This window comes from Cloeon dipterum, chromosome 1 (assembly GCF_949628265.1).
Source record: "Cloeon dipterum chromosome 1, ieCloDipt1.1, whole genome shotgun sequence".
NCBI lineage: Eukaryota > Metazoa > Arthropoda > Insecta > Ephemeroptera > Baetidae > Cloeon > Cloeon dipterum.
The window spans coordinates 12124358-12196446 of record NC_088786.1 but is presented as its reverse complement, the minus strand read 5'-3'; the positions used below and the strand labels follow the sequence as shown (position 1 = coordinate 12196446).

Sequence of the window (72089 nt, the reverse complement as noted above, 5' to 3'; positions counted from 1 at the left end):
GTCCTCTTCACTTTTTCTTTTCTTTTGATTCACAAACGAATGCACGACGGTGCGGCACGCCGACGATTTAGTACACGTTTTATTTTTCGAACCCAACACACTTACCTGCGCGCATAAAAATGCAAAAATCGAGAGCGCCGGTATGCAAATCAAGCGGCAGGAAGAAGTCGATTTCGGCGGCGCTCTTGTGAGAAGAGGTTTTTCGCTTCGGAGGAAGGTCGCCGCTGCTTTAAATTTATATAAATTTCGGCTGTGATATCTTCATTAAAGTTTTTAATGCGGCCTCGGCGATGGAGATGTATAAAAAACAGCCGCCGCTGCCGATAGAGGTGCTGCGCGGAGATGAGAGAGTCACAAATTTTTATGGTGACGACTCCCAAGTATGAGAGAAGAGCCGCACGCTCGCACTAACGCCAGTCTGGATAAGTTTCTCGCGCGTCCACCGCTGCTCTCTTGCGTTAAGGCGACTTTTAATGCCTTTGTTTGGACATTCGTTTGTCATAAAAGCGGCATTCCGACCCACAACACTTTCTGTCCGTCCCGTGCGCCTCAATCGGCCACTTTTCTACCTTTCTCGGCAATAAAATATGTCCGCATTGGGAAATAAAAATAAATTTCCCAAACAAATCTGGATACCCACACCGGTTTCTAGGAAATCGAATAAAACCTTAAGGGTTCGCTTATCAAAATTAACAATTGATGTTCTTTCGTAAGCACAGGGCAGAGAAAAGTGTTCAAGGGTATATTGATTGTTTTTAATCTATTAATTCATCCACTAACTAAGAATATGGGTCATCTTTTTTCCACACGAAAAGAAACCTTGAGAGAAATATTGCTACATGAATATTTTGAACCGCTGGCAGCAAGTGCACATAAAGCGTCAAACCGTTGGGCTATAGTGTTTTTCGTAAGTCACCTTTACGTGTTGAAAAATTAAAAGTTGCGGCTTTTTCAGGCGCCATTAAGGAAAAAGGCTTTAATTTCTTGTGTTCATAGCTGCATGTTTGTACAGAACAAGCAACTTTAATTATTACGAACGGCGCGCGCATTTTCCAGTAATTTGCCGCGCGTTTTCTCGTTTGCGGGTCCGCTCTCATTATGTATATAATGCTCTTTTCGGCAGCACGCAATGCTGCGCTAAATTGCTGTTGTGACCTCAACTCGGTTCTTGAGAGGGCGGCGGCGATCAGCGCCGAATTATACTTTTGCGTTGACGTTGGCCATTTCTTAATGAATGACTTCATTTTTGTGGCTATTTTTTGTCCAAACGTGTGTTGGCGATTTGAGCCGCTTGAACAATCAAAACGGAATCAAGGTGTATGATGGAATTCTGCGGTCGTGAGCCCAAGTTCTAATTTTCCAAAGCTTTGAACTCATGGTGCACAGCATTTCCACAAACTGCTATCAGAAACTGGCTTGCTGTCACTGCATGATTTTGCTGAAAAAATATACATATTTACGTAGTTTTCCCGAACGCGTCGATCACCTTGACAGCAAGCGAAGTTGTTTTCAATATTTTCGGCCAGTGTGAAATATGAATCTGCTTGCGAGCGTGTGTTCAATATTAATAATATTCTTTCTCTAAGAGAATAAATGATGGATGGCCTGGCACTTCCATGCAAATGTGATTATAATACATGAGGATGTGCGCGCGGCGGCCCTATAGGAGAAAAAAGGCAACACCACTTTGCTGCTTAACGAGAGGGATAAGGAAAGAAAAAAGCAAAACCATGTGTGCGATTTAAATGAAATAAAGATTTACGATGTGTGCGGTCCGCGGGCGAAAATTGATTGCACGCGCGTTTGCTCTCATTAGGCGCGAATTTCCGAGGGTGTGTTTGTTTCGTTAATAGAAGTAGCGAGCATAAAATTGCGTCAACTTCATTAAGGCAAGCGTGTTCTTTAAATTAAAATTAATGCTGCAGCCCGCCCTCTTCTGCGAATCGTACACCACAGCGATAAAAAAACGAGCAATGACCGAATGACGCGCAATTTACAGCTCGGTTGATGAAAAAATAATGCCACCGCGCTCCACTCGTCGCCTGCGACAAAACGAGAAACAGGCCTCAGCGCTAATGTGATAATGAAGCATGTTTTTGGTTCTTCTCAAATAACAACCCTCATTGCTCTAGTCATGTAATAATTTAACATCGTCTTAACTTTCTAAATTTGAGCCAAGCCATACAACTTATACTTTATTGCAGTCATTGTGCTGTAAATTCAATATAATTAAAGGATCGAAATGGAATGGAACAACCAATGTATTAGTAAACACAGCATACAAATTTTTTTGCATGTGGGAAAATGATGTCACACGGTTTTGCACTTTACAGCTTGATTTAGCTCCGCAGACCTCAAATGCTGTACTTTACCTTGAAAAGAAAATTCACAGCACAATACATATTAGGCTGCAGCAAATTCTAAATCAAATTTGTAGAGCTATTAGTTTTTATAGTAGCCTTAAAAACTCATTGAAAAGTGCGATTATTATCACCATTTGAACCAATTATTTAATTAATTGTTCCAATGATTCAACAATTAAAATTTTTAATACAAAATCTTAAAAATTTTGGACTTTAGTGGGTAGTTCACATTGATGACGTCACGATGTTTTGGCTGTTTTCCTCCGCAGCATTATTTTTACGCGCTATGTATTTTTAAAACTATTATATGTTATATTCTTTAAGATTTTTTACTTAAAAAACTTCTTAGTTCTTATTCTTATCCACACTTATTTTGATACCTGCCAATGTCTCATTTCTAGCGATATATTTGAAAATTTTGTTTAAATTTAAAAGATTTTGAGGGCCATTTAAAGGATACACATTTGTTACATATTTGGTATACGTATGAATATTATAAAAAGTAGGAAAATTACACGTTAAGCAACTGTATAGAGATCGGATTTCCTCGTGACACAAATTGCGGCTAGTTATGTTTTTCAGCAGAGCATTATTGGAATCTGCATGAGTGGAGTCTAACTATGCAGACCGCAAGAACAAAGTATATATATATGATGCTGCTGGATCGACGGTGAATACATTATGCACGCTTGGCTAAACATGTCATTCGAGTAGGCCTCCACGCAGTTTTGCTTTTAGTTTGCGCGCGAATGAGCTGATGGAGCGAGAAAATTAAAAAAGAGCGATTCGCAGAGCTGTTTTGTCGGTCTTTTCTCTCAGTCAAAGGGGTTTTGCGGAGGTCGCGCTGCCGCCGAGATTGGATTTGTTATCAATATTCATCTGAGACCAAATGAAGCGTGCGCGTGCAAATTAGACGAACAAATAATGCCTTCTGACAATTGCAGGCCTCGCAAAGCATGGACTTTTTGCCTTGCGCGCTTTTTGAAGTTCGCCGCCGCCTCGAGTCTCGTGCGTATTTACTTTTCTGAATCTCATCTCCGTCGCGGCACAAGGAGAAGGCGACAAAATGTGCTTTGGATTTTTCTAATTCCTCTGTTAACAAACGGGATCTCCTTCAAGTGTAATAAATTTTATGTATATTAGCATTGTTGAGAACCTTAAGGAACTCGAGTGCTGGCTACTGCAAACAACAACTGGAAAGAGACGCAATAAACAGTTGAATTCCCAGCTCACACAGATTCGAAATTAACAAATTAGATCGTCACGGGGAGTCCAAATAGTGTGAGAATAACAAACCATGCAAATATTAATGCAACTTTTTATTGCTCTATTTTCGAACGGCAAGCAATAAAACAGCACAGTGGGCGTCAAAATTAAGTCGCGTGCAATTTCTGTATTAATAGCGTGGCAATAAAAACATGATTTATGCATTCGTCGCGTTGCAAAAATCACCATACACAAACATAAATTTGCACACGTATACTTCGATGCATATATTTATTTGCAAACAAAATGATTATATTAATTCAGCGAGCCGGCTGACCGAACCGACGGGTACATAGCACGTTTGCAAACAATTCAAATAGACGCAGTAGACTGGAAAATTCTGTGGGAATTTTTACAATGCCTGCGATCATGATTTCATACGAGCGGCGGTGGAACACAGCATGGAAACAATTGCCCGGTCGCGGAATGTGAGAGTGATACAGCACAGGGATTGTTTCGCAGCCATTATTCCAATATGTGTGATTATATATTATTTGCGGAGCATAATTCGTCGAAATTTAATCCGGCGGCTCCTGCTCGGCGCACACACGTCGCTGCCGAGCGCAATTTTGATTAAATTTATTGCCAATGAATAATAAAACAGCGCTCCTTATCTTTTAATTTATCTACTGCTGCGAAAAGTGATTTACAAATAAATCGTCTCGCTCGCTCTCTGCTGGTGGATATATAATTTTATCGCCGGTCGACAGCTGCGCATAAGTTTCCGACGCGATTGGATAAGATGTCATATTCCAGCGTTTTCAATCATTAGATATCATAAAACAAAAATATCTTTCGAAACTCATTTGCATACAATAATGGCAAAGAAGGGAGACGTGACGTCACCGAGTGTTGGAGCGTCGCTGCAGGTCCCGTAATTTCATTCATCTCGCTCTCATCTCGTTTTTCAATTGAGTTTTATATGGCTCTTTATGTGTGTACATAATGCAGCCCTTTTACGAGGAAGGCAACAAAAGAAGCTGTTTATATATTTTTGTTGGAAGCCGCGCGTTCGCAATAAAGTCGCTGAATGAGAAGACGAGGTCACCGCCGTCATTATTATTTGCTGGCCTGCAAAATTAAATTGCATGCAATTAGCCAACAAGGAAAATGAAGAGCCAGAGAGACCAGCATGTCCGGTGTGTTTTGTATTCCATCATGTGAAAATACAAAAGAGCAAATTCTTTTGAACTCTCAGCAAATGAGAGTGGAAAAATACAAAGTTTTCAGTACAAAAGCAAAGCTGGAGTTGTAATTAGAGCGTGATGAAAGCAAACGCTTTGTTTCGCACATCATCAAACGTGTTCATCTATAGCTCTTCAACTTTTTGTCAGATTTATTAATATAGCCTTTGTAGTCCCTTAAAAAACTTCAGAAAAGGTTTTTCCTTTCGCCTCTTTACTTAACTGTGAGCTTTCGATTGGGCTTTTAAAATTACAGGGTTTAAGTATATACGCTGAGAAATAGGTTATTTTACATTTCAACAAAAATCTAGATATACGTATAGTCACTATTTAAAGTTTTAGCAAACAAGCAATTTGTCAGTACATTTTGTGATTGTTAGACAGAAACTAGAACACACCTTGCGCACTTTTGTTTGTCTTCATTATTGGTCAAATCATTGATTGTTTGTTAAAAATGAAAAGGATAAAAATCATCAAAGGAAAGTCCAACAATCGAGATAAAAGTTGTCGCATCTTACTTTGCCAACCTTAGCAGTGATGGCGTCACAATATCTTGGGATACGCTTTCTTTGTCCACTGCTTGTTCGCTCAAACGCATAGAGGCCAACTCCAGTAAGCTCTTTATAATTTAGATTTTTTTGCAGAGCAAATAGAAATATTATATTTTATTTTCCCCTTCTCTACAATATCCCTGATTTTGCTGACTAAAGAAATATGCAGTAGTGCAATTTTGTTTTTTTATACCACGTATAGTCAATGCAGTAGGTCTCATTATGCCTCACAAAAGGACAAAACGCACTTATAATGGACGGAACATAATAAAAGTGCCGAGTGATGTTGATGATGATGATGACTGCATTGTGTAAAGAGTGTACGGTATTCCTGAAATCTGCACATGACCTCTGAAATCATCATCGGCCGTCTCAAAAGTCAATAAAAAATTAAGATATGCTTAAAATTCAATTTCCGCGAAGTCCTTTCCGCTTACTTGGCTCCCTTTGTTGTCCCAGTTCCAGGGAATATCTCTTGGCATGTACCCTTACCGTCATTTTAAGTCATCACTTCAGCTGAAGCATTTTTTGATGTTTAATTTTCCCGTTAGTCCCTATGCCCCAGGATACGTGCCTCTGCGTGGTGCTCAGACGCACATTTATTATATTAGTGTACAACATTTTTTTAAAGATTCCTGGAAACACTTTTGTTATCATTTTCTTACGTTCCAGAATTGGGGGACCGACTTTTATTTGCGGTTTCCCATTACTTCGTCGGCGCACTATTTTTTTTTATACATTCGATTCAGCGCTTTTTGTAGGAACGAAGCCGCACGAGTGCTGTTTATTTACCCTCAGCACCAACGTGAGGCGGCGCGGGCAAAGGCAAACTTTTTCCTAATGTGCATTCGCAGCTTGCGAGCAGAGTGCACACACGCGTCATGATTCAAGTCGCCGCTCGCCTTCTGTTCCCCTCCCACAGGATCACGATATCAAAAATGAGCAGGTTTTATTGCTCTCGCCAACGAAGAAAATAAATATTGGACTTAATTTGGTGGGTAATTACACGTGTGCTGCTGCGGTCTCGCCGAGAAACCAACAACATCTGCCCTACCTGCGGCAGCGAATTTCTGGAAGAGTCGCCTCAAAGCAGCAGCACCGTTCGCTTAATTGAACTTTAATTTGTCGCTTCCAGACGCCATTGGAGTACTTATCGTGCATGCTGCCGCGGGCAAATTGTTTTTTTACATTGACGCAACTCTATAAAATAAATGCTTTCACAGCAAACTCCAGTTTGACAACTCATTTACTGCTTTATACTGATTTTGCATTCCAGATTTTTAAAGTGTGTATATATTTTTATTTGGAATCTCAATATTAAATATACATGAATATTTCATAATATGTATATCTTCTATTGCTTTCCGTTACTTACGGAAAAAGAGCCTTGTATTATTTGTTCCTTGTGTATATAAAATATAATTTATTCTTGTTTTAATGAATTATCTGCCAGGTATTTAAATTAATCTGATAAATGGATTTAAATTGTGAAATTAAAAAATATTAAAACAATACTCAATTTTATAAAAAGCAGTTTTATTGCTTTAATTTTTTTAGTTCAATGTCTAACGTTCAAAAGTGAGTTTTTGTTTTAATACAAATATCTGTTTATTCTTCCTCCCCAAAATATATAATAATATCTCATTCATATAATTTTAGAATTTTTTAAATTTAATAGTGTATAATTATAATATAAATAATAAGTCTTAGTTTTGGCTTGCAGCTATTAAAATAACATTTTTAGGACAGTCATATACGTACTTTCGGTTCCCATCTAAAACAGTTTTAAAATTCAAATAGTGTTACTCATCGTTCCGGCTTCGCATTTTGCGTAGTTAATCTGGTTTAGCATTTAAATCCTTGCAATTTACAATGAAACGAAATGGCTTGTATGTGCAGCTGATCAGTCGAAGGCGTGTGAATCCAAACATCATGTTCGAAGTGATTTTCCGATGTTAATGAAAGACCCAGCGGTGAGCACCATTCAGAATACAGAGAAGAGCGATGCAAACATTGGCGTGTTGGATATTGCACCGCGCGCGCGGGTGAGTGAATGAGTAGAGTAAATACATATATATATATACGTGTATATTGATTGGAAGAGTGTGTCTCTGGTTGTCGTTGCTACGGATGAACGCGACGTGTAATCTCTTTCGGGCTGGGCGCGAATAATTGGTCGCCGCGTCCGACACAAAAAGCAACATCATTGTTTCGCCCGTCCGCAGCACTCGACTGGCATGGCACCTGCCGCTGCTGTTGCCGCTGCAATCTCTCAAGTGTGCATAATGAAGAATAACAATCGACGCCCGGCCCGTTCAATATTTTCTTTTGGGAGAGTTGCTTGCTGACTGACGCCGTGAAGAGAGAGATGGAAAAGAATTCTCGGCAAAAAGCGGAGAGTGAACGCCTTCGAAAATATTTCCACTCGCGTAAGAAATTAACACACAAAGGAGGAGCGCATGCCAACGCTTACGATAATTGCTCGGCGCTTTTCATAGAAATCCGAGGGCGGCTAAAGTCAACATGTCGTTGGCGGTTTTCGAATTTCACGCTTGACTGTCGTCGATTTGCGATGGGAACAGGGTTGGGCACCGGCGAAAATTATGGGGTGTTAAATGAGAGATGTAATTTTCTTTCCTCTCGCCTTTTTAAGCAAATTTCCAAAGCACGCATTCATTCTCGCTGAAAAATGAGTGCCCGTTGAAATTTTAATATGAGATAATTTCGTGAAAACTAGAAAAAGCAACATTCCACGATATTCTCCAGACGACCCCAGTAGCATCCCACCTGCATGGCGACAAGAGGGGTGGTATATTGTTGGATAGCTTGACTTGCATTGACATTGTGTGATAAAACCACTGCTCAGTATTTCTACATCATCAATCAATTGAAAAAATGTTTACTCTGCTAGAGATACTTTGACCGGAAAACGCTCAATTTGGAAATGCTTCAGCATGCTTCATTCTTTTGTAGACGTACTCTTGTCGGTCTGTGCCCCTCTTTGCAGTGCAAAAGGTCCCAAGGTACCAAAAAAGAATTCAACCATACTTCATACCCTGAATAGAAATGATTAGGAAACATATTATCGCTATGGAAGTGGCAGTTTTTATTTCCTGTTACCTCCGACAAAGGGTTGAAGTTTAATTATTGAATTGATTCCTAAGCGATTTTTTCAACACTTAAATTTGGGTTTCAATGAGAGAAGTTACGGCTATATATCGCTTCTGCCACAGCGATATGTTGATTTAGTTATAGATTGAACTAACAAATATTTGAAATTGTGGACTTTGTGTTATTTACATTCATCATGGATCATAGAATGACCTAACACTAACACACATTTTTTCCTTTCTGTGGGATTTATTTATCCATATAATGGAATCCTAATATTGTTTTCAGTAATCAAAATAATAAAAAACACACGCAATAACAATATACAGGAATAAGTATAGGCAACCTTGAACTCCAAGAAAAAAATCCCTTTCAATTTTTCAGCTGAAGTGTCTTTTTATACAAGGTTTACAGGCTCTGGATCGACTCTAAAGGGAAGCCTGTGATGCATCAAAATTCACATCACTCTGCGAGCAGTTCTTGTGGTGAAAGATTATCGTGTGTTGGTATGCTGAATAGTGATTTCTTTGTTTTGCGCGTCAATTAAGTTTCTGCTTTTAGCATGCCTAATTACTTTGAGGAATTAAAATCGAAGCAGAGTACCGTTTTTATTTTTATTTCCTCAGCCTTATATAGCTAACATCATTTTAAAAATACCGCAAATTCAGTTTTGAATTTTGGGCCATCAATCTTCCTGTAAAGCGCCTCAAAATTAACATAAATCACAAATCTTACCCTAGCATGAATACAAGTAGTGTTCCGATCTGCAGGTGCGGCCAGTATTAATTTCATGATGTTTCGGTTCCGCTTGATAATTGCATGCACACACAATGTGTACGTGAGATTGAGTGGATGCGATCGCTTAGGCTCGGTGGATTTACATTTCGGCGGGCTGCTGGCTGGTTTCGCCTGCGACACGAGAAAGCGGTAGGGCTCAGGTTGCGACGGGTTTTAAGAACACGGAGTAACCGCGGCCGCCACCGCACATGCACCGCCTGCTGCTCCTGCGATACAACCATGCTATACACACACGCTCGGGCCGCAATCGTTCAAAACGCTTTTCCCACGAGCTGAGCCGCAGGAAAGCGGATTAGCTTACACCGCACGCCGAAAAAGTGTTCTCGCGTACAGTGCGGGTGTTACCGCACCGAAGAGCGAAAATCACTGCTTTGACTCTCTAGATGTTTGCACAGAAATCGCTTCATTGCCCTCGCACTGGCTATTTTGAATGCGGATTATTGGTTATGATGCAGCTTGGTCGGGGCTGATAGGATTCGCTCGTTGGTCGAAATCCCTCTTGAGCTGAAGGGGTTACATTTATAGAGTTACAATTATTGTTACAATTTAGTTACATTAAATTTATTTAATCTTTTATTAAACATTGTAAATAACACATTTGGTTGAAGTAACTGTGCAAAAATTTACAGTAAAATTTTTAAAAACGTTAAATGAAAAATAATTTTTTATTGCTATTTTTATTAATTATTTTGATATTAAAATGAAAATGATATATTTGCTGATTTAAAATTTTATATTATACTGGTGACAATATTAAAGATTGAGCGAGTTACTCTCAATTGGAGTATTCATTTCCAAATGTATTATAGAAAACCACAGCTCAGGTGTACTCCTATTTACTTAAAATTAATCAACGTTATATTTAAAAGTGTTTATTATGCACTTCGTCTTCTTTGACCAGGAAGCAGCTATAGTCACGTTTGAAATGCTCACAGCTCTCTAGCATGCGGTATTATTTTAATTTGTTTTATTTTTGTGAAGTCTAGTATTACTCTTGTCTATCTGTGCCCTTCTTCGCAGTGCAGTAGGCGCATGATACCGGGAAAGATTTCCACCACACCTAACCCGGATAATAAATATGAGGAAACATAATATGATGTTTAAAAATTAATTTTGGGCCTTCTATGTCTGGCAGTAGATTGAACGGCCAAAATTTAATGGCCTTGGCCTTTGACCTATGACCTTGATCCTACATGCTGATTTACTTCCCACTTAATTTGCTTTTATATGGCGTTGAGTTTGTTCCTTCTGCACTTCTGGTGGCCGAGATATCGAATATGAAGCAAACGGTATTTTTTAATAACTCTAATCTTTGTTCCCCTGTAAGTTAGGCAATCTTTGGACTTCGGAAAAATTAAATACTTTTGATTGATCACCTTCCTGTTCCTTGAGGCAATCAACAAAAAATGCCAAATTTTATTCAAATCCAACTTTTTGTCACCTTGAAATTGCTTTTCTTGGATTGCAATAAAATTGTTGCATCGAAATCTTTAATAAATCTAGTGGAACAGTTATGATTTAAATAATTGTCACCTCCATTATGAGAAAAAACGATAAAACTGCATCTGGCCATTCCAACCGTCTGTTTCATACTTCCAAAAACATTTTCTCCGCTGTCACCTGTCGTTTTAATAGAGTGGGCTTTCAAAAATAATCCGACTCTAATTCAATGTCATAATGATATCACTGATTTGCTAAAAGTAGACACAATAAAGCCCCGGGCGCGGAATCGAGCGTGCAGGTGCAAGATTTAAGATGTAATGAGGAGGTCGGTGGTGGATGGCCTCTGCTCGTTTAGAACTCAATAAAAGGCAGACAAGGCGTTTTAATATTAATTGCGCTCGTCCGCCCCTCTGCGTCGATACATTCATTAATGGAAACGTACAACGCACGGGTCTCTGCTGGGCGTGTTGTTCGCACCACCGCTGCATTTTACATATTTTACCAGGCGCCGTGTTACATTTTCTGCTGTTGTTTGGTAATACGCGCCACTCTCTCCAACCCCCCGCAGTCCCCACGCAGTGCGAATTCGCACCCCTTGGCGCAGATCGTAAAGTGTGATACACCGGTGTATCGATCAGCTGCTGCTCCCTTTTTAGTGCACATTTTGACCTTTCAACGGCCGGTGCATATGCTGTTCTCCGTATTCTCACTTTCCACGAGATGCAGGCGTGTGCACGCGAATGCGGTACTTTATACATATAACACGTACACTTTTTACACACGGACCACCGGCGCTGGAAGTTGACAAATAACCGCTGGGCCGCGTGTTAGCACTTCGTAAAACGCGTTTAATCGCGCGCGCAATTACAAACCCGAGACACATATCACACACACACACACATCACGGGGCTGACAGAATGCAGAATGCGAGTGAATTCATGCACGTGGAGGATAGCACAGGTCCGACAGAGCAATTAGCCTCTGCTCTGCGCCGCTTCCAACCGTCAGCCACGCACCTTTTTCCTAAAAAAAGGTTGCATGTTTGCTTTTAGGAAATTCACGGCAGTAATCCAGTTGTGCTTTTGAAATTCAAATCTCGATCTGTAGATATTGTAGCAACAGTTTCAAAAACATGGAACAATTTACTTGACTGACAGTAAAAGAAGAAAATGATTTGAGAACATTTCATTTTTTAAATCGTTGTCTCTTCTCAGGATGAGCATAAAGCGAGTAACTCTCACGTCATTGAATAATGCATTATCAAGTGAAACGAAATATTCGACAGGAGCTTGCTAAACATTTTGTCAAAAGGCAACATTCTCATGCAGCAAACAATGTGGTAAGACTGCTTGTGCTTTTTGGTAATTCCTATCCCTTTCTTATTTTTCAGCTCCAATGAATATCAACCAAAATTTCTTCTTGCTTCATCCGATACCGAAAGCGTTCCACATGTAGGGTATCTTTAAAAAATATGGCAAACAAAGCGTTCTTAAAAGTAAATTTAATTTTAATATGATTTTAATTTCATTGGTATCTCTATCACAACTGTGGATTTAAAGCCGGTAGCTGTAAAAGCTATATTTTATTTGCACAGATATGTCCAATTCTCAAAATGGAGTATTTTTCCATTGTAAAATCAAAGCAGGAAAACACGTTTATATGCGCGAGTTGGATTGTTTTTTAAAGAGCATATTCCAAGTGGATTGCAATTTTTGTTTTTGAAGAAACAACAAGTAAATCAAAATTTTTCGTCTCTATATATGGAGTTTGCATATTTACCAAGAAATTTTATATTTGTGCTATTAAATCGATAGAAACTCGATTAGAAGCATAAATGCGGTCAAATATCCAATTAAATATAATAATGTTGTTTACTTTTTCCTTAGATTGAAATCTTTTCCGTCAAGCAGTTCATTAATTAATATATCTCGAATTTATGCGCGCAATATAAACAGAGTGGACCAAGGGATTTCCCTTTTTTTCCTCAAAGCAACGTGTTGCTGTTCCTTTGTGTGTTTACAGAAAATTTCCCAGAACTTCATAGTGCATGTATGAACCCTTTTTTCAGCGTGACTTCTATGCTGTGTGTGTTTCACCTCGTTTGTGCCACCAGTAGGAGAAAAGTGGCGGTTGTCGTTGCTGTGCTGCATTAAAATATATATCTCTGCGCGTGCACCCTGGCATTAAATTGCCGCCGCCTTTTATCAGCCGCCTGTACTTTGTATTATGATTTAAGTCGTATAGCTGCTGCAAAGCGGGCGAAATATCATTACCCGAAAAAGAAAAAGGGCCTTGTTTGAAATGAAGGAAGGGGTGAATTCTCGTTTCGTATGAAAGTAAAATGAGGAATGAAAGTAAAACTCCGCCTACATTTTGTTTCAACACCGGTGCTTTTCCTGTTGTAAATAATCTGAAATATTTGAATTTGAAAAACCTTTAGCGTTTATATGGGTAGATTTCGTGGATTTACTAAATAAAACGAAATACATCCAATCCACGGGATGGTAGCTCAATATGAAATTCGCAATTCAACATTGGCATAAATTTACCCGCTCATGACAGTTTTGACACGCGCGCAGCCCCAAGCGCGGGGATCATCGGGCGCGCGTGCAACCTCATCAATTCACTGCATTATGAAAGCACACCCGCACTGACGCGCGATGGAAATTGCGTAATCAGCACGAGTGGGAATATTAAGCAAAACGAAAAACTATTTTTGCAGCTCGTTGGCGGTTCGTTAGCTTGTGTGTCGGTTCCATTTGCAGCGCGGGGTGGTCCATTAATAAAATTGCGTTGCCTATTCATCGTGAATTCCGATTCTCTCTCGCTCTCTGTGTACGGGTCGGCGCACCATTCAAAACGCAGAAAGAACTAACGCTGTTGAGCCTCAATTTGACGGCAAAACAAACGCAAATGGCTCAAACGAACTTTGCCCATATTGCCTCTAATTCTCGCATATTCATTCAGCGCGCTTGTTTGCTCTTGTGTTTATGCCCTTACTGTGTGCACACACGTTTCTGTCTAGTTGAAAAGGAAAAATGATGAATATACATAAGCTCTCGGCGGCAGATAGTAAATTACACACGTTGAGCTGCCTGTGATGGAACTATTAAAAATGAATGCACAAGTGCATCCTCTCGCCTCTGCAAACACCCCTTTCTGTCGTGTTTGTTTGTATTAGTAAATATACAAAAGAGGCAGTGCGAAAGATAATTTTACTCGCGTGCTTTTAATTACTGTCTTGCTCAGCAAGGAATATTGATAACGAATCGGAATCGTTATAGTAGAAGAACAACAATTACTAAATCTATATACAAATACCATTTACATCACAATTTTTGGTTATTCCTGATAAGTGATAAAACAATTTATTATTATAATTTTATTTGAAACAAAGAGCCTGAGAAAAGAAATTAGGTTATTTGTCGGGTGATTATTGTTTGTTATTTTCATTTTAATGTCCATAAATTAATTGTTCAAATATTTTTGTGGAATTTTTTAGTTAATATTTCTTATGCCTCTCTTCTGTGAGGTTAAATAAATAAATTATGGGTAGCAAAGTTAAAAAATTGAGAAGAAAATATATGAACAAAAATAAGAGGGCTCGTTCTTGATATTTCAGAGGAAATTTTGTTTCACTGCCCTGTTTGCTGATGTTTATTATTTCGCCAGTGCTGCATGGCGTGGAACTCTTTTTATGCAGATTGTATGCGCTCCGCGGCCCACGTGATTAAAGTGTATTATGGAAAGCAACGAATTTAGAATTCCGCAGCTAACAAACACAAAAGCTGATGCTTTGTGTGAATATTAAAGCGTGTTTGCACAATATCTATTATAATGCGCAGTCATTTTCATCAACGTGCTGGCATTCAAACTCACCAGATTTCTCCCGCACTTTAGCCCAAATCCACCCCTTTATTCCACGATGTAAATTTTTCCGCGCTCAACAATCGTTTCAATTCATTTTTCCCTTCACACTCAAACTGATTTCCCACCGAACGAAAAGCTCACGTGCATTTTCATTTGAGGCCGGGTGAAATTAACTTTTGTGTACACAGCTTTTCGTGTCGCCTCGTTTTTATCGACTAGGACGGCAATCGGCGCGCTTGGAGCAGAGGCAAAAACGCGAGAGCACCCAAATAAACACCAAAGCCGCAGCACAGCAATCTCTGCCTCCGCTTTTCTTATGCTGTGTCTGCGCTGCACAACCCTTTCGCTCGCTTGGGTGCATCCCAATTTTCCGAATAATTGCTGGGTAATTGCCTGTTGGCGCTACTCGTGCGGTTTAGACACTGACTCTTGGTTTTTGCTAATCAAAGCTCTCTGCTGATGACAAAAAGCGAAATGAGCTATTGATCGAGTCAGTTTTTCCCGACGTATACCAGAGGAATGAACGTTTGTGGGAAATCGAATAGTAAATATCCGCAAATGATGAAAGGTTTAAATTGGTTTTCCTTTTTATTTTAAAGCGCGAGGAAATTGTGGAGTAGATTAGATTGGTTTTATATCTTTTTTATTGTAGTAGGCGTTGCATAGAATTTAAAACTCACTTTAGAGTTGAATTTTAATATCAGCAAACATAAAAAATAAAAACACGGCACATTGCCATTAAAATCCTGTTGATTGGGCAGGAAAAGCATAACGGATTTTTTTCATCTGATTATTTCGAGTCGAAATTTCGAAGTTTCAATTTTGGTATGTGATTTGTTTATCGGAAGAAGCTTTGTCGTAGGTGAGGTCAAGTTGTGTAATTATTATTTGGTTTCACAAGATTTCATCACTGTTTTGTTTTTGGTTTTATTCTGCCTTTTCTACATCCATATGTTATGCAACAAATAGAAAATCTTCACATATTAACCAATTGTTTGGGTAATCTGTTTGGTGTTCCTCTGTTGGCATTGCATAGAAAGTCTTCGTCCATATTTTTCGTGTTATCTCCACGCAAGCAGAAGCCGCTAGAGCTCTGCAATTTATGTTAACCAGCCGTTAATTATTTAGCCATGCACCAGCACTTTTTCATATAGCGCGCGGAGAAATACCATCGGTGCTGGCCGCTGAAAACTAGCAATTTATGCACGCTGGAAATGAGCCGTGCGCGCATAAATAGGTGCACACATGCTAAATAAAGCGGCGAACAATAAACGGGTAGCGCGCGCCGCGCCGGCAATAATTCAATTTCCTGCTGGTGCAAAACAAAGTCGAAGAAAGAGTTTGTCATGAGCTACGGGGATAGCAGCAGTAATAATCCGCGAGAACGAGAGAAGAATAAAATTTATAGAAAGCGTGTGTGTGCCCGTGTCCGCATGGCGGCGCAGAGCGGACGCGTAATAAAATTTTCCAGCACCAGTAAATTTCCGAGGCAGCCAAATGTCGACTCACGCAACCCCGCAAGCAAACAACTCCGTGCACAACTGCCGCGCGCGCGTGTGTTCAGGTTCGGGTCTCTGCGCTGCTCTGTGTGTCACCGACGCACCAAGGGAAGCGTAAAAATCGGTTTGACTTAAAAAGCAAACGCGATCGTCCCGCTGATAACCAGCAGGCAAATATAATCAACCTCACTCGCACGGAAAGCGACTTAGAATTAATTCGTGGAGCATTCGACGAAGGCTACAGCGCAGCTTTTTGTCCTTTGTGGCACCACTCATTGTCACTTTTTGCCGCACGAAACGTGGCCAACAGATGGGAGAGTGGATTAATGAATTTTGTACAACTGTTTTCAATTCAATTTAGCTTTATTGCGTAAATTTCATTGCTTGTTTAATTCCACAAAAACTATAAAAAACATTTTTTTTCATCATAAATTTCATCAAAGGTGATATTGAAAGTAAATTTAATGCTTTGCTACTAATTAGCTTTCAATGTATTATTGTATATGTTAGAGCGAACAAGCCACTAGAATTACGCCCCCTTAAAGCCACTCGTTGGGTTAGCATTTCAACTTGATTTGTGAGAGATGATATATGAAGAAATCATTATTTGAGGTTGGAATAATATTTGAAACAGGCCTTATCTGTTTGCGTTTAATGCTTAAACCAGTATTAATTTTATTTTGAAAAATTTTGTGGCAGAAAATACCTACACTTGCAAAAAGGACTTAATCAAACTGCATACCCGGTTTGGGATTTATATCAACGGTTTGTTCCGCGCATCTGATTTACATTTAGAAACGAAATGAGCAAAATGTTGTGATTACTTTTTTGCTCTTTTTGAACTAGAACCATTCACAAGGTTTGCAACTCCTTAAATTTAATGTTAAATGGCAAGAAAATCGCTAAAAGAAGATAGGTAAAAACTCTAAATAGGCATCAAAATGGTCTAATCTTATTTGTTATTTTGTTGTGCAAAAAAAATGTCTAAAATATCCACCCCTATTTATGTACGTTTGATGCGAAATGTTAAAAACCTCTCTCTCGCTCTGCCTTTGTTGTGTGTAACTTACGAATTTCCAAATTTCGAACAATTACATTCTGCGAATATTTGCCAAAAGGGGAGAAACGAACGCAGCGTGTACACTAATGAATAAAAGCGCTTTATACCCGGCTCCCCTGCTCCATGAAAAGTTTACAAACAAATTTTCAGCACGAGAGTGAGTGAGAGTGTGTGCGTACAGCGGCACTAACGGTGCAAAAAGCAGCGTGCATAAATTAATTTGAATAACTCTAGCGAAAACTCATTGAATTAAAAGCAAAAAAGTTGACCACAAGATGGTTGGCTTTGTTTCTGCCTGCGTGAATTTGTGATTAATGACTCCCTGAAGAATTAAAGGGTTTCTGCGTCGAGCCGGCGAAACACACACGCGCGCATATATAATAATGAATTCGGCCGCCCGACGACCACCAACCCGAGCACTTACCCAGTCAGTCATAGGCAAAGGCGGCGCAGGGGGCGCCCCACACACACACCGCACGACAGGGCTTGTTTCACAATTTTTTCCTTGCGTCGCTCGACGCAAGAAAAAGTGGTGGAAAAGCGTGAATTTGAATGGATCACGCGAGGCGAAACGGGATCTGCCGGGGTCACGGGACGCGCGAGCGGGCGGGCTGGCTGGCTCACCCCTTCACCCCCTGCTCGCTGGCATTCGCGATACGAATCCACGGCAAAAAGCGACCGTTTCACGGCTTTGATTTATGGCCGCGGAGCCAGCGAAAGCGAGTCGGTAAATATTGAAATAATAACGACAGATAAGGAAATTAACTGATTGAGAGGGAACACAGTTTTCACATTAGTGCGACCGAGTGTTTATTGCAGCCATTTATATAAAGCGTGTACACATACAAAAAAGAAAACAAAGCTGTGCGAACGACCTAAAAAGATGCAATTTCGCGATTATTCGAATGCACGGAAACCTTCACGGTGCCACACAAAACTAATTCTCGCCGGAGTTAGTGTGTCGAAATGCTAAACGCACACGTGTTTCTATTTGTATATTAAGAGAGACTAAAACGTGATACGCACCTTTCGTTACGGTTAATCTATTGTGAAGTAGGTGACAAATACTGGGGCGTGTCCGACTTTATAATTGATTTTGATTTACCACAACGCATAGTGGGCTTTTTTAATTTTATTTTGTTCACTGCTGTGCGTTGCATGAACATGCATATGTGTAGTAACTCATTTTAACTCGATTTAGCTTTTAATCAAATAATGCGTTTGTGACACAATCGCGATGAAAAGCAATTTCCCTAAACGCTTTACGGCCATAGTGGTGTGCCGCACACATATTCGTCGATCAGAAACTGTTTCGTCGCGGCATTTGTTTATTCCCACACGAGAGGAGATCAGCATGTGAAAACAACATCCCGGTCCGCGCGCTTGTCTTTCCTCTTGTTTCGATATGCTGATGAAGTCATTGACTCGCGCTCTGGCCGGCTAAAGGGAATACAAAATGCGGTTCGATTTTCGATTGACAGCGCCGGCCTCGTCCTGTTGCAGAAAGATTTCCACCGACGATACTCACCTTATACGCGCATTCGTTTCCCAGGTCGACTGATTGGCCGTGTGTGCTGTGCGCGCCGCCGGCTGATTAGCATCGTCCGTCGCTCGCAATCGCGCCGAATTGACACATATATGCGCATATGTACACACTCCATCTGCAGCAGCATGCGTGTGTTGTTTCGGACGCAATCAGCGCTGCGAAACAGAGGACCACAACAACAACTGCTCTACAGGAACCGTATTTTATTATATTCGTATTCATGGCCTTTGTTTTCAGCCGCCTCCGCATGTGCTCAACCTTTGCGTGCTGTCGTCTGATTGACTCCTATTGTTTCCATTCACGTGATGTCCATGTAGCCAGTGTAGAGTCAACTTCTAAACTAGCAGTAAAATATTACTTTATAAAAGAATCCGTTATTTAAAAAAATTTAAACGCGCGTATTTCTCTACTCAAAACACTGATAATTTCAATGTCTCGTTTAAAATAATTTTTGCAAATAAAAAGGCAAAATAAATCACAAATATTTAACGAGTTGAATAATTTTAATTTATAGGACCTACAAATTATAGCATAAATCATATTTGAGTCTATGTTAATTACAATGGCTTTTTTGCAAAAATCTCTTTATTTTTGCATGATTGAGAATAAAATTGAAATCAAGTATAACTTGATATTTCTCTTTGTTTTCTTGTTTTATCTATCTTTCTCATCTTTCTTTAAAATGTTCTCACTTTCATTTCTACTCTCCCGACTAGGAGACATCAGGTAAAACTCTCTTCATTGGCTCATATATTTTCATTTGAACTATTCTTATACTTTCCTGAGATCCATAGGGAAAAATTGTTTATCTAAAAAGTAATTTTCTTATTATCTAAGCTGGTTGAGTATGATATATTTGAGCAAATTCCAAGAAACTTGTCCTGATCTTTATTAAGGAATGCACTGGACTTTAAAATGTTACGACTTCCTTGTTCGGTTTGACCGTCACCGCAGGTGTTAAATAAATCTTGATGAGGCGTGTGATCGACGCTGCACACATCAACCCCTAAACGGACCGCCGAGTCAGCATAGTAAGAGTGAACCACCCACCCGAGGGGGCGCCCATTTAGGGCAGAGGCCATTATTACGTCTATCAGGACGTGCAGGTGAGCAGCGTCACATTGAGTTGGGAGGTCGGGCATTGTTGTCGCTGTTGATGCTGCAATGTGTCCCCTTAAACGATCGCTGACTGTTTGTGGGGTCCAGCGTGTGGCCCTTTCCGCTGCCGCTGCCGTTGCCGCGGACAAAATTTATTGAGCGCGCAATGTCAAAGCAAGCAAACCACTCGCATTGTCCGCTGCAGAGAGACCACCAAAACTTTCACATGACTTCACTGCTGGCCTGCACATGCACGCAGCAGATGAACAAGATTATATTCTTGTAAATTTTCCTGCCAGCCTTCAAAAGAGCAGCTAAATCGCGTATACCGCCAACCTCGTTATTTTTGCCGCTGCTCATGAGAATTCTTTTGTCCTGCGATGATGCATCGTAAGTCAAATATTTACCCGGCATGCACCTTTGTGTTAGCGAGCTCCCTGGTGTTATGGAACCGGCGAAAATTCCTGCTGAGAGCCGGAAAACTAGTCGTAATCGCCCCGCCAGGATGACTATGTCTCAAGCAATTGGTTATTGAAAGGCATTGTTGTGTGGAAACATTTTACTACGGTGAGCGCTAAGGCGGCGCATCAAACGAACTAATAGTTATGTTCACAGAGGATTTAACCTAAAGAGAGAAAAACAGATGTTAAGTTGACGCAATAGGTACGTTGAACCTGGGAAATCCATCAGGTCGTCTGCTCGTTTTGGTTTATTTTTGAAAATAATTAGTTATGTCAAAATCATCTCTTTTTTTCTGTGCTCAGAAATTAGTGCAATCGGATAATTTTAACGACTGTTAGTTCCTCTGCAACTAATCCTGAGGCATGAATTTTGCTTTGAAGGTAAATGCACTGCTGTTTCTGACCCGAGGCATCCAGGGCCAAAACAGCTGATGTGGTATGATGAACGTTTTAATTTCAAACTTCCCTAATTGCCACCCATCGTGGTTTATTTTCTCCAAAAATTGCTATCTAAAATTAAAAAATAATTAAATTGAGAATATTTGAAGATGATGCTGAATCTGCGAACTTACCGAAGCAGCAAAATTAGCGATAACGGAACCTTGTTCCGCGCAGAACAGACATTTCTTAACTTTTCATTTCAAAATACATGATGACGATGATTTCTTAATGTAGTTTTAAGTATAAATCATAGTCGCATTCTAAAAATATTGTTAGGCAATAATTATTGAATCATCTAAGTTTGTTAACAAACTAAAAGTCACTTAAATATGATAAAAGGTAATCTCTTTGTGCTTGTTTTCAAAATAATGTATATTTGCAAAACTTTCAATTTCAACACTTTCATTTTAGGGACTTCAATTAATAACAAGATAAAAATCAGTTTTATGGAAAGGTTTTGATGAAGATGTGTGTCTCTAGACCAGGAAAAGCAATATGTGATAAGACAGTGTGATATCTCGCTTTGTTGTCGCAACACATGACAATCATGTAGCATTATTTGTTATGGGTGTATTGGTGTACTTAGTGACTGATCCTTCTCTGGTGGCGATGTCGCTGTGAGACAAGTACAACCTTAAAGTGGCAGCTATTGCAAAACAAATTCATCCTTGCTGGTTACGCTGCAACACTCTCAATTAGGAATTTTTCAGTCCTATGCTCTATATCTCAATTTTATTCATTGCTTTAATTCTATCGCCTTTTTTGGCGCACCGCAATCTAATTCTAATGATTATTAGTTCATTTTCAGGAGTTAATCGAATCGGCGGTTGGAATTTACGACCGCGCCACGCAGCTTTATAGTGTCTGATTTGTTTACACCCACGGCGGCCCTTGAATGAATTATAATAATAAAAGCGAGATATCTTTCTCCGCGGCTCGTTCTCATTTTTAATTGCCACCTGCAAAGAAAGCGATAAATAATTATAACACGCCAGGCCTCAAATTTATTAGGCGAATTTTAATTTTAACAACATTTCCGATAATCACACCGAACGAACTCGTGCGTGCTCCAGAGTAAAGTGTAATTTATTGTTATTAATATTCACTCGCACAGCTTATGCGAATAAAAAAGGCGGAATAAATGCGCGTCGCGGGTGCCCGCCTGTGTGGGTATGAATTTTAATTTCTCTGAAATAAACACCGTGTTCGTCGTATTGTCGTCATAAAAAAAGGGAGGCAACTCTCGCCAATTAAAAACTGAATAATGCGTCCTTCTGCAGTTGTAAATAAATTTGTCAGTTGGAAGTGTGCTTTTTAATAAAAATCAACGGTGCGGGCGAACACCTTTTAGCCAGGGAAAATAGTTATGTTATAGACACACGCGTGATGAGTTTCTTAATTTCTACCATTTCTTTTTATTTAACTGCTGGCTTTACGACCAACATAATTAAGAGCTCGTTTGAAACGAGTGTCGTTAGATTCTGGCTGCATCTAAGCACTCTAGTTCCTCAATGAAATATCTTGATTAATAAAAATTCCAAGGATTTGTCGAAAACTTAATTTATGGAAATGGTTTAATTTACGTTAACTTCTCTGTCTATTTTTTCAAATGCTGTGGATTTATATAATATTTTGCTTTTGGGAAAAACATTTTGTACATATATACAAAGGGTTGATGTTCAAATACAAGTTTGTTCCTAATTATAGCATACTTGATTTAGTACAAATGAAGAACACAAGAACACAAATTTATTTAACCCAAAAGCCTTGGATTAGAAATCAAATCAGCCATTTAGTGTCCTTTCTTTAACAAGTAGCGTCTGCTGCGAAGGTTAGTTAATAAATCTCAACAGGTACATAGTGGTTCCAAAGTATTGTTGCTCGATAAATAATGAAAAAAGATCAGTCAGCCAGGCGGAATGGGCCGAGAGGCATACACATAAGCGGCTTCTTGCAGATTAAAAATGAATAAAATCCGTTTGGGGTGGTCCGAGCAGCGAGCGAGTGTGTGTCTCGTTGTCTCCTTATTCACGTTGGAGCAAAAGGAGAATCAAAAAGAATGTCTCTGGCGCGTTATTGATGACGGTGGTTGCAGCTTTTCTTGCGGGGAAGCTGCCAGGCGAGTGGTTCTTGCTCTCGGTGCCATGCAAGGGACGCGATAGCATCGCTCAGCAGGCGGTAGCCGAGAGCAGGCCCTCGGTCGGTCGGTCCGTGGACCTTGCCTCGCCGCGCCTCGACGGCCCCCAGTGATAATTGCCAGAGATATCCACCTAGACGATGATGTACACTCGCCTGCTCCTCTCAACCGGACCCCGATCGACACAGCCGATACATTTCGGCCCTACACCGGGCACCGCCCCCCGAACCTCGCTGCCTTAATGACTGGCACATTAGCCTGGCAAAAAGAAAGCAAAGGTGTTAGTGGCTCGCCGGCTGCCGCCAGACTTGATTGGAAATTTCTCGGTGCAAGGTGCGAACGATTCGATTTCGCGCCGACCCGGCAGCTGCCAGCACCTTTTTCTCTCTTTCGGCTTGACCAACTGTCAAAAAGATAAAAGACAAACAACATGCAGTTAGTATTCGTCTTCATATTAATTTTTGACATTTATTCTTGCGCAAAAATGAATAAAGAAAAATTATGCTGAGGGTTCATGAATCGTGAAGTTTCGTTGTTGCAGAGATCATATACAAATCGATAAAAAAAAATGTGTCACTGATTTATGATATCGTCAATTTTTAAAACTCTTGAGAACCTGTTGAAATTATTACATTGGTATATAAGAAACGAGTTTACGTCATAGTCAATGAAATCTAACAGTATCTCTCGCGCGAGACTGGAGAGAAATTTCCCTAACTGAATGATACTTCTTGCGGTTCTCTTATCCTAATTAAATTGGCCGATGGGTCATTTTTTCATTTAATATGCACATTATTTCTGCTCATTTGAATTTTTGCGTCTGCAGAGTGCTGCTTGCCTTATTAAGAGGTTTAACAACAAATTAAGGCTGAGCTGCCTGTGGTGTTTTCGGCACTAAAATGCGGGCATCCACTGGTCTTTTTTCAGCCTTTGCTCTCTTTCGGCCGTGGCGCAGGAGATAACAAGACGCATTAATGTTATAAGGAGAGCGGCAATAAAAAGTAAATATTTATGTGACACGTTAATGCCAATCTCGTTTTTATGCAAATTGAGTTGGCTATCTTATTACTCTATTCATTTCAAGCAACGACTGGTGTACGTATTCGGCGTTTCAAAACGTATACAGATTGACAAAAATCAGCAAGTAATTACATGGAAGCTGAAACAGCGAATGGACTCATTCCTCATCCTTGAACGAGCACGGCGGTGAACCTTTGAAGTTGATTTAGGGACTAATAGCGTTCTACGATTTTTTGACAGCACCCAAGATTATCAACAACAATGAAATTCTCACGCACGCATCAGCAACGACGGCATTTTGGTTTCTGTGAAATCATTTTTTAATCGCCCAATCACAATTTGCACCCGGCCGGTGATGAAACTGTCTTCGGGCAATTTAGCTTTGCAAATTTCAGAATTTGCATCGCTATCAAGACGGTGAAGCGTCGGGAACGGCGGGAGAAGGAGATGCTCCTTCTCGATCGTCGGTTTCACCGCTTGTCTCATTCTCATCTCGAGCCGGGCCGCTTGAAATTTATATATTTATTTAACAAGTTTGGCCTTGGAATTCTAATATATTTGCTCAGCAAATTTTATCTCACACCTCCCTCTTCAGCGTTTCTTGCGCGCGGCTGGTGCTGAATCTATAATTTGCTCCCTGATCTGCCATTACGACGCATACATTAGAATTCGGAATGTCCTCGTCGTTGGCAACTAATTTGTAAGGCAAGCGGGAGGCCGGTTGGGAACAAACGACGCGTGTGTGCCAAAGCACCTCGCTGTCTCGTCTCTCACGACGAGCTGCTGCATCCACTTCTGTGCCGTGCCAACAAACACGAAATCAAAATTGCAAACACAAGCTGCTGCTTCCAATCAGATAAGAACTTATCTTTTTTCAACGATTATTTGAAATGAATGAATTTTTGTTATCGTCCAATTGGCGCGATAAGGGTTTATCTAAAAGAAATTTCAATGTTGAAAATATTCAGAGTAAAAAAATAAAATAATATAATCTGACTGTAACTAGTTTTAATCCGTTTAAACAGCTTAAGCCAGTAAAACTAAATTGTAAACATATAAATTGCTTCAAATTTGACACAATCGTGTGATTAAAGAGACCTCCTCAAGTGTATGGTGTATGGTTTTATGTGTTATGCGGTATAATTATTTAACACTGTAAAATTAGAAACTATAATGTCATTACATTTGTTACGGTTTTGGAAATGACGTGTACCCATGGAACAAGATCGAGTGCTGGATTGTCAATAAAGGCGGACCATAAATTCCTCGTTACTTCGCCCAAGTGTTGAGAGTGTATTCGGGAAGGTCTGAGAGCAGGGGTGTCGCCCCATGGAGGCAATAAAAGTGATCAGGGGCCGATGATGGATGGATAGGTTTCCATTTACACTCGCTAGAAATTATCTACAAAGGATGCAGGTGATGTTTTGATTATACCCGTTGTCAAGGAAAAGGTTGCAGCGGGTTCGAGGGGACAAGGGGGTGTCGATCCTCGATCCACCACCCTTGTGTGTTCAGCCCAGAGGCTCTGCTTTTTGTCGAGGAAAAGACCTTCCTTTGTGGAACATCGCTTTTTTATCTTGAACAGTATTTCCTTCTCTCCAATGTTACAAAATAAAAATTACATGTAGCACTCAAACAGAGGTATTTCCTCGTGCATATTTGTAAACAATCAACAGTAATAGTAAACAGTTTTAGACCAGCCCGTTGGCTCGCATTGTTAAGGCACTCTCAGGAGTGTCAAAGCAATGGGAGGTATTTGAGCAGTTTGGAGATCTAATACTGGCTACCCAATGTCAGAGATGGCAAAAAGTGGTTAGTTTAGTGACTCAACGAAATGCTCAAATTGCTCAACGGGCTGGGATGCGCACAGGCGCCGACTCGCTACTTGCTGGTTTGCACCTTTCCAGCATGCGTGATTTGGCTTCACGGGACGAATGTCTGGCGTTTCAAACAGTCCTCGGTGCGGAGGCGAGTGGCCCTTCAGTGGGCTGGGTCCCTGTGCGGCCTGGTGCGCCCATGTTATCCGTTCGCGGTGCTATTGAGACCCGGGTCAGCATTCGTGATAGTGCAGTGCGCGCCCTTCCCGGTCCGAGAAGACAGGGATAAAAAGAGCAAAAACAATTGCTGTTGAATTGGAAAATGAAATAAGAGAGTGATTTCGAGTGAATCAAATTGATTTTTGTTTGAATTTCCTCAGCAGTAGTAATATATTTGTCATCTTGAAATCTGATATTGTTTTGCACACGTTTATTTGCGACCAAGCTCAAATTTGATCAGAAGATTAATTATTTTGTCACCTATTATAACGTAGTATAAAGAGTGCAAAAAGTTTTTAAAGAAAAAACGACAGATGTGACTGGTCATGAGCACAGCGACGCGTATAATTCTGCTCATCTGCTTCTCTCTTTGGCTGCTGTCGCGCGGTCGGCGTTGAGAGCTGTTTTAATGCTCTCGCAAATTATCACGCGCGCCGGATTAATGGGCGGCGGTTCTTTTATTTTCAAAGGTACACTGTGCCGTGCGGTGATAAAATATACATAATGCCGCGCGACTGTCGAGCAGAATTATTTGATAGCAAAACGCACTTTTTCCTCGCTCAAACGCATAGAGGCTGCTGCTGAAATGAGTAAGAGAGAGGAAGGTATAGCATAATAATCTCCGATGTCCTTTTGTGCTGAGCACATTTACAGAAATGGAATTGCGCAGTACTCTTCTTTGTAAGGAATATTTATATGGTGTAATTCTCTCCATGAGGAAACCTTATAGAAGAGGATTTTTACATAATTATTCATTTCAATTGCGATTCTAATAATTTTTTCTAAAAATGATGCTGAGGGAACATTACCTCTCTGAGAATTGCAAAAGAATTTTGATTGAATAATATCAAATTTATGTATTTAAAAAAATTTGATTATAAAAAGTACAAGATACGAAAACATGAAGTGAACTGTCGGCAAGCAGCAGAAGTTTAATATGCATTTTAATTGACTAGACAAGGCTTTTTTGTTGCAATCTCTTGGCTATAAAAGTCTTAGAAATCGAGAATAAATAGGTATATATCTGAAATTAAATTCCGTAGCTATCCAAAGTCCTTGAAATTCATAATCAGAGCACATGAAAATATGCTAATACCGTTCCTACTACTTATCGCACAACAACCTTTATAAATTAGGATAGAACGAGACCAATATACCTATAACAAAGGAAAATAGTTTACTCGTCTATGTTCACTAAACAGCCAATTTTCTCTACAGAGCAACTCGCAGACGAATTTTTTTATTCAAATATAAATCATCTTGCAAAATATTATGCTGTCTAAGATTAAGCCAAAGTTATTTATTTCCATTCTCTATTTCCTCATTCAATTGTGCAAGTTCCACAAAATTTTAGAAGTGAAACAGGCTTCTGGAGAGCTGGCGTAATAAATAAAACTACATTAACTCGGATTCTCATTTGTTAGCCTCGAAATCATAATTCATATAAGCCTGACTGTTGGCTGCGTGTTATTCGGGTTGTGCACTGCGTCTCTTCTGCTCTCGTCATTCCAAAGCCACTTAGCAACTAGATGCTGAAAAGGACCACCACCGCAGCTGCTGGCGAGAATTCTCTGTTTTCTGTTGCTCATGGTTCCTGACTTCTGGGTGCGTGTGTTTGTCATCGGAAAATAAGCCAGCTCACTGTGCCGGCCGCTCTGGCGCGCACATATGAATGGAGAGCATAGAAACGCGCTGTAGTTTTACCGCATAATGATATTCTGGGGCCGCGAGAACTTTAAACCCGCTGGCCAACGGTCGGACGAAAACACAGCAGTAATAAGTGTCAGAGCAGTCTATAAATCCAGCCAGACTTTGAGACGCGCGGCTTGCGTTATTACAAAACTTTGAGCCCAAGTTGGCCCCGTTTTTCATTTGAATAATAATTCTCGCGCGCGCACCGTGTCAGCCGCGCATATTTCATCGCAGTACATAATAAGACGCCACCTTAAGCAGAATTCCACGCGCGCGGCGCTAAATTTATACACCCCGAGTGAGTGGGGCGGGTTGTCTGCCATCCGCCCGCCCGCCCGCCTGCCCAGCCTTCAAGGTGTCTCTGGCCGGGGATAAATTGCAGTGCAAGAGACACGGTTTCACTACCAACTTTGTGCACGTGCACATAGTTCGGTATTCAGCTCGCAATTTGACAACAAAACAGCTCTCAGCGCTTGCCTGGGTATTAACGTCGACGCCGCTCAGCTGACAAAGTGCCTCCGCGGGACAACTCTCGGAGCACCGCCACCTGAATATCCACTTCACGCCGCCGCCGTCGCCGTCTGCACGTTCTAGGAATTTAATTCTGTTTGATTTCTCCCAATGCGGGAAACAATGAACAAGTAGTAGTGCTGCAATGCAAATAAATATTCAATCCAACGCGAGGAATTTATTTCTAAACACACTGCACCTCTGGGACGGCTGTAGGAAGAGAGGAAAAAATTAGCAATTCTATACAGGCTATAAATTTAATCCTCAGTGCAACAATTTAAATTTGCATTTGTCAGGAGAGTAGCCTGCAGTTTAAAAGAGAGAGCTCTGGAGATACAACGTCAGCGTAGAAGTTTACATACCTATATACGGCTCTCTTTGAACTGTTTAAACACTTCCAGAAAAAAATACAGAAATATTATTCATTTATTCAATTTAAAATAATTCATGTTTTGACTAACTTAAAAAAGTATTAAAAATGCCAGAGTTCGTGTATAGAGTAGCATGACTACAACATACAAATACACATATATAATCGTTATAAAAATTAATCAAAATTTATCTTTAAAATAAAACACCTCAAGTGATAAAAAAGTTGTGAACCATAAAATGTTGTTAATGAACAGAGACTAATCTGTACGCATCTGATTTAATTTTCCGATTTTTGAAATTATAAAGAGTGTCGTGAAAATTATAATCGATAATCAATTTTACAACATAAATGAGAATTTCTAATTTGACTTTGGGGCGTAGATTAGTTTTTATCGTAGATCTAGCTTTTAACTGATGCATTCCAAAAGTCACCCTTAAATTTGAGACTTTTACGGGAACAAATCTAAATTAGAGCTGCCTTGTGTAGCTGAGAAGAACCAGCCGATATTTCGGAATTGTTTGGAATTGGCAAGTCTCGAAATAAAATTGTTTTACAAAAATATTCTCTCAATTTTATTTATTTCAAATTTTTAATTGATTCAGCTCACTCAACTTTTATCAGTCTCAATATTTGTTCAAGTTTATATCTGATACGAAAAAAGTTTCTGTGAATTGAATCTATGGATCTTAATCGTGCTTAAATTTCCAAGTAACGTTTAATAACTGCTTCACTGGAAAAGTTAACGCAAACCTGTTGATACCATTAAATTTTTCTTTCTCTCTTGATTTACGCACAGCTTAATAAATTGGATAATGTGCTCTATATTTTTAACCCGAGAGGGAAAAGAAGTAAATATATTTTATACAGCTCGCAGCTGGAGATTACCTCATCAAACTCAAATTGGTTTATTTGAAGAGAGAAGAAAAGTCGTCAAAAGTAAAAGGCAAACAAATCGGGGCGGCGGCCCGCCTTGGTTGGAGAAGTGGCTGGGATTATTACCTCCGTCGATATCACTCCAGACGCGGGATTTGATTGCGCTGAATCCTCATATATTATATAGAATCAGTGTAAGCCGCCGAGAGAGGAAGATGATGCTGCCGGCAGAGACCGAGATGAAGCCACAAAAATGCTGCTAGCGAGTGAACGAACGAACGAACGAGGGGAGGAAAGTTGAAGTCGGGTTCGTCCTGCCGCCGGCATTCGAAACGCGGCTCAGTCGGGCTAATTGCGAGTAGCGGGGCGAAATTTCACAAAGAGTGTTTGCTTTCCTGTGAATTACGGCTGCTAATCAAGAATCTCTCGGTGCCGAGAGAGTGGATTAAAATCTCCTGCGAAAGATGATCTCACAAGAAATTCTGTAGACAAACACGGCTTTCCCAGGAAATTTCGAATTAGGAGTGAGCAAAAATGCGCCGTCAGCTTTTTTGCCACGGCTTAAACTTTTGCAAACTAAATTGAATTTCCTAATGAATTCGTAATTATGACGACTTCGTGGAACTTTAAAAGGAGCGAGAAGCCTCTTGAATTTTCCTTGATAAAAATAAAAAAAAATGCCGAGTTTTGATTGGCAATTAATTTATATTTTTATAAACTCATAGGTATGTAAATTAACGAGACTTCAGAAAGCTTGTTAACTTGAACACCTCTTTAGCAAAACAATTAGGCAGGTGATGGAGGAGGGCAATCATGCATTGAGCTGTAAAAAGCGCTAGTTATCGTGCGAGGAAGAGTTGTATCAGAAACTGTTGTGTTGTTGATGTCGCGGCCGGAAGTAAAGGCAGGCGAGCGTATCCAGCAGCAGCCAACAGACGGTGGGGTTAGAAAAATTGCCGGCCGTAATTAATATTGACAGGAGCCGGCGGACAACGTTTATTTTGTTGTCCCCTTTTTTAATTTAGCTTTGTTGTGCCAGCGATCGAGGTGAAAGAGAAGGCAGCGGGGGCAGACTGGATGAAATTACATACGCGCACTTTTATTTATTTGCTTCTTACAATAATGGACTATTGTTTTGGTGCTCGCGCGTAAATCAAGATGAATGCACCGAGAATCACCATAAATTACGAGCGGAATAATGCTGCCTGAATTTCTTTCTCCTCCAAAAAAGCTAATCATGATATCACACGATCTTAAACGTATGTAAATGATAACTGCGTCTGCGGTTCAAATCTCATTTCCGCTCCGTGTCATTCGCGTGGTAAACGCTTTCAATTATTATATGTGTTTGGAAAGTGGGATTTGTGTTGGAGAACGCCAGGATGTCCTCTCTGATACATTATTAATGGCCACGCCTGCTTACGAATTCTTATCAGCCAAATTGCGTCCTCTCGTTGCTGTATAGTTGCTACATAATTCAAAAATTTAATTGTATAGAATTTGTCTGGCAACGAGAATTGGTCTTAGATTGAAGGGCATTGCAAGCACAAGAAAGGAAATTCGCACGGGTTTTTGATCATTTATAAAATTTTATTTACACAAAATTTACAAACGAATGCGATCAAAATTAATGAAGTTTGGAATTAAACGCGGGCTCTTATTTTGGCCCAACATTTTAAGCTGTTCATTTTTTTCGTATTTACAAAGTTTTGTGTCATCTTGTTTACAAACAATAATACCATTGTATTTTTGAAGGATAAAGCACCTTTTTCGAAATTACATTCAACGAACTTTCGCATTTTCTTTCTCACATATCGTTCACTCATCGTTCCTTATAATTTTTGCGTTTATACACAAGTACAAGGCAGTTATTCTATATCATTTCGCTCGCGACGAGAATCGTTCGTTTTTCGATCGTTAATTACTTTGCTTCTTTTTTCAGCGTACATTATTAATTATTCTCACATGTCATCGAATACAAAAATTCTCCATTTTATCATCAAAATCACATTGACTAGTTTGAAAAAGCTAATTTATAAGCAAATTAAGACTCGTCTTCTCTCGGTCTGCTTCACCAATCACGCGCGTGTTTAAGTTCTTTTTGTCTTTTACACAGATGTAGTTGAACCTCGTCTATCTCGCGTTTCAAATACATATGAGTAGCAATAATAGTTTATTTAACAATTACGCATGTCTGCTTGTCCTATCGTGTCCAAAATTTAACCTTACTTCGTAGGAAGACTCCAGATTCTCTCGTTAAGTGTGAATTATCCTTTTTTTTTTACAAACATTCGATTAAAAATCAACAGGACAAAAATACTGCATTGTGCAAAAAGGATGAAATACTGTACTTTTTATCACGCAGAGAAAAAATGCAAAAACTTTTCCAACGGGTTTGCGGGAATGTGTGTTTATTTGATTTCCGAGACAAAACTGTTTTTCTGCAGCACGGCAAAGTGCGTGCGCAACTCCGTAATAAAACGATCAAAAAGCAAAATTATCAGTCTTGTATGATCATTGAAAGGAGGAGGAAAGTAAAAGAAGCAAAATTCTTCTTTCGCTGCTGCTGCTGACAAGTTCTCTTTCGATTCCGACGCCCGTCATTTCAGTCCGAGAAGGCGGCGACGTGGGTTGAATCCTGAAACAGAAATTAATACGTGCCATTAATACCAGTGCACAGGACGCGATATTTTTATCCTTTTCCCAAATACAAAAAATAGCCGTAATTATATATACACACACGGTGCGACGCCATGATGAATTATTCGCGACCATGTGGAATTATTCGCCGCCAGAGTGACAGATATAATTACCCCCGCCCCTAGTTTTCGGCTGACAAAAAAGCCGGTGCAAGGTCGACTTCCGTTTTTCGAAAAAATGTAAATCAGCACTTGAGTGGCAGTGGCTTTTATGCCGGCTGTCAAAATATCTGCTTAATCAAAAGGCAGGCTGATTTACAATATGAAGCGCGAGGAGGAGAGTAATGACACACGCGGCGAGAAAATGTGAACACTCATTCCAATTAATGAGCCTCTCTCGCATCTCTCCACTTTGATGCAGCAACGGCCTCAAGCTGCGGCCATTTCTTTATTTCGTGGCTGCTTTTCAGACGTAAAACAGCAATTCCGTCAACTTTTCAAAGATTTCAACCGGGTCTCTTCACATTTTAATTCTGAGGAGAGAACGATGAATGCGAAATCACGGCTGAAGGAGAATGCGGCGTGAATGCGATTACTCATTTTACACGCGCATTTATATTTTCATTCACAGCTCTATCCAACTCATCGGCAGTCGATTCAAACGAAGAGAAGAATTCGCATGACGCCCACCGCGCGCGCAGAGAATTGATTGGCGAGCAATATGCATGCAAATTTCACACGCGGCCGTTAGCTTTTTCTCTGTGCCGCTCGATTCTCGAGATCGGAATAATCAGTGGGCCGGCAAAGTGGTTGCTTATTAGCATGTGGCGAAAAACGGGATTCAAAAGCAGATCAATGCACTTTTGGTGCACGTCTAATAGACTCGAGGCGGAGAGTCGGTTGCAATACTTGAACAAAAAATAAAACACTTCCCAGCCAGTTTAATTAGCGCTCCTTGGCGAGCGGCGAGGGCTCTAATTTGGGCCAATAAATCAGAGTTAGCCGCACATATAAAGCAACCAACTCTCGCGGGTTATCATCCGTGGCGGAGATGGAGTTGATTGCAAAACTTTTGCTGCGTGGAATTTTTCGTGATTAATGCGAGCAAAGGGTATTCGAGATTCGCCTACTTCAATTCGCCAGGGTGTGTGTGTGCATTATGCACAATTATACCGAGGAGCGGATAATTAGAGAAACACGCGGCGCAGAGCACAACAAGAAGTTTGTAGCAAGTTGTGGCCGGCAGCATCACTCCTTGTGCTTGCGTGTAATTAGAGTGTCAAGACTGCGCACCGACCAACATCAAAACGTAATCCTTCATTAAGCATTCCCTCTATGCGCCAAGCACCACACTTTCCCACCCTTTGATTACTCTCACCAACTAGAGCTCAAGAAAGAAGATGCGAAAAATCAAGGTATTATAGAAATTAACAAATTTAATTAAAACGTTTATTGCATATAAAATTTAAATCCAATTTGAACAAAATGCAAGAGCTTTGCTTAAAGCTAACTAATCAACAGTTCTGGAGGCGAAAAATTATTTTCAATTATTCATGCGCGCGCGCCTGAGCGCGGTGATGGCAAGAATAATTTTTTGCAAGGTTAACTTTTTAACCTCGGCAGTCATAATCCATCACTCGGCTGTGCGAACGAAGGCAGAAATCGCCTCTGCTGCGAGCGAGCGCCTGTTGTGTACGTATAGGTATGGTTGGCGTCAATCAGCCAAATGAATTTGAGCAGGCAGCTCTCGTCTTCGCCGCTATTGACGCTCGTTCGCCACTCTGACACGCATTGTTTTTGCGCCTGCCGTGATTAATTGTGCATCCTGCTCGCGAGCTACGTGTCACACAAATTTGAGCAGACAGGTCTTAATTATGCAACCCTTTCGCTTAATACACCATACGCATAAATTTACACAGCTCCTCCCTGTGGTAACATTAATTGGACAAATAATTATATTTTAATGGCTAAACAAACAAGGAAAATTATTCACTGTTTTTGTTCATTTTCCTGGTTTCACGATACAATTTTTCGTTTGGAAAATCGAGTTTAAATGACGAAAATTGCCGTAAATGATTTTTTTGATTGATTATTCATTTGAAAATACCAGAAGGCTATAGTTAAGGAAATGAGAACTTAATCACAACGAGGATGAAGTTGTTTTATGTTTTAACAAGGAACTGACTGTGTGCATACACATCTTATCTAATTCCATTTCTTTCCAGGACTAGAAATTTTTCTCGGGAAAGTTCAGTAGTCCAGAAATTCAGAAACAGGCCGAAACATTTGTTACACCAAAATCATAAGGCCATAGTAAGAATGCTTGACCTCTGCAGCCGAAAAATGTTTGGACCCAATTTTCACAAGGCTGAGAAAAATAACAATTTTTCAGTTACAAGCATAATATTCAATTTTCGGTCTTGTACACGATTTTTTCGACTTCCGCTTCAGGTGTACAAAATTTGTCGGTCTTGTGAAAATTCACACTATCGGCCTTCTGATCGCGATCCATTTTTCAAATGATTGGGACGTTTTTGGATTAATTTTTAATAAATAGGTCGTCATGAGGATAAGTTTAAGCTAAGTTATGTAGAAAAAATAAAAGTAAAACATTGCGTCACTTTATGTTATTTTTGTTAAAAGAAAAAATGTTTTAGCCCTAGCACAGGTACTTTGCAATCAAAATTTCAACAGGGGCGACAGAAGGAGCAATAACTTAGGCTGAAGCCACACAGCGCGTTTGAAACCTCCCCGCGCGGAAAGCAGTTTTCAGCCAACATTCATCATGTCGCAGAATTTCGTTCGCAAATCTTCGCAAACAAGTTTCGAGATCCGCTTAATTCTCTGGCTGTTGCCCGTTCTCTCGCACACAAAGCCCGTTTCCGCGGCCCGGTTGGTCCAACAAACACGCGCGCGTGTTATATAGCAACCGTATACAGCGGGCGAAATCGTCTCTAAATAACGATTCGCCCCCGCAGCAGCATCAGCAGCGGCTCTGTCATGGAGGCCGGCCAATTTCGCAGATAAATCACAAGTCGCTGCTTTTGCGCCCGACGATAATTTTTTCCCGATGGATGCTCGCCAGAGCAGTGAAATAAATTTCCCCGCTGTATGGTACCTGAATGCTGACCAGCCGGCGGAAAAATTCGACGCTTTCCCCCAAATGTGCGGAGAGTTGGCACTCATCGAAATGTGCGCGGCCAACGACTTTTGATAACAAATTCATATTGGTCACGGTTTGATTATTAAAATTTTTTAAACGCTTCAGCCTGGTTTGCATATCAAATCCACGTCGGGAACTTAAGTGAGAAATGAATGGACCCGCTTGCCAAATATGCCTACTTATTCGCTTCTGCTGCAGCAAAATGCCTCGAGAGGCAAGAAAAGCGGCCGTTTCGCAAGGCTGGCGCTTCGTATTCCGGGCTTAATGGCCGCACAATGGAGCGCAATAATAATAATCGCGAGCGAGTGGAGCTAGGAATATGTAGCGTGTAATGTTTTTGAAAAGACAAAGAGCGTAAAAATCCGGGCGGCCAGCCGACACGTTCGAGCAGAACAATTCCAATATGGTGACTTGGCGGATTTTGCCGCTTGGCACGTCTGATGCCGCTGACAAAAAGCTGCGCGAATGGCAAAAGCAGCGTCGTCCAAGAGCCAAAATATCAACAAACAATGTGCGGCTAACTGCGCATTCTTAATTGACACCAAAATCAACACCTGCCTGCCAAGTTCATTACACCTCACGTGTAGAAATTACCATCCTTCCTTTTTTGGCAGCTCGATTGTTGGCTTTATCCTGGCGACAATATAACAACAGCGGCGAGATGCGTTATTTGCGGTCTCGGCGGTGCCGATCAATTGGAAAAAATGGAGGTCACGATCCGAGTGTTGCAAAGAAGCGGCGCTGCCCTAATCAAAATAAATGCTGCAACTGGTCACAAATATCGGTCTTCCGTCCTATTGCGTCAGCATGAGTTGCTCACAGTCTCATCCACTTGACTCACTCGTTTTGTTGGGAAACGTGTGTAGTTTTGTTTGATATATACCACCTTATAAATAATTTTTGTGTACTCTTCAAGTACATGACAAGTGTTCAAATGCAACAATAATGAAAGGGTTGCTCAAAATAAAATTACTTTTAAAATAATAAACAAGGAATTACACTTTGATATTGCTTGGATTACTAAATGTTTCAAAATTTCTGCTTCACAGGGGTCGAGTTTAAGTGAAGAAATCTTAATAATTCCGTTTTCCCCTTGTAGCTTTATCCGATTTGCTCGGCATTTTAGCAATTCCGTATATGGCCCAACAGCTCGAATGAGTGATCGCTTGAAAAATCGACTTTTGGTGCATATTGCCGGAAAGCCATTTCAATTTAATCTGAGCAGGTGTAGGTTATAAAAATTAATTAATCAGCGCGCTCCATTGGAGTAGATCGGCACTCTTTGGTCAGCCGCATAAAAAACTAATTAATTTACAGACCGCGGTGGCGCCGCCTAAAATTTTGTCACCCCGACGTTGTTTTTTAATTTTTAAATTCAATTAGCCTCGGGGTGCCAAAAAACGACAGCAAGTGCGTGAGTGTGTGCGTCGGCCAAATGGAAATGGAAAAATGGCTGCTACCACCGCAAATGAAGCAGAGTACGCGCACGAGAGAGAGAGAGAGAGAGAGAGAGAGAGAGAGAGAGAGAGAGAGAGAGAGAGAGAGAGAGAGGACGTGTTTCGGCACGGCGAACACGCAAAATCCTTTAGTGCATCATTAATCATGTATGACGTCACGAGTCGAGCGAGCGGCACAGAGGGTGCGTTAGTGTAGTTCTTGCTGTCGGTTTTGTCGCGGCTGCGGCTCACGACTGCCGCTGACGGACGGCTGAAAGAGAGAGATTATCTGCGCGCCTAAAGCTCTATCCCGTTTGTTGCATTGACACGGCCAAATATTTTACACTGCCAGAAATTAGCGCGAATCCGCCGGCAAATATTGAAAAATTAGCTGTCACTCTGATCCAATGTGGCAATGTGGCTCTCAGTACTGAATTATGATTGGTCCCGTGGAAATCAGAGGCTCAGGGACGTTGTTTACGGTGACAGGCAATTTCTACAACGCCGAGACAGCAAAACGTTTGTTTTTGATAGTTAAAAATCATATCAGAATCAGACGCTAGTTCGATAAATTCATTAGATTTTTGGAAGCTACAATATACATATTTGTTTGCTATCAAACTTTGTGTATTTTGATGTAACGGCATTGGGACCATCAATAACAATATTCTGTTCCGTTGGTTTGCTTCAAGAGAAAACTTATTTAAAATCAAGTATTTTTTGTTTCTCATTTCTTCGCAGTATGAGGATGGAAGCGACACCCACGCTGTCCTTACGGGAGAGACGCCTGCGGTTTTAATTCCGGATAATGAAGAAATTTTGTCGGGCCGTGCGCTATTAGATGGGCGTGTGAGTTCGCCCGCTCGCTCAGCATGTCAAATCCAAATAGCTGCTTCAACTGGTCAACGACTCCAGAGGCGGAGGTGAAGATGTAAAAGTGAAATTACCGTCGAGGCCACAGAGAGGCAGGCTGAGAAGTAAAATTTTTTTAGCCCCTTTTTGCCAGGTACATATAGACAGGTAGGGGTCGGCTAACTTGCGCGAATGTCATTGTTGTCGTGATTAGTTCCAGTCGAAAACCAATAGTCTGAGAATGCGAGCAGGAAGCGGCCAACTAACTGTACCGCATTATGTGTCGGCCGATTTTCGTCGAATAATGCATCTCTCGCGCGGGAGCAATTGAAGCGGCGCGCATAAAGAAGCACGTCAATCTATGCGCTCGCTGATTACATTGCTCGGCTGCAAACATTGTGCAAAAGTATACATACGACTCTTTGTGCTGGCGATTTTAAGCGAGGCGAACCGAGGAACAGTTACGCGCCGAGCAGCGTGATATTATCATTATTACAGCAGACTCAATCAATGCAGATCGAGTGCTGCTGTTGCTCGATTGAAGCGGCAATTTATTTCCCGGCGCACTGCCGATATATTATTTGTTTTCCAGGTCATCGGCTGAAGGTTTGCTCTGCCGCGCGATATTTTGCCGTATTTATGTGGAAATGGAAAAAAGGGGCCAACAAATCACGAGGCGTAATGGCCGTGCTGCTGGCGTGCGCCAAAAATACGCATGTATACAAACGCGAAATAGCGGTTCGACAGCATTTTTGCCGCCGCAGTCGAATCGCAACCATTTTTAAACATATCGACGCGGTTGATGCGTTATTCCATTACGAGGCAAAAATCCTTTCCCCGTGCAAAACGAGCCGAATCAATAGATGGAGGAAAACTTTAATTTGCAAGGCATTACCGGCCGACCGACAAATTCGGGCTCTCCATATTTGGCGCGCGTGTCGATGATGTCAGATGAGTAATTACATTAATTACGCTGCTCCCTTACTCTGCCGAGTGGTCCGGGATTAATATTTGAGCACTTGGATTTCACCGGTCTGGGACTCATTATTTTTGCTGGCCGAAAGTACAGTTGGCTGCGGCTAATGGGCGCGAAATTTGACCCGAACTCTGCATGCGGGAATCAAGAAATAAGCATGTGCACAAACGATACATGACTGCGCAGTCGGAAATATCAAAAAACATTTTATAGTGCTCTGCTGAAAAGGTAAAAAAAGCCATTTCCCGGGCTTGCTCGCAGATCGAGGAGTTGACTGTTAGAAATTCTTATTTTTATTTGGCTTGAATAAATATTTTTACCAAACAAATCAATATGATGAGCACAATCTTCGGACACTTCGGAGCAAATATTTTTCGCAACCCTGCCGGCTGCTGCGGCAAAAGCAATTTATTTTTTGACAAAACACGCTCGAGGCAGACAACAATAATTGACCACAAGTTCAGACTTGAGAAGAGCCGACGCCGAAGTAGCGAACGATTTGAATTTTCGCGCAAATTATCCAAAGCGGGATTCTCTCTCTCTCTCTCTCTCTCTCTCTCTCTCTCTCTCTCTCTCTTTCTCTCACACACTATTTTTTGACGGCCAAGGCAAAAATTTATTCATGAGATTTATTCCTGCGGCATGAAATTCGCATCCACGTGTGATGGGATTATTTCGTGTCCGCATGAATATTACATTAGAGTCGGGCGCAAAGTGTCGCCCCTTTATCTAGATTTATGCGCGTGATGCAAAAAAAAAAATGCGTGGCGATTTTTAATCGTACTCATGCGCGAGCAATAACGTAATCTTCTTTGCGAAAGATGTTGCTTTTTCACCATTTTAATGATCGCTCGTTTTGTTGTTAGCCGAATGAAAAGAAGTGTTAGAAGAAGAAGAAGAGTTGATGGCCGGCGCAGATTTCGTTATTCTTCTCACCCGCGGCGCAGTAAAAATCTGCTTTTATTAGTCTCCTTCAGCAGCAGCCGCTGCCGCTTTTTTATTTTAGAGATTTCTTTTCTTTCTCTTCGCGCGCACACACAACACGATCCCAAGGCTGGGAATGGTAATATCATTCAATTAACATATTTAGCAAGTGAGCAAGAATGAGCCGAATTAGCCGGCCGTGTTGTTGTTCCTCCTGCGCGCAATTTTCTACGCCCGCCTCGGCTCGGCGTTAATCACATTTCGAAATTAATAATTGTAAATCATCAGACGGTTCCGGCTGTAAAGCAAGTATGAGAGAGAAGGACGAGCCACCGCACACATTGCAGCCGGAATTTTTATCTTTTAATCGGCAAAGATGCACTGCCGCGTGGGCGGACTAATGCAAAACGCGTATAAAAATGCTTTTAAAAGGTGAGTGTGTGTGAGAGAGAAAGAGCGAGAAAAAAAGGCCTTTGTAGTGAAAATACAGACACCGAGTGCACTAAGTGGCTTCAAATTCGCCGGCGTGTTACCTGCTTAAAAGCAATTTGTACTTTGTCTTGCGCATAGCGAGAGTGAGCGAGCAGCAAAAATCGCTATTTTACGCTGGCTGCTCGTAAAATTTTATCTCGCCGAGCCAACGGCTATGTATGACACATTAAACGCCGCGAGTATAATGAATAGTTATGAGCCCTGAAATATCACCATAGCAGCGGTGGCAAAAATTTCATCCCTCGGCCGGTCTGCACTGGTAACACTAATTGATAAGGCTTGAGAATGATTGATCGACCTGTGGAACTCCAAACTTTCCCACAGAGTAGCCCATTTGGCCAAAAGTGTGACCAGGCCAGCAAATTGGGCATCCATTTCAATTTCAAAACTTTTCAGCACGCCGAAGCTCCCAGATTCAAATGTAGATAAAATCGCTCCGGATCTGAAGCTTGGGCTCTCATTGTTGGTCGCGAGTTGCGCTGTGCTATAAATTCAGAGCGGAAGATAAGGCGGCGAGCGCTGAGTTTGCACGAATATTCAGCAGACTCTTTCTTTTCTTTTGATTTTTCCCGAGCAGCAGCGAGAGTAAAAGATGATCCATTAGGCAGATAGACGCTGGCTGTGGGCCCGCCACTTGAAACGCTCGCGCCCCACGTAATCTCCATCTGGCAATTTGAAAAGCAGCTCGTCGTGTTAAATCTGCTCTCTCGCCTAAGCACCACAGCGACAGCTGGCCAGACGAGAGAGGCGCTGAATTAAATTTTTAATCAGCCTAATGATAATGCCAATTAAGCTCGGCGGCCTTCTCTCTTTCCTTCAGACACCACATTCAGCGGGGTGTACAGCGTGCGCGCACTTGAATAATTAAAAGTCGCAAACCAACGGGCGCACCAGCTAGCAGCAGCTCTCCGGGCGTAATTTTTCACTTGACGGATAGACGGGGAAATTCAGCAGAAGAAGAAATGAATTGCGTAAGGAATATCAAGCCCCTTAATGGGAACTTCTAACGAGCAGTGTTCACTCGCAGACGCCGAGTTTAACTTTTGCTTTTAAGTCGAGCGGTACCCAGCCCAGTCGAACCGATTTTTCTTCACCTTGAAAACTACGGAGTGATTGATATGTTTTTCTTATATTCTTGGTCGAATTTCGGTGCTAACTTTCGCAGAAATGGCTCCAAGGAAGTCTACAAAAAGCCTCTTTTTTGCCCGGGCCACGAGTCAGCTTAATTGAAAAAAATTAGGCAGGAAAGAGGGCGCAAAAGCAGTGGTTCTCTTTTTTCCCTCTTTCTCGCTCACACGTGTGTGCTGCTAATGCCTTGCGTGAACTGCACTCTCGCTCTTTTGCTCCTGGCGGCTGCTGGGCAGCACATGAAAGCTGAAAAGACGAAGAAGCATGCGATCTTCCGATGGGCGTAGCTTTTTATATACGTATATAAAGTGCCCCGGGACGATAGACCGAGAGGCACATTCACCACAGCATGTATACCTCTCGTTTTTTCCTATCTTTGGAGCTCCTGGCCAAATATCGCAGTAAAATTTTTATGATTCAACATCCCATTTGCATGATTCTTCTTCTCGACGGGCTTTATCCCTTGCTAGGGTTGTAAAATAGTTATATTTCTGAAATCGTGTAGCTGGACAGCCGGAATATTAATCGCTTTTCGTGCTTATGAAATGTGACGCTGTGTTTGCCCTTTTGTTTCCCGACTCAATTTTAATAATTAACGCAGCACACATATTGCGCCGCTTCTTTTGAGTCACACTTGTCGCGCTGTACGATGGGGAGAATTTTGCTGGGTGGGTTAAAAACGAGTCCGGTTTGAAAAAAGCCTCTCGCGTGGGCAGCCAGCACTTTCCGGAGCGTATTTTTCTGCTTTTCCTCTCCGTTGTGACGAATAAATTACATTAAAAGGAGCGCGGGGAATTTCAAAATGGCATCTCTGCTGCTGCTGCTCGCTCGTTACCGTGCTGGCCTGTCCAGGCTCATTTAATAATTGACCTCATGCATGCTCGGCCTCTGTACGCGCATCCGAAAGTCGCTCTCGGCCAAATGCAGAGGAGATAAAATAAAAACGGGCAATCGTCGTTATATTGACTGTGCGTACGCAAGGGAGGACGGCTTCTGAATATTTGCGGCGCGGCAGGGACAATAAACAGCGCAGAATGACGACAAAGCGCGCGAACCCATCTCCGGTGAGCCGATTTGCCGAGTTCCGAAAATGCGAATCGAGCCAGTAAAAATGCGTGTTTCGAATCGGCTACGGGTGGCCCGGGGCGGCGAATAAACAACAATTTTTGTGGGATTCGTCTCACAATTAATCAGGGCCTGAGGGATGCCACGTCTGGCCATAAAAACAGGGCTTTGCTGCGAGGAACGTAAAACAAAGCCATGTTGGCCGGCGGCGGATGGCGGAAGGACGGCGAGAAGCCTGCTTTATTTGCCAATTCACGCGGGCCGATCTCGCATTCGGTTGTTTGTCCTTTTGCCGCGCACACATGCAGCTGAACACATGCTCCGTATTTTATAATCCCCGTACGAATCGAAGAGAGAGGCATTTTCTTCTTTCCTGCAGCAGCAGAAAAAGCTGGTTGCATGCGATGCTCATCTCGCAAGAAGAAAAGCCTATAAAGCAGCAGCCTCCCCTTACACACGCCAGCCTTTGTGTGTTACCTTGAATTATAGACCACTGGCTCTTTTCTTCTGCCTATAATATTTTGACAACAACAAAAAATAAAGCCCGCTGTAACGCGTGATATGAGCCACAGACTCGTGGTTCCATCAATACACACCAGGATTAAATTGGAATACAATACACACACACAAACACACACACAGCACACATCGTCAGTGTATCGACTATCTGTGGTGGCCGGCGAGCCCCGAAATTCGATTTTTAACTGTAGTTTAATAACACGGTGGCTGCGGCCGAACCGATAATTACCACGAGCTGCGTGGTTTCGTTTTGATTATAATTACAAATGCGAGAGGCGAAGTCGAGCAGCCAGCAACCAGAAGCCAGACAAAGAAGATCCAAGCTATGAGGTTGTTTTGCCCCAGCCTCCTGCTGCTCTTTCCGATTAGGTGCGTGTTTGGTTTGGTGATCCAATTTGAGCTACCAGAGTATAAAACTGGCCATCAGTAGATATCGAGTCATCAAAACGGCCGCTGGGATATACACTCGTTGGTTCAATCAATCAACAGAGCTTTGCTGACGTAAAACATTAATTCGCGGGTGTGTTTCAAATCTAATTCTCACGGTATGAAATTTGCTATGTGGCCCCGGATCAAAACTAATCTTTTCCCTAAAAACTTCCAAAAATACTTCTTTCCATCCATGTAGGCTTGTCTTCCGACTTTTTCGTGCGTAAACATTTTTACGACACGCGTGAACCCCCTTCTGCCGATCGCAGCCGAGTTTTCCATGAACACACACAGGAAATTGATAGTCCTTGATGCGGCTTCGGCTCGATTTTCGAAACAGAATCATTTAAGGGCCGCAAAAAGTGCGTTCGCTGGCTGCGGCACAGGGCTTGCGTGCCCTCGGTATTATTTTACGGTTGGAACTTTTTTTGTGTTCTTTTTATCGTACGTGTACACAGTTGATGGCCTTTATTGACTTTTGGAGCAGGGCGGTGTATTACCATCAGAGCCACAGGTTAATATACACACACGGAGCACAAGACGAGCACAAAAAAATTTAAAATACCCGTTCGGCATCGATGTGGAAAAACAAGCGCGACGGCGAATCGCGCAGAATCATCGTGACTCTTATCACGTTGAAGGAAAATTCGACGTGTGCTTGGCTGGTGGAGGCGGGGGCAAAACGAGAAGAAGGAGCCGTTTCTATCAATCAAGAGGATCAGAGCAGCGCTTAATCCCGCCGACCGCTGCCAACCGATAATTAATACACTATCAGGCTCCGGGGGAATAGTTTTTCACCGAGTACAATCTAAAAAAAATTGAACCAAGTAGCATTAAAAGGGAGGAATGCTGCATTACAAATCACAGTTTGCACTCTGCGCCAAAATAGTGACATAACAACGTCAATAACAATAGAATTTGGTGAACTCTTGAAATTGGAAGCCCGAATTTCGCTTTGAACTCGTGAAAATGCGGCTCGACCCGCTTCATTTTGCAATTAATCCTGTCGGCCGCGAGGGTTTTGTGCGTGCATTATTAATAGAGAATAGATGCCGAGATAATATAAAAAAACGCCCTTTATACTGACAAAGAGAGGATCCGACGTGCTGTAGGTAAAATTTCCTAACATTCTTTGGCACTTAAAATCCTCTGGTCCCGGCCTCCGCTTCTTCATCCCCGACCCACAGATACAAGCAGGCCTAGCGACCCGCAGCACTCACTTTTTGTTGTGTTGCAAACCATCCAGGCAACTAGCTAGTATTTTCTTCCCTCGGTAAAAAGAATTCTGTGTACTCGTTCAGGAAAAGAGCGGGAGAGGATATCAAGGATAAGGTCGAGAAAAGTAGCAGTGCGGGGGGAGATGGGCCACGTGACGTCACGCTGAGCACAGGGGATGCTTTTGGGTCGCTCAACCACCGCTGAGCACGGCAGCCTGACAGGCAATGTGCGCCAAGGGTGTCAAAAATTCCGCTCCACGGATCCAATTTTCGGAGAGGAGAGGAGCAACACCGCGTTCGGGTTTTCCTCAAAGAAGATCGACGCGAATTTTGAACGAAAATTCTGCCAACTTTTGTATCTTATATTTATGATTCGGGGGCAAATAATCAAACTCCCGTATGACTTTCAAAGTAGGGGCTTCTTACATTTCCCTCTGAGGCGGAGCTCTCCTTTCAAACGTGGGAAGAGGAGAAATAAATAAATTTCCTCCATTAAAATCGTCAACTAAACACAATTTATACTCTCCCCGTGCATCCCCCGCAGCAAGCAGACAGGAAAACCTTCACAAAAGGTGCAACGAAACAGGGGGGACATTCAGCGCAGCACCGCAGGCGCGTTTTTTTCTACCTGAGGGTTGCCGTCCCATTTAATAGTATAATTTTCAGCCGCAGCCAGTATCCACATAATTTCATGGCTGGCTTGCTGGCATTTCCCTAATTTATAGTTAGATGTATAAATTATTCCGATCCATTAATTTTGAACCACAAATAATAAATTTTGCTCCTGCCCAAAATTGTGTCAAACGTATTCAGCAAATTAGTTGCGTCAGGACGGATTCTTCTATTATTTCTCGTTACGATTGGCTGCAACAAGCTATGAGAGATTCATTTTCTATCTCCAGATAAGGAGGAAATAAATTTCGGCTGGGTCCAAGCAGCGAAGAATTGCTTTTCCATTATTTGGACGGCGGAGCAGCGGGCGTCCTCGGCCAACAATCAGCCAGCCTACTGCATTTCATTCCTTTTCACACACAATGCACACACAGACCGCATGTACACATATCAAAATAATATAAAAGCAGCTTTCAGGTTATTTCGAGCACTGCAAATTACAATTAGTTCGGGCTGGCTACAAATGAAAAGGAGGGAATCAGCTGCCTCGCTCCAAGAAAGGAAATTCCTCAAGACGGCTGCGGCGGCGATGGATCATTGTTTAATTCGAGCTGACTAACTGCAGTATAATTTGGCTTCATTTTAGAAAATAAAAATTGTCTCTACTCGAATCGACGTTTTCCTTTTCCTAACCGGCCAGATATGCGTGTTTGGTGCCAGTCTGTTCTTTTATTTGATAGGCAGCAGAAGATCGATCGAATTCCAGCAGACGAGGCATTTTTCCGTCGACGAAGAAAGGAGAATATAAGGAGATGTTTCTGCTGCTGGCTGCGTCCCATGTGTCTGCGCGCCGAAAGCTATCAAGTTTTCGTTTGGAACCCTTAGAAGAGCGATGCAGACGGTGGTGGAAGGCAAAGTGAGAAGATGAGAGCTGAGCACATTGTTTATACTCGAAGCCCCGCTCCTTCTGCGCCTTATTTGACACTTGCTTCATACTGGCGACGGGAATTTTATCAAACACCGTGCTCACAGAACAATGTGGGCGCGCGTTCCTCTTTTATATTCGCCCTCGTCGCTCTCCTTGCTCGCGTTCGCCGGGGTGAGATTGGTTACAAGGGCACCGCACGCACTTTCAAAAGAAATTCTTCGCTCAAATTAATTATTCATTCGCCATTCTTAAAGAGCAAATTCTGCCTTAACGAGCAAAAACTCCGCTCCGAGGCTCGGCTCCTTTGTCTGCATAGAGAAAAGTTGAAAGGGGAGCATTAATTGGAAATTTTGACGTGTTTATCTTCGGCTGTTTCTTTCCACTTCTACAAAATTTATTCCTTTGTTTGGTGTATTTGTCAACATCAAACGAAACAGAGGAAATCGGCAGTGAAAAATGCAAATTCGGCAAATGGGCTTTTTTGTGCATGCCAAGAAGGTGGAGTTTATTGATCTTGAAGCAGCTGCCGCGAACAACAACAATCAGTCCGTTTGATTTCGGCAATTTGCGGGCGGTTCAGCGACTTGTTATTTATTTCACTTGAGAGTCATCTCTTTTTATTCACTTCCGAGGGCGCGATTCGATTAACCTCGGCGTCGCAATAGAGGCGTACCGCGAGCAAGTCGTAAATCGCGCCAGCTGCCTGTCGCCTGCTTTTTCTTCACTGTGTGTTCCGCGGCGTAATAATAATGCATTTATATATAAAAGCATCCAAATTGGTGCTGGCGAAAATTTGGCGTCGTCATGCTCAACAGACGGTAGAATCAAGAAGGCACGGATTTACTTTTCATTTTGTGCACACCAGCAGAGGAAATTGAGGAAAATATTGAATCGAATGAACTGTGCATTTCTTTCAATTTAGTTTGTGTGGTGCATTACGAGAGCGAGTTGGATGCAAATTAGCGAGCAGAGCAGCAGGCAAAAGTTCTGCGCCCGCCTAATGAGGCGGGCACATTAATTTGGGAGCCACTAGGTAAAGAGAGGGTACGTCTGCCTCGTTTATGTGCAAGTTTAAATTAAAATTGCGGCGAGGCCGCTCGACTAATTTGGCGCAGCCGTGGCCAACTCACGTTATTTGATTACAGCGGCCTTTATTTATGATGTTTATGTATAAATGGATGTGCCTGCCCGGCCGTCCGTTGCGAAAGAGAGTGAGAGAGAGAGCAAAGTTTGTGTTTTATGTGTTCAACCCCCAGAGCAGTTTTATACTCTTGACTAGGCTGGTCGGTCCGCTGGCTGGTTTGCCGAGTGTGTGTGTGTGTTGCGGAGATCGATATGGAGGACGGAACGCACGCTTTCTCGCCTCTCGCCCGCCGACGCCTTTTCAACCCTTTTGTGTCATAAACGCCTCGCTTTCTTCCCCAGCACGCTGGCTGCTGCTTTTAATTATTTACAGGATGCCTGGGCTAATTTTCAATGACTCGAATGCCGCCGGCGAGCATATAAATCCGGCTCCAAATTTCGCTGCTGTTTGCCACTAGGGAGCCTTAATTCCACGCCGAGTTTCGCGTGCGTGGTAATTAATTCGCTGAAATTGTGTGCCTCGACGATGAAGATTCCAACTCGACGCCCTTCTATGATAATGAGGTGGCTAATAAATTTCTCTCGCCGCCGTAAAAATCAGTCAGCAACGGGCTCGTGATTTTCATTGCGCCATGTTCCATACAATAAATTTCGTTCTTGCTTTATCTCGAACGCTTTTCAACTTTTAGTCCTAGAACAATTGCGGTGTAGCCCGAGCAACGCCGGCTATGAAGTTATTCCGTCACAATAAGGCGCAGTTAATCATGAAACCGCGCACTCAAAAGTTGCCCTATGCGGGGCGCGTTGTTTTCATAAGAAAAGGCTTTCGGCTTGAGCTACACGCTCGCGCAGCAACCAGCAACAGCAGCGCAGACGATATTTCAAATCCTCCGCTCGTGTTTAAAGTTTCATAAAGTGCCGCAACACACAAACGCAGACGAGGAAAACCTTTATCGTACTGCGCGCGCCCGTTTTTGCTTGATGTACACAGTTTAATGCACAACTGGCAGAAAAACGGATGCAGACGTTTTGGCTGCCACTTTGAAACAGGTGACAAGTCGGCTGCGACCATTGACAGAGCTCCCTGAGCCCAGTCTCGGCGGAGTTTGCGAATTCAACACCTCTCCCGGCGCGGCTAATGGTGAGTGAGCGGAATTCTAATCACGAGTGCCGCGGGGAAGAGGGTATAAATAAAGCAGCGGAAAATGCTTGAAAATGCTTGAAAATGCTGCTGGGCATTTTCTGGTGTCGTGCTCGACCTTGAATTCCACATCAGATCGATCGATGCCTAAGAAAAACACACGCCGCCAAATGGTTTTTGCGTGGCACAAACACTGAGAAAACGGTCGATTCCTCGGCTGCTTTTGACTTTGCTAACACCTTAATAGCAAACATCCTTCTGAAAGTTCTTATCCGCAGTGAAGATCGAAATTTACGACTGACATTTTTTCTGGGAACGAGTTGAAGAAATAGCCTAATTTCGCGAGGCCTCCTCAGACCTTTGGAAACCACAGTACGAAGCTGCAGCAGCCCGAGGGAAATAAATTACAACCCTTTCCGCAGCGTGCGAAAAGAGTATGAATAATAAATGGAAAGCAAACGAGCAGTTGATTGTCAGGTCGGCGGTCTCGGGTGTTTGTGTGTACGGTGGGCGGCATTCTTACAGCCGTTCCCACCTGGGAAATTTGTTTGTTATTTTTAGTGTCACCGGGCAGCGGATGGAATTGGTTAGCGTCAGCAACAATGCTCAACCTCGATTCGCTCTCAATTATAGGCACACAGAAGTTCACAGTTACATTCTCTCTGGCGCAAAATGATGCAGATTCGTCACGTGTTGGCGTGAAATAAAATATTCTCAAATTTAAAAACATTAAAGTAATTTCCTCGTGGTTGCATAACACGAGGACATACTCTCAAGAGCTGTGTTTAACACGCCTTTGTTATTATTTCTCGCTGCATGATTTCTGCTCATTGTTGGTGGTCATTCTTGTGTGAATTTGCAGCCAGCTAAGAAAGTCTGAGGATGGTGTTTTTCATTCTTTTTGTTCAAGGCCCCCGCGAAAGGAATGCGAAACCATCAATCAGCGGGCAGAGGGTCTTTTAATTTTTTGAATGATCTAATATCAGTAATTTGCTTGTCAGGATAATAAATAATCAAGCAAGGAAACGTTTTCAGCAGGAAAGTGAAACCCAAAAAGGGTTATTCAAATTATACACGCCTTTTGTTTCCCTTTCGCGGCTCACTAAATCATCGCATTGCTCAATAATTACTAAACCCCTTTCGACGACGATTTACAAATTTTTCACATGGAAATCGAGATCAACCCAAAGGAAATTACGGTGGTATTAAAATAATTAAACGGTCGCTTTATACCTTTTGAGCTGCTAGTTAGTACCGCACCGAGAGAGCGCAATAAATAATCGCGGCATTTTGGCATTTTCCTCTCCGCGTTTCAGCAATTATCCCGACTTGAAACCGTCCATTTTCCAAAGTGGGGTCACCACTCTAGTGCTTGCGAGGGATCGAGTAACGATTTATTAGCGCGTGGCCTATATATTTACTCAGCCCTCCGCATGCATTTCGGTATGTGTGCTCGCAGGCACAAGACGGCCGCATTTTCATGGGAGAGGAAAAGTTTCCGAAATGAAATATGCAAGTGCATTTTTGCGGCATAATTGTTGGCAAGGAGGAAGCAAAAATACGGGAGACCGCCGTTGAGCGCTGCCAAAAGTTAGCATGTTATGTTGAAAAGGAGAAACTTTTTTAATTAACCCTGAACTGTAATAAAAGTGGTCGAATTTCTCAGGCAAAGTGCACGCGGTGCTAAATAAACGGCCGCGTTTTATGGTGCTTCTTTTAAATTAAATTTACAAAAGTAGAAGAATGAGAGTTGCGCCGACTGCAGGAAGCAGCTAGAGTATAAAGTATACTCTTTATGCGTGTTGCATGACATAGTGGAGCTTTTTCGGCACCAAAAAGAAAAGCTTTGATGCATTTTCGGGAAAACTACATCCGTCTTGACCTTATGAAGTAATTTGAAGTCTCACAAATCGAAAATTTGACTCGCAGTGGTGACAGTTTCCCATTTCGAATGAAAATCGAACTTTCCATCCAAGTTATTTATTTTGATACATTGTTTTCCCGTCACTTGCCGACGATAATTTACGAGTTTGAAGAGCTCCGTTAGATAATAGATAGCTTTGCTTCTTGCCGAAAAATTCCAATTTGTCCGAGGAAATAAATTTGGAATTTCAATACGCCGCCGTGTTACTGCTGCGTCGGGCCATAACTCATTCGGCGGCGGGCGCTGCAGTCGAAAAATTCAATAATGCCCAGCAGCAGCATCGCCACACACTGACTGAATCTTCTTATTTGATTCCTTGGCGAGCTGCACGCAGCATCCAGCGACTGACTGACTGGCAATGAGTCTCCCGAAACGCGGAGAGATGCCGTGCGCGCACCATCATGTTTTACCATGCAATTATCGCCGGCTTTTGTATAATAGCGGTCGGTCCGTCCGTTGCTCGAGTCAGTTTCGCTCGGAAACCGGCCAGCAAGAAGCCATGATGGCGTTTATGAAGAAGCAGCTCCTCTGGTGCCCTTAGGGAGCTACTGCAAAGCCAGTCGCGGTGAGGAGGATTCCTCGCTCTCCTAGATTTTTTCTCATCTCCTTCTCTCTCTCGCGCGCGCTTGCTGTATTATAATTCCTTATCCGTCCGCGCGCACACGTAATCACCGGTTAGAGAGCATCCACATTTATTTTAATGTCTGACGAGTAATAACAACATTCGGAGCATCAGAAAAAAATTTATCAAATGTGAATAAAAACGGCTGGCAGACCGCCAATTACAGAATAATTCCACAGCAACCTCTCAAATCGGGAGTCTTTTTATTCATAATTATCATCAGTGCTTTTCCTCCTCTCTCTCTCTCACCCTAAGATATGATATATTTTACAGAACTGGCCCAGTGTCAAGTTCCCTCGGAAGCAAAAAACCTATACAAAGGTCGTCAAAAATAATCCGCCAGTTTTTCTTCTCTCTCCAAACAATTTCGCCTGCAATCGAGCCAAAAATTGCGTGCTGGCGAGCATCTGTCTCCGGTCGTAAATAATTTCATAAATCGCGCGTGCAAGCATGCATGACGAGCCGGCATTAAACTAGAAACAAAATCTGCCGATTAATTTTTCCGAAGCAAATCACCTAGGGCTTTTTCTTTCTGTCTCCTATAAGAGACGATGAGCTTTATTGGCGGCTGTAAAATTTGGCAGCTGCCGCGCAATCCTTATTTCGTGACACCGGCGAGCCGCTATAATTTTACAACGTATATAACGTTTTCCTCCATGCACGGGCCGCATACATATATGTATGTATATAATACATTTCCCTATTTATTCTTATTCTCGTCTGTGCAGTGCAGCGCAACACACGCGCTTCCTTAATGAGGCCAGGCGCAATATTCTGCTACCCAAAGCAATTAAAGTAGGCAAATTCCGTACTGCTGATCTCTCTCCGTGTATACTTTTGAATATAAGTTGCGTGAAGCGTCATTAAGGCAGATAATGAGCCGAGCAGAGAAGCGTTTCGGCTACAAGGTGGCACGCTTTGCGCTTATTAGCGCCGTGCAAAAATTGTTTAAAATAGATTGGAATTTTCCTAATAAATATGCAAATCTATTTTTTTGGTAAGTCGTAATTAAAAGATATTGTGAAAAAATAGAAGTTATCCTGCTGGTAATCAATATTGGTTCTGATTTTCGATGAATGGATAGAAGATCAATTCAAGCTAAGTAATGGACTATTGAACCAAACACCATTGAGGATTTTCTAAAATTATTGTGCTCTTGTAGCCCCAATCCATTGCTTACAATTAGTTATGGCTGCTGCTCTTTCGAACTAAAGCGGGATGGTTTCTATTTATCTTGGTCGCATTGCCAGCAAACATACAGCGGAGCGGTGGGACAACTCTTTGTGCGGCAAAAACATGAGAATATCCGTGAAAATTCCGATGGTCAAAAATACAATAAGCAGCTCTTCAAATTTTCTCTCCCCTTCGACAGAGCGTTTTTCTGTAAAAAGGAGCCTTTCTATAGTTGTTGGTTGGGAGAGATGATGATGTCGAGAGAGAAATAAAACGATCTCCTTGGTTAAAAATAAGGGTCATATACTCGTCTAGAAATCTGTAGCAGCTAAGCGCTGCTCTTCTCTGCTGCTGATGAGCTTCATTTGAAATTCAAAAAACAAGCAACACAACAGAACAGCTTTTTACAACGAGCCTCTATCAAGAATTTCTTAATTATGCCCGAAAACAAGACAAAGTGAGGTTGGGAGAGGCAAACGGTAAAATTTGAGAAAAATTGGACCACAACTAATCGAGGCTCTCAGCGGCAAAAAGTGCAGAAGAGAGTAGATGAAGGATGCTCGTGTGACACAAATTTCACCGAAAATGTGGTCTTATGGCGTGAGTAGATGCAACTCTACACCGGCAAAAAGTCAGCCCACTTTTTTCATCATCATCGTTCACCAGAGGAAATTTGCTGCTTGGATTTTTTAGTCTTTGAATTAAAAAAAAACTTGCTCAGGTTTGAATTAAATTATGATATTATTTTACCTATTAATTATAGGCAGACAAATTTTTTTGGACCAAAAATAAACAGCTTTAGAGCTAAAATAGAGCTTTCCGAGATTTGAGAGTGTTTATCGTGCTTCAAAATTTCCGCAACAATAAACTGAAAGTCGTCTCGCAACCGTAATTGCACTGCTGGAAAATGGAAATTGTTGCCGGCTCGCCTGTCGCCGTTGGGAAAATGGAAGAGACAATGCGCACACACGTGTGACGCCGGTGATAATTTTTTAGAGTGCTCTCGTCGCCTTCTTTTCAGTTTGGTCTGTGTATCGCGTTTCATTATTTCCAAATCGCGCACATGAGCGGTTGAAAATTATTATTGCAGCACACGCGAACCGGGTCCTCTCGCAATTTTACGTGAAAAGACCCATTTTTCATCGCGATATACACGACTTCTCTTTAAACATTCCGGCTCGGCAGCTAGCCGAGAAAAATAAATAATGTCCACCGGCAGCCGAATGTATAATTTCTGCCATTTTATTATCCTGTCGGAAAAAATTACTGCACACGTGAGTAAGTGTAATAAGAACGTTAGCTGGATTTCAGGTAATAAAAAATTTGCAGGAACTGCTCGATTGCGCTGTTTAAGGACAGATCCACTTAATAAAACGTACGAGTAGAGGTCTTAATTTTCGCCGGTCGGCCAAAAAGAGCATGTGCACCGTGCGGTCAAGAGCCTCTCAGACGCGACGTCCCTCTCGTAAATTTACTCAAGACCGAGAGCGTTTACATACAACTCTTCCGAACTTTGAGGTCCGGCGACCAAGCAATGAACCCTGTCACTGATTGAATCTTTGAAGGTTTCGCCCGGAATTCCGCAAATCCTTAGAAAGTGGCCACTTGTTTGAAAATTTGAAGCTAATCTCCTGGGGAAACTTTTGACACTCTGTGCTGCGGGAGTGTAAGACGCAGCCAGAAATCAATATTAATGCAAATGAACCGGCTCCATCAAACGGCATGATCCTGCACCGATTGCCTCGAATATATCGGATTTACTGCTGCTGCTCTAACTTTATAAAATGTGCTCGGTGAGGCAGCCAGCTCGGTCCCATCATCATCAGCATCTGTATTGATACAGCTCGGGGCGACTCACAAAATTATCGACCTGCTCTCCTCTCCCCTCGCGCTCGGCTCCCACTTGAGAGCGACGCGTAATTTTAAACTTGTCTTGCGTCCGATGGCCATCACCTTCGAGAGGAACAAATTTGAATGCACGGAAAAGGTGAACACGCCTAATTTTTTCTTCTCCTCATGCGCTCGCGCGCATATAAAATTGTCCGTATTATAAATTGGGTTTGTTGTCCGGCCCCACGACGCCAATAAAGAGGCAAACACACATGCGGACTATCAAGATTCAAATTATTTACCTCTACGACACAATACTTTTTGAGTCGACGATTGGTTTTCCAGAGAGACCATTAAAACGGGGAGGGAAGATTAAAATAAAAAAGGTGCGTTTATTTCTAATAAAAAGAGGCAGGGAGTTGTTTTTTACGCGCCAAAGAAAAATAAACATGGCGCATAATAAAACCAGCCAGTGTTTTTGTGTTTGTACGCGCGCGTCCATACACACTAAAAAGTGCCGAGGGACGTTTCAGGGGGGAAGTGAAATAAAATCTCATCGTGCGTGCTAATAATTTTCGTCTTCGGCGTCAGCTGCGAGTTCGCTCAGTCAGTGCCGCAGAAACGCACACTGAGAAAATTAGAAAATTGTGGTCAAAGAATTTGAACGAGGAAAAAGTTGGATGAAATATTTTGTGCTTCCCTGCTTGGTACAGGAAAGCTCCCGAAAATCGTGCAAGAGTTACATTTGCTATTTGGGGTAGTGAAAAACAGTCCCAACTTTTTATATCAAATTATACTGTCGTCAAAGAAAATGAATCGAGTTTGATTTACGATCGAGGGGTAACAACTCTCGTCGTGAACGTCATTTTCATAATGGCTTTGAATATCGAGAGGAGGATTGGAAATGTTGTACTCAAGGACCGTTTTCCACGTCCCCTTTATCAGAAGCGACATAAATTTTTTACAGTATGCAGTGTATCAGGGAAATATAATTCGCCGGCTCATTTCAAGTGCAGCCGAGCCCGTATCTCGGCGAAGAGGGTGCGCAGCCTACCTTAAAATAAGGCACTCAACTCGACAGCCAGGATAATTTAATTCAAGAAATATAGCAGCCGAAACTTTCCGCCTTAATGGTTTACTCTTTAGTCTCCGCGACGTCTCCTGTGCTGAAAAAATGGCACACCTAGCTAGGCAGGCGTCTGCTTTTATGCTTTCGCGAGCGCCAGAGCAACTTTTCTCCCGATCTGGATTAAAGTTTGATATAAGCAGTTAAAAAGAGGAATGATGACGAGAGCCGCGGCTCCTTATTTTCTCGGCACCGTATAATTCCAACGGCGATGCAGATGGAATAAAAAACGGGGCCCCAGATACCAGCGGGCCGAAATGAATGAGTTTGCAATGAAAAATACCGCACATTATGCGCCGCCAGTGCCGGGAGAAAATGATCGCCGCCGAAAAGACGAACGTCTTTTACCCCGCGCGCGCCGCGCGAGAACTCCATAAAAGGGAGGTAATTCGCGCGCCACACCGAACATATATTATATGGGTTTGGCTGCACCTTTAGGCCAGGGGGAGAGAAATGGCCTGCAATTTATTGGCAGAAATTACACACGTCGGGCTGCTGTTATTTTATTTTTTATCCGCTGCCGTTGCGAGTGTAAAAACGCGAGGCTGTATATAAATACCTCCGCATGCTCGTCTTGAGAGAGGTGTAATTCATTGGAAATCGATTAAACGACGGGCCATTATGACTGCAGCCACTTTGCCGCGAGAGCACGAGAGGGCGAGAGAGCAGGGGATTATACATGTAGTTGTATTACACGCCACTTTCGCCCCCGCGTTCTTTGTGATGGCAGGTGAGCGAGTGCGTTTGACCGTGATTGCGAAAGGGCCCGTGAATTACCATTTCCGCGTGACCACCGGAGAGATGCCAACCCAAAAAGCCAAAGGTCCTCAAAACGGGAATAAACAGGATCGTTTTCCTTTTTACTTAGAAGCACAAGGAAAAGTCTCAAGAAGTTAAAGAAATTGTTAATAAACGAAGGAGATATTTTACGAGATGTCACACTCTTTAAAGAATAAAATGGAGCAAATTGAGATAAAATTATTACACTTACGGAGCAGTGCTTTGTGCGCCGCGAGTGCCATAAATTGCGGCAATAATAATAATACAGTGCGCTGGTGTTCCATTCAGACGCGCGAGAAATTGCTGTTTTGCATATCGCAGGCGGCGGGGGTTTGTGAATTCGGTCATAAATTAGCGCGCCAATATTTATCGCCACGACCACTAAGACACCACGAAATTATCTCGCAAATAACGCCGTTCGCAAACTAAGCTCTCTCGGGGCGAAAGGGTGCCCCGGCACAATGTGTGCGCAGGCAAGATAATAATAATTGAGCCAGAATAAGTTTTCCTCTCCATTCTGCGCCTTCTTCGCTCTCGGCCCGCCTCCTTATTCACCGCCGTAATATTGCGATACATATACACGCAGCGGCCTTTTTATTGTATAAATTCTGCCCTAAATTCGCTCTTGTATGTGTAACAGGGAGCTAGCTATATGTAGAACGTAGGAAGGTGCTTCAAGAGAGGAGCTTACAGAAGGATCCCTGTGCCAACTTTTTTGAAGATATAACAGCACGCTAATCCACTCAACTTTGTAGTGGAGGCCAAAATAATTTTGGAATAATCATTTCCCGTCAACTGTGTTAACTAGAGCAATTTAGCTAGTAATTTTACACAAAAATTGACTTTAGTTTTCCTTGGCTCCACCTCCCGAGCTTTGCATGACAGAAAGGATAGAACCAGCCTGAAAAAAAGCAGCAGAGCGATAATGTTATGATATAATAACACACTTTAGAGAGGGATGGCAGAGATTTATTCTTTCTGTTCTTTTTCCGCGAAACTAGAGTTTATAAACGTTAAGACGGTTGTGAGAGGCAGTCGGCGCGACGGTATAATAATACATTTCTGATGCGATTATAAATAGTGCCGGCGAGGGAGGATCGGTGGGCACTATCATTTTTATTACATTAAGGAATGGAAATAATTAGGGTAATTAGTCAATGGATGAAGAGGCGATTCATCATTTTCAGTGTCGGGCCTCGTTTTTCCTTTGCCAACGATTAATTAGCACTTGGCATACGTTTCCAGACCTTGAGATTTTTACCGGGCTAGCGAGAGCGAAAGGGTTATATCATCATCAGCAGCCTGAATACACTTTCCATTCGTAATTGGCGCGCAACAGTCATTATTTTCGCAACCCTTTGAGCGGAAAAATCGCGCAAAAAGCTGCCTGCAATCCATCATTCTACTCGGCTCCTCTTAATTTTAACAAGCAAGCAATACCCACTGTGCAACGCGTGCGCATTAAATAAATTGTTCCGGTTGTTTGTGCTCTCGTCGTCGCCAGCAAACACAAATAAAGGCTAAAAGAGAATCTTTCATTTTTTGTGTGTGTACCTCTTGAAAGGTCCGCAATCTTTTATTTGTACTAAATACACATGGAAAAAGAATCTTGTCTCGCGGTACAACTCACATTCCCACTTAATGATTTTTATGTCTCGACATGATAGCGGAATTTCTCAGAGACCATTAAATAAGCAAACTGGCTGGCACCTGAATTCCTGCCGGGGAATACATTTTAATTTTTGTGCCAAATTAAGCGTAATTAACGCCGAGATATTCGGAGTATTCACGAATCAAAATATTTCCACCGTACGAAATAATCGAGAACAAAGAAGAATAAAAAGAATATCTTACCTTTTTGGAATGGAAAGTGGCGGCATTTCGTGCTGGGTCGGCTTCACATTTATAAATATCCGTGTGAGTGAGTTCAGGGCTGTCTCGTCGGTTGGCAGCGTGAAGACAAAAAGCAATAACAACGCATAGTTTCTAGCTCGGCAGAGGAGACAGCAGAAGGGGGTAGTAATTACTTGACGAATATCACACCAAATAAGCTTGGACGCCGCCCTGGTCGACGACAGTGGTGTTGGTGGCAGTTCTCCACACGCTGGGATGCTGGTGCTGCGGCAGCGGTGGCCCCGGGGGTGGTTGCTGCTGTTGCAGGACACGGACGTTAGGCGCCATGTTAGCGCGCTCCATGGTCGAATAGTCCGAGTCAATGGACGAATAGATGTGCTCCGAGGAGCGCGGACTGATGGAGCCGCCGGTGTAGACAGGTGCCCTGCCGACAGCGTGCAACAGCCGCGGAGAGGGCGCATTGGCTGACACCACGTGGCCGTCCTCGCGCTTTATGCTGAACAAGGGATGGTTATTTAGCGGTGCGTTCATCTGCTTCCGCTTGCTGGGCATTGTGCCCGAAACAATGCTATGGTGTGCGTGCAGCGGGTGGTGGTGTCCTCTTCCGTCCAGCGTGTAGTTGAGGTTCTGCCGGAATATGTGCATGTTCTCGCGCTGCTTGCCCTCGGGCATGGCGTACATCAGCCGCTCCCAGAAGCGTTTGTCGCCCCAGCGGATGCGGCGGGCCGTTTTTAGGTACGGCCGCAGGTCGGGGTCGCGTTCGACCTCTGGTGACAGGCCGCCGACCTCCTCAACGATGATCAACTTAAAGGTGCGTCCGTGCAGCGACTCGTGTAGCGCCGCGCGGAACTCCCGCCGCGGCCACTCGGTTTGAAGGAAATTGCGGGTGACGACCAGGATGACGCGCCGGCTAGCGTCGCTCGCCTCGCAGATGGCCGTGTCCCGCGAGCCGGCGATTGGAGGCAGATCTCGGTAGTGCAAGCACAGCGAGTAGTAAGGGTTGCCGTCCTCGAGGCCGGTGCTGATGCTGTGCACCAGACCTTCCTCGTCCTTGGGGCTGTAGCACACGTAAGCGTCGTACAGCTTGTCTTTATCCTCTCGTTTGACCGCGGCCAGAGTGGCCGAGGCGGCCGACACGCCGGCGGCGGCCGAGGAAGTCTTGTGGAACAGTCTGATGCCATATCGGGCGAACACCCACAGGCGGACGTTGTCGCGGTAGGCGAAGGCTAGAATCGCCAGCACAATCACCAGCAGCACGACGAACAGGGTGCCGACCACCGTGGGCAGGTAGTCGTTCATAAAGAGGCGTGGCAACGTACCCAAAACGGCCGTCGACACGACGTCGTCGTCGTCCTCTTCCTCGTGGCTGCAGATGTCGTCGTTCTTGTAGTTCTCCAAGCACCTGGAGGCACCACCGTCGGTGATATTTCGCTTCGGAACCTGCACCCACTCGAACAGAGCGTGCACAAAGCGGCACCGACACGCCCAAGGGTTGCTGTTCAAGTACAAACTATTCAAAACGAGGTTGTTTTTTTGCAACTGCCACATAGAGAAGCTAGCGAGCTTGTTTCCATCAAGTCGCAGTAGACGCAGCTCTATCAACGGCAAGAAAGTGGCGTTGCCGATGTGCGTCAGTCGATTGTGCTGCAGATACAGTTCGCGGAGGCTCATTAAATTATCAAACTCGTAACCACGCAGCACTTTGATTTTGTTTTCGTGCAGATACAACACCTGCAACGAGTTCAGTCCGTTAAACGTGAGATTTTGGATGGTCTCCACATTGCTCCTGTTTGCATACAGTGTCTGCACTTTCTTTCTACCGATGAAGGCATGGTTTCGCAGCTCACGAATGTTATTTCCGTCCAAGAACACTTCCGTGGCGTCCATCGGTATGCTCGAGGGCAGCGTCATGTGGTTTGATGACGAGCAATCGACGACATTGGCGCCCCAAGACTCATCGTGGTAGCAGGTGCAGTTTGTGGGGCACGTCATCTCACAGTCGCAAGCGTCGAAGTCGCAACAGTGGCACAGTGCATAGCAGTGTGTTTCATAACGGCACAAAAAGTTTGACGAGCGCGCCTCAAGCACGGGGATGTGCACCGGCGCCATGGTAGTCGACTCGGAAGGAGGCATGTTCCGCGAATGCGTCATTCGACACACAACATCGTCGAGGTCCATAACTCTGGGGTAGCGGCCGCGAAGGTGGTCGTTATGAGTCATGTTGTTGACTCGCTGTAACCACTCCATGGTGCAGTCGCAGCGGAAAGGGTTGCCACCAAGATAGAATTCTGGTAGCGGCCGAGCTATCTCCAAACCAGGAAATTCACCATCCTCGTCGGTGGAAATGCGCAGTCCTTCGTCATTGGGATGAGATATTTGCAGTGAACTGAGGTCAAGGTACTCCAAGTCGTTGGCGTAAAGGTCGACTCGAGTTAAATTCTGCTTGGCCGCGAAGGTTCCTGATGTGACTTTGGTGATTTTGTTGTTGTTGGCAAAAAAGATTTCGACGCTGTTAGGGATAGAGAGTGGGCCTAGTTCCGTCAGCTTGTTGTGACTCACATCGATGGTGCGCAAATGGAAGCCATCTTTGATTTCATAGTAATTTCCGAGCTTCTCCACGAAATTGGAATGAATATCAAGCCATTGCAGGCTGAGTGGTACAAAGGCATAGTCAAACCACACCAAGTGGTTGTCGGACAAGTTTAGCCACACAAGCGATGGCAGAGCCGTAAAGACACCATTTACGTCTGTGAGGTAATTGGCATCGAGACGGATAGCCTCTAACCGTTCGTTTCGTTCAAAAGCACCGCGTTCTACGTGCAAAATTTTATTTTTGGCTATGCTGAGCACCTGCAGGCCAACCAGGTCCCAAAGCATGCCAGCCGTTATGTTGCCAATGTTGTTGTCAATCAGCCTGAGCCCTGTCAGATGGTGCATGTTTTTGAAGGAGCCATTACGGAAACCAGTGATTCTGTTCTCACCGAGATCGAGCGTTCGCAAAAACGGCAACTCTGTGAGAGCCGCCGGCACTTCTGTCAGCTCATTTCCGCTGATGTCTAGCTCCTTCAGGTCAGAGCAGTTCCTGAAGGCGATTGGATCGATCTCGGTAATTAGATTGAGACTGAGCGTCAACTTGCTCATGACAAACAGCCCATTGAGGAGAGAAGGCCCGATTCGGGAAAGCCTGTTACCTGCTAAATTCAGCGTGTGGAGGTTGTAGAGCGGCAGAAAAGCATCGTCCGCCACATTGGCTATTGCGTTGTCGCGCAAGTCCAGAATTTGCAGCGAGTAAAGGTCCTTGAAAGCCGGCTGCTCGAGACGGGTGAGCGCGTTGCCGGATAAGTCCAACACAATAAGTCTGATGAGGCCGGCGAGTGAGGAACCCAAGTTGACCAGTCGATTTTTGGCCACGTCAAGCACCAAAAGTTGCTCCAGACGCTGGAAAGTATCTCGCAGATCGTGCAGGCTGTTCTCGCGCAAGTTCACCTCTCGCAGGTCACGGCACGTCTCCCTGAGTGGCACCGCAGGAAGGTCGACCAGTTGATTGCTGGAAACATTCAGCTTTTGCAGGGACGTGAGTCCAGCCAGCGAGGAGGCTCTGAGCGCCGTCAGTTGGTTGTTCTGCGCGTACAGGTGTTTCAAGCGGCGCCGGCGAGGCGAGCTAAGGACCGAGGGAAGGTCGGTCAAGTTGTTGAAGGAAACGTCAAGTGTGATGACGTCTACTTCGCAGCCCTCGCTGCTGCTGCCGCCCGACGGACTTTCGTCACCGTCGGCTACTGCCTCGTCGGCCAGCACAGAATCGGCCGACGTGCCACCCAAAAGGGTTGGGTCTAGGTGCTGCAGCGCGTTGTGGCTCAGGTTGAGTTCGTTCAAGTTTGCCAAACTGCAAAACACGCTGGTCGGCACGTGTCGAATGTTATTGTACGCTAGGTCGAGGCTCTGCAGCTCTTTCAGCCCGTCAAAACTGGCCTCGGTCACGTCCAGCTGACGAGCCGACGACCAGTCACCGTTGTGCGTGCGGACGGCCAGCTTTTTCAGACTGGACATTCCGTAGAAAGCGCCCTCTTGCAGCTGGGCCAACTTACAGTGTTCGATCTCGAGGTCCTCCAGCTGGTTCAGCCGTGACAGGAAACCCGGTGACAGAATGCTCTCGTAGAAGAGCACTACGTTGCACTCGACCCGCAGCCTGCTGGTGCCGTCGGCCTGGAGGCCCGTGATCGACGACGACGACGACGCTGCCGCCGGCGTGTTCGACGTGCGGTTGGCGGCCGGCTCGCCGGCCAAAGTGCGCACCTTGCACAACACGCTGACCCGGCTGGTCTCGTTGTTTTCCAAGGCCCACGAGCAGAATTCAGGTGCCTCGTACCTGAAGCCGTGGCTGACGAGCACGGCACCGCTGAGCAGGGCGCCCAGCACCAAAATCGAGAAGTTCACGTTGTGCATCTCGTCACCGCTCAACTAGCATTTTGTCATAGTAAGTCCGAAAGTCCACTACACTGGTGCATTCTGCGCGCGGCAGAGTCCACTCGGTTGCACTCGCTCGTTGTTATGTTCGTGTTCGCAGTCAGAAAAAACGCATGTCACATTCACAATCAGAGTACGTGTGGCTAAGTGCACACGTTGTCGCGCGGCCGCACTTCCTTTCGCGATCACGCTCCGAACTCGACTGATGGGAGAGACAGCTGCCTCAGCGGTATATTCCAGCAGACTACGCCGCGCTGGGCTCTCCGCACGCCTCTACCGGCAGCCACCGACAAAAGCGCGCCGAGTGGGGGACGCGGGCTGCTCCCTCGACGCAGCAGCAACCACCACCACCCTCCACCGTCCCCTGAAAATTATTTACTTCATTTGGTAATGAGGTTCCTCCATTATTTTGCAATTTTCCACCACTTGCCTCCGCGCCAAATTGAGAAACATGGTTTTCATGAGTGTTGTTCGCAGCGTTAATTCTTCACTGGCCAATATTTGCGATGGTTGATTCCATCTCAAGTATTATTTATTTTTATATCTTCATTGAAGCACAAAATTGTAGAATACGTTCTTTAATAAAATTAGAAGCAACTAACATTTTGTTATTGGTTAGTTTCCATTAAATTACCTGCGTGATTTTTGTTTCAAAATTTTATTTAACTTCTCAGAATAATGTTTTCAATATTTATATATAAAATATATATCTACGTATTCTTTCGATTTAAATTTTAAAATTTTTATTCTTTAGGAATAGATGAATAAATATTGGCAAGAATCAAAAGGAACAGTGAAATGTTGCCATCCCACTAATTCAACTTTATATCGCTTTAATTAATTGATTCTTTTCTATAGAAAACAACGGAAACGTTGTCAGCTATTTTATCAAAGCGCGAGGCGCTAGTTAACTTTGGAAACGAAATGATTTTCTCTGCAGAAGCTACCCTCTTTGAGCACAACACATAACAAATTTATTGTTATTTTGCTGTCACAAATTTTTACGATAAAAGGACCGACGCATGAAATCGATGCCCATGCAAGGAGGCGAGCGTGAAATAAATATTATGCTGCACGCCGGGTGCGGTATCGACTTTCGGTTAGGCAGCCCGCGCGGCACTCACGTCTAAACGGCTGCATAATCGATCGCATTATGTTCCGCCTGGATGTGTAACGGCAGGAAATTACCGCTTTTCACCCAAGGCCAAATAAAAAACAAAGTAAGCCTCGAAAAATTTAAATGCCTTCGAATAAAATTTCAAAAGAATTTCCCATCACAAAATATTGAAATACATGATAGTTTACTTCACAAGAGAAGTGTTTTTTTATGCGATACCAAACCGTTCAAAGAAGTGAAAGCAATCGTCCGGAACACACAAGACCAGAAAAATGATACAATACAAGCAGAACGGTGATGTGATATTTAAGGAAATTTCGGCCATAAAAAGCGCGTGGTTGTGACACTCGGAGATTTATGCCTGCCGCGCACTCACAATAACTCGCATAATAATGGAGTGGACACGCACTTATTCACGCCCCCGGAGGAGATGGAAGGCGCGATCTGTGGCTTTTTCACAGGAAGCCGGCGAAGAGCTGGCGGGAGGCGTGGTCGCAAGCACGGAATACAATAATAATATAATGAAAATCATAAACTTCCGGTCTTGAGCCGAGTGCATAATATACGGCCGCTTCTCCGCCTACATAATGTGCGCGCAAGCAATGAGAAAAACTCAACCACCTGCTGAGCACATAAAACAAAAATAATTTGACAAGACGATATAATGCGATAATTACTGCCGACATTTTCGGTTTTTATTACGCGTTCTTGAATTCCACACAGATTATCTCACTCACTTTTCCTTTGCGCCCAGTAATTATTTTTGAATAAATTTCTTGCATATGCGCCGATTAAAATCTCGTGTTTTAAATTTTATCAGATACATTCAAAATTTGTTTCGCCAAAGGAATAACATGTATACTAATCATAACTTGTTTTTATTAATAGTTGTTTAACTCTGTGATACAAAATATATTGTTCTTGTTGCTCTTAACTATTTTATTTATATAGTAATGAAAACACTTGGCTGTGCCATTTGCGATTATTTTTGCATTCAATTTCCATCATGAAATAACTTCTCTCAGCACAAAGTGAATCCGAGTAATTTGCAAATTTTCAACATTCGAAATTCGCAAAAAAAATATCGAAAAAAATATAAAATAAATCGAAAGTGATTTTGCAACTCATAGCCCATGAACTTATTTCTGAACTCACTGATGGAACTATAACTCAACTGGGCAACTTTAAAAAAATTAAAAATGTTCCTTTATACTTGGTCAACATTTTTAATTCATGGAAATGTATACTTGCTGCAAATATTGTATGTACATATTTGTACGTTGTAGGGACAAATGTTATAACAGCTTACGAAGCAGGCCTTTGTACATTGAGGAAGAGCCGGAGTATGTTTCTTATTTGAGTTGAGTTTTTCTATCGGAAATCACTACGAATGAAACTATCGTGTTAATATTTTGTAGATATTTTATAGTGATCATATTATCAAGATACAGGTTAGAGTACAATCGCAAGCCACACAAGAAGTTGAAGGTTTGTCAAAAAACATTTCTTCTCCTTTTCTTGTACGTGTAAATTTGCTCGGCCTCAAATCTAGTAGACTGTATATGTAGTAAATAATATGTGCACTTTCAAGATTAAGAGTCAATCACTTCATCATCAATTTATTAATTACTCGGATTATTGCTTTAACAAAATATTTATAGAAAGGTGTGTAGTGCTTCCTATTAAAAGCGCCGAATTTTAAAGGGCAAGTTTGTTGAAGATGGTTAGAGAGGTGTGGTTGTAACAAAAAATATATATACAGAACGTTTCTGCTCTAATGCATCGGACTCGTGTTATTTGCGCAGAGCACATGAAATTTGACGACTTGGGCGCGCTAGAAGTGGCGCACAGTGGATTTCGCAGGGGCGGAGCGAGTGGCAATGTACGTTGTACAGCAACAATAGCAAAATGTGCATTACGCCTCGCTCGCCCTTCTCCATATCGAGGCAAGCAAGTGCGAAGGGTGCGCACAATTTGCCAATTATCGTTCCGGCGCGACGAGTGTTTGTGTGCTCGTCGACGTCTTATTCATGACGAGATGCGAGCTAGCGGGCGCGCGAGAGAGAGAGAGAGCAAATTCCTCCGCCGTAAAACCGGCACAACTACCATAGCGCAGCCAGTGTCAAAAGGTTATAATCCGAGTTAATGGATCGTAAAATCATGAATGTCGGCTCATTTCTTATCATCTCTGTTCGGTGCGCGCGCGTACTTCACCTGCGCACGGCGGCGGCAATCTCGGCACGGCTCGCGTAAATCGTAATTAACGCGATTACGTAGTGCCGCCGCCGTTGTGTTTGTGCAACTGCAGGGGTCGACGCAATAAAGTGGACCCTGGAAAAGGGGTTTATCGCGCGCCGGAACGCTCATAAATAAATCGTTAAAAGCGAGACGCGGGCTCATGTGGTGTCGGAGGAGGAGTGCATCGTCTGTCGCGTGAGAAGCACTAAACTCATTCTGTCGCGTTGCACAATCCGCCTTGTTCGCTCATGACGCCAAAAACACAGGATTGGGAATAAACACGTCTGATAGAGTCCCTTTGACACGGATTTTTCTTTCTAATTTTGTTAGGGTCACAAAAAATGTGTTTATATTTAACATCCATAAATTGCTGTACAGTATACGAGCACATTGGTAATATTTTTTCTCGCTGATTTCTCCGAACATTCGGCACATGAAGAAGAGCCAATTTAAAATTTTACAGCTTTTAAAACTTCATAGTATAGCTTTTATCATTTCCTTCAAAAGCAATTTGGATTATATCCGTGGGATATGGGTACCATTGTTTTATTTTCTTGGTGCTCTGAGATTTCCGAGTGCGACCTTCATGAAGTGTATACGGACTGAGCTTTTGAAAGCCAACTCCAGCAGTTTATTTTGCATGAATTGTGCACCAAGTGCATAATATCCTCATATTTCCAAACAGATGTTCTGCTGCTATTTCTTGTTTTCAAACGCCAAGCACTGCATTACTTCGGTAAGGGTGTAGAACTTCGTACTTATCATTTCGAAGCTTGCTGCACTGTGCAAACAAATCCCCGCTTCCTTTGTGAGCGAAGAATAAGGACTTTTCGTTTGTCCTTTTTACAACTCTATTTTTCATGCACCGAAGGGAAGTCAGCTGCTGCTCTTCGGAGCGCATTTTCCCATTTTCATTGCGGATATAATTGCGTTCCGCTTTGAGGCACTTTTCTTTTAGGACGAACAAAAAACGACAGCCAAGTTCCACGAGAAACAATATATAATCTTCCATACACTCTCTTCTTTCTCTCTCTGTGAACTCGGCGAACAAACACACGTTGCGCTCTCCCAGGGAGCTGAAAAATTCATGGAACATAATTGCTGCGCTTTGTTTTATTGAAAAGAAACGGCATCGCCGTTCTGCTCCTGCAATTCAATCCGAATAATAGGGGACTCTCAAATATATATATACGCGACGCGGGTGGCGGGCGGCGAAAAAGAGCGCTACTTGGAGAGGGAAAATGTATGAAGTCGGCTCCACGTTTAGACAATATAAGTTTTCGTCGAATGATATTTGAATATGCAGCGGCTGGTGGAATTTTTCTTTTCATTTCATTATTCGGCGCTCAGCTATATATGAAAAGACACGGCACACAGTGAACTGGCGGGCGGGCGGACGGGCGAGCGGCGGCAGAGCAGTGTTGCTTAATTGAGCACACTTCACAACTTGAGCAGGAGAAATAACACAGAGCAGCAGCCGATGAAACGAAGCAGCTCGAAACTTTGCTGCTGCTGCAAACTTCGCCCACCCAGCCTGGAATTATATGAACTGAAATGAAATAAAAAGTTTGCACATTTCGCCTTGCCTGCTGAGCACCACCCGCCATTTTTCTCCTGCAAATCCCTAATAAAAAGGGAATTTTAATTCAATTCACCGCCCCTCTCGTAATTGTGCTCGCCAGCAAAAAGCGAGGCCAATCACAATGAAAGCCGCAACTTTTCTGCAAACGTCCACTGCCTCAGCGAAAAAGAAAAACCAACCACGCTCGACTTTTCATCTTCTATATATAATACGTATTGGGTAACGCAAAGCAGTCGCTGCCATTTCTTAACATTCCCGGCACAAAGGGGCGAAAGAATAGCTGAAAATCGAGCGCCTGCAGGCAGGCAAAGTTAATGCAATAACAATGGCAATCGTATTAACCGTGTCTCGCGTAGATAATTAATAAACGCGCGGTGCCGTCGCGATGACGAGACGATATAATAATAACTTCTTGTGCCGGCCTGAAATTGAATTCCTCCTGCGCTCTCTGCAGACTAAATTTTATTATTCGATTAAAATTTCATTTGCACAGGACGTGGAAATAAAATTATTTCCGCGCCGCCGCGGAAAATCCCCCGCTCTGCTTTCTGACTTGTGCCACGCTCTGCATAGTTTTCCAAAGTGGGACACTAAAGAAGTGAAACAACACGGAAATTATGCGACAGTTGACAGAATTTGCGTTCCCACGCAGCTGGGGTTGGGGATTAGAAACCCCAGAGAGATTAAACGCGAGGAACTTACTTCTAAAACGTGATTACAAAAGGAATAAATATTTTAGAGGTTGGTGCTGCCAGTAAAAGTTTGATTTTAAGAAATAACTAGACAGTTCAGCTTAACGAATAAGAAAAATTCTTCTTAAGCTATTAAAGCTTAAATTTATTTTGATAGAAATGACAGTGCTAGTGTTCTTGTCTATCACAAAGAAGACTTTTTAATTTATACAATTTCTCAAGAAGTGAAAAGAGTTGGCTGTATATATTTTTTTCAGCTTGAACATTGCCACTCGGCAAAATTTTAGGATCAGTACAGAAATAAATTTCCCACTGTCCACTTATTCCTACAGACACGAATGCCGGCCAAGCGAGACGACAATGCCAGCTCGGAATGAGAAAGCAGCTTGGCATTTTCAACTGGGACGTTAGCAGTTTTTGCAAATCGCAAGCCTTTTAGCCTAGTTTCTACCAGCAGAGGCAGAGGCGGCAGTCAGCAGAATTTTGCTGCTGGGAGCGAGATGCGGTTGTCTGGCCGCGGTTCGCCAGTGTTAAATTCAATTAGTGAAAGTGCACTGGGGAAAAACGCCGGCGGGTTGATGTGTCGCTCTTGGCACAGTACGCCAGAGGCCCGCACGGAGAGGGATCGAGAAGAGGAAGAGACTTATCATAGTGAAAGCTAAAAGCAGAGAGGGACACTCTTCGTTGGGCCGCGCGCGCCGATGTTGGAAATAATTTAGAGATCTGCCCGCCAACTTTTCCCTTTGCCTACTTTTCTTTTCTTTTTTTCCCTTCACATGTGTGCACACACGCACACGCCATGTGAGCTTTTTGTGTCTTCTTTTCTGCTTCGGTCTGTACAAAGACAGAGAACGACCCTTCTCACCCACTTTGTACGCCAGTCCAAATAGCATCGAAAAAGTTTAACTGAATTAAATGGATTGTCACCTTTCCGGGCGTGAAGACTGGCAGGGAGAAATAAAAACTTTTCCCCGCTGCTTATTTCGGCGTCGGGTGCGGTACGAATTTTCCACATCCCCGCTCATTCTGCTGGAAAAGCCTGCTCTTGAAGTTGCCGTGCTGCCTCGAGAGAGCGCAGAATAAATTCCGATTGAGCTGTGAGAGACAAATGGGAACTTAATTGGAGGTTAAAGAGGTTATTGATCAGCGTGGATTTGCCCAACAACCCTGTTTATTCGTGAGTGCGGCTCGATTTAATTGGGCGAATTAATTCGGATCACTGACGAAGCGTATGTTCAACGGGGCGGCGCAGTCCCTGTTGCAATTTATACCAAATTGAAGTAATGTAAGCCGCACGCGCCAGTGAAAGATATGCAACTGGCACTGCATTTACGACGAGCCGGTGGCATAACTTTAAACCAGGCAGGCGCTCAGCAAAAACAAAATTAATTTACCAATTAAATAGTCTTTTCATTCTCTTTGCTCTGTTAAGGTTAATATTTTTCTTCCGATGTATTTCTGCTGCAAGAGCAAGACGATTTTCCTCCACCAACAAACTATTTTTTTCACACCATTCAATGAAGAAATAAATGGGCCTTTACAATCCCCTTTTTCGAATTATTTATGCAAGCCCATTGCAGAGAACGAAATAATTAAAAGCAGGCAGAAATCCTTGTGATCAATTTTAATTTCCGGTAGGGGCGGGGCAGGAAGAAAAGTCGCGCAATTTACCGTCTCAACGCTGAGTTTCCGGCTCTCTCAAATCGATATAATAATTTTCGTCGCGTTGACTGCTTTGACATTCGGGCGTGTTTTCCACGGACCCCTCAAGAGCACACGTCAACATTTCATACGCAACTTTTTCCCGTTATAAATGCAGAGAGAGAGAGAGAGAGAGAGAGAGAGAGAGAGAGAGAGAGAAGCAGAAGTCGTTTCAGAAATCTGGGCGCGTCAACACTTTCCTTTCACAAAGTTTTCAATTTCACCTTGTACGTCGGCGGCTCCCTTCCGTGGGCGCGTGTCAATTTTTGATGAATTACGAAAGCATGCATGAATTAACACGCGGCAGAGCCAAGACAGGGTAATTTCAATTGCGGAAGAGAGAGCGAGAGGTGGTTTCTCGGTGACGTGCCGCTCCGAGCTGATCTCATTATTATTTCATATTGGCCTCGCTACGGAATTGAGTGCTGCATTCATCTCGTCGCCTTGAATAGAAACAAATAGCAGACTACTACTACTTGTCAAAACACGCACACACATATCAAATATTTGCACAGTTCCCGCCCGCCCGCTCTCACGGCGTGTACCTGCAAATTAATTAAAGTCACCCCGGCGTGCAAGATGAGGAGCGACGAGAGAGAGAGAGAGAGAATTTCACGCTCGCCTTCCTCACGCACCGCGAGCGTACCTTGCAAATTATATTTGCCAATAGGCGCAAACTTTCACCTTGTGCCGCAGGCCAGCAAACTCGACGTGCGTACTGCCAAAATCTGGCAATAATGAACTAACCCACGCGTGTGTGTGTGTGTGTGTGTGTGTGTGCATCCTTGGGCAAGAGGTTGGCCTTTTCAACCCCCAGCTGTACTTCTGCAAACAAAAGGCGTCACTACTAGTGTTGGCACAATTGGCAGCTTGGTTTTCCAATTACATATACTAGAAATTAGTTTTTTACATATTAAATGAGAACACTCTTTAGTTGATTGAACAACCATTTATTAATGTATATTACAATGAACAATATCAAAAGATTCGATCAACATTTTTTATGATTTATTAATTGCATTTCGGATTATGAAACATTTGTCAATCACAGCATATAAATGAAAGCTTGATTCTTTTAATTATTCAATAATTTTAATCTGGACCCGGCTTGTGATGACACAATATATACCCGCTCGTGAAACATCATCCCTTTGGTTGTCAGTGACATACAACAGCAGTAACTCAGGGCACGGCTGATTTTGAATGGCAAACGCATTACCTCTCTCCCAGCGGACGGCGCCGCTGTACATGCTGCATTAATTAATAGTTAATTGGTTTCATCGATGAATTACGCCAACTCCGACTCAATTAATATGTGCACCCGCGGTTCAATCCTCAGCTGGCAGTGTTTTTGCAGCCAAGAAAAAGGGTGCCATTCATGCACACAGAGCCTTTGGATTTTTACTTTCGTTTCGGCTTGCTGCGCTTGTTAGCCGGCGAGGAAGAAGCGAGTTCTTTCACGTTGAAACTTGGTGCTTTTCATTAAATTTGCTTTCTTAATCAAGCCGCGCATTGAAGCAGCGAGGCAGGCGCGCGGCTCGTGCACTCTGCTTCGATAATGAATTGGAAACTTGATCAATACATATCCATCCAGGGCGCATTCACGGGGCACGATATTGAATACAAGAGAGCAAACACGCCGCGAAACGTGCCAGGTTTTGCTAATACACACGAGCTGAGCGGAATTATTAATCAAGATCAAATTACACGCGTTTCTCTCCATTATGCGAGTGTGTGTATGTGTGGCGCGTCGACGGGGCCAGGGAATAATAATTATCATTACTGCAGCTACAGATCAAGACGGCGACTCCTTCACTTGACAACGCTGAACGAAAGCCAGCGTGCGGGAAACCCTGCCGTCACGCAAATTCAATTTATTTATTAATTAATGAGACCCTCGCCTCTCTGACACATTTCTCAGGCAAGTTGGAGCAGCTGACAATTAACAATTTTTGCAATTAGTGCCTCCCAGCTATAACTGAATGGTGCCATTTGTAGGAATTTCATTTATTAATTAAAATAAAGATGTAAAATAATGTTATTGAATGGGAAATATTTCACTAGAAGCGAAGAAAAGATTGGCTTCCTTTTAACATCCACTAATTATTTTTCAATCAATTATTTCCATGAATTAAAACCAATTAACGAGATAGGAAATTTTAAAATATTACAGTAGTTATTGTTTGAAATTGAAACAATTTTATCAGTTTCTCAACCAATTATTATATTTCTGACTCACGCTTTATGAAAGAAACAAACAAAGCATTGACCGGGCAAAATTAACAATTAATTAGCTCTAAAAGCGGATTTTGAATAAACCTTATTGTGAGCTCCTATTTCACAGGTCCTGGACAAACTGTTTTCAATTTTCCTTTTCAGAAAAGGATTAAGTGAAAACTTAGAGCATAGCCTTCAAATCTCCCTCGTGTCCCTGGAGTCATAAACTCTTTTGGGGTCAAATGATGAGATTTCAATTGGCAACACGAAAACTTCTTTCATTTGGAATTGCCACGGCTAATCCTCTTCCTCGCCAACAAATTCTAGTTGCTTTAGGAAGGACCTTGCTGGAAGTTTTCCGATGCTTTGTGTGCTTTGGGTGGAAAATGTGTGCCCGTGTGTCGCGCAGCAACAGAAAGGCTTTACCGTTGGGCTGGAAGAATAATAGCCTGAGAAAGTGAGTCGGACCTGAGCGACAAGGCGAAAGGATCAGCGTGTCACTCAATCGTTTGCAAGCAAGATAAATGACGCTGACCGAGATAAGAAACTACTCCTGCTTGCTGCTGATTGTCTGGCGGCAATGAAAAAGTAAAGCGACGTCGTCGGCTGCTTCGCGACAAGAACCAGTGTGCAGCGCAATCCCTCCAGTTGCCACATAAAAAGAGGGTGAGTGGGGAAGAAAAACTAGAATTATCGCCAATTACAATCTTTGGAGCTGGGGAAAAGAGAAACAAGGTCGAGTCGAAGCTGTGACAGTATAGCAACAGCCGTTTTCAGGCGAAATCAATAAGCGAATAAAATTCACGTATAATGGCTCCATTCTGCACCGAGTT

The 72089-nt window shown here is 42.9% G+C and overlaps 1 protein-coding gene across 1 annotated transcript; it reads right to left on the bottom strand.

Annotated features, from left to right (window-relative positions):
• Positions 1–30901: 30901 nt before the first annotated feature.
• Positions 30902–61935, bottom strand: LOC135934651 (toll-like receptor 7). The gene is made up of 2 exons (XM_065476559.1): positions 57246–61935; positions 30902–31970 (listed from the first exon to the last, which is right to left on the bottom strand). Exon 1 carries the CDS (start codon positions 61686–61688, stop codon positions 57429–57431), a length of 4260 nt encoding a protein of 1419 aa, XP_065332631.1. The 5' UTR covers positions 61689–61935; the 3' UTR covers positions 30902–31970; positions 57246–57428.
• Positions 61936–72089: the final 10154 nt, after the last annotated feature.

What these genes read in the sequence shown, in the direction of transcription:
- LOC135934651 (XM_065476559.1), bottom strand. Translation starts at nt 61,688, where the DNA reads ATGCACAACGTGAACTTCTCGATTTTGGTGCTGGGCGCCCTGCTCAGC.